At 46.9% G+C, this 60,948-nt stretch overlaps 1 protein-coding gene across 3 annotated transcripts; it reads left to right on the plus strand.

Moving 5' to 3' along the window:
* Positions 1–11,854: 11,854 nt before the first annotated feature.
* On the plus strand, positions 11,855–59,510 carry LOC140895985 (butyrophilin subfamily 1 member A1-like). Of its 3 annotated transcripts, XM_073307024.1 has the most exons (17): positions 11,855–12,133; positions 15,120–15,230; positions 19,935–20,282; positions 21,390–21,671; positions 27,312–27,416; positions 29,881–29,901; positions 32,258–32,278; positions 36,381–36,401; positions 43,864–43,884; positions 45,823–45,843; positions 47,372–47,392; positions 47,640–47,660; positions 51,014–51,034; positions 52,240–52,260; positions 52,997–53,017; positions 53,135–53,161; positions 58,562–59,510. In XM_073307024.1, exons 2-17 carry the CDS (start codon positions 15,131–15,133, stop codon positions 59,071–59,073), a joined length of 1,584 nt encoding a protein of 527 aa, XP_073163125.1. In that variant the 5' UTR covers positions 11,855–12,133; positions 15,120–15,130; the 3' UTR covers positions 59,074–59,510. The 3 variants fall into 3 exon arrangements, with proteins under 3 accessions (XP_073163125.1, XP_073163126.1, XP_073163127.1); XM_073307025.1 differs by lacking the exon at positions 52,997–53,017; XM_073307026.1 differs by lacking the exon at positions 27,312–27,416.
* Positions 59,511–60,948: the final 1,438 nt, after the last annotated feature.

Genomic DNA, 60,948 nt, shown 5'->3' on the forward strand with positions numbered 1-60,948 from the left:
AGCTCATAGTCATCCTATGATCAACCAATACTCCAAGGTCCTTTTCCTCGTCCGTGACTTCTAGTTGATGCGTCCCTAGCTTATAACTAAAATTCTTGTTATTAATCCCTAAATGCATGACCTTACACTTCTCACTATTCAATTTCATCCTATTCCTATTACTCCAGTTTACAAGGTCATCCAGATCCTCCTGTAGGATATCCCGGTCCTTCTCTAAATTAGCAATACCTCCCAGCTTTGTATCATCTGCAAACTTTATTAGCACACTCCCACTTTTTGTGCCCAGGTCAGTAATAAAAAGATTAAATAAGATTGGTCCCAAAACTGATCCTTGAGGAACTCCACTGGTAACCTCCCTCCAACTTGACAGTTCACCTTTCAGTAGGACCCGTTGTAGTCTCCCCTTTAACCAATTCCCTATCCACCTTTCAATTTTCCTATTGATGCCCATCTTATCCAATTTAACTAATAATTCCCCATGTGGCACAGTATCAAACGCCTTACTAAAATCTAAGTAAATTAGATCCACTGCGTTTCCTTTATCTAAAAAATCTGTTACTCTCTCAAAGAAGGAGATCAGGTTGGTTTGGCACGATCTACCTTTTGTAAAACCATGTTGTATTTTGTCCCATTTACCATTGACTTCAATGTCCTTAACTACCTTCTCCTTCAAAATTTTTTCCAAGACCTTGCATACTACAGATGTCAAATTAACAGGCCTATAATTACTTGGATCACTTTTTTTCCCTTTCTTAAAAATAGGAACTATGTTAGCAATTCTCCAATCATACGGTACAACCCCTGAGTTTACAGATTCATTAAAAATTCTTGCTAATGGGCTTGCAATTTCTTGTGCCAATTCTTTTAATATTCTTGGATGAAGATTATCTGGGCCCCCCGATTTAGTCCCATTAAGCTGTTTGAGTTTCGCTTCTACCTCAGATATGGTGATGTCTACCTCCATATCCTCATTCCCATTTATCATGCTACCATTATCCCTAAGATCCTCTTTAGTCTTATTAAAGACTGAGGCAAAGTTGGTTGGGAGGACAGATAGATGACTCAGTCCCCCTGAGGAGAGAGTCCCTGACCACCACCACCCACCTCCTTCTCTTGGGAGTGGTGGTCGTGGAACCCCCATCCCTAGGACAGTGCATCTCATGCCTTCCAATCGGCGGAGTCTCCTTCTGTTCCCTTCCCTCAGATGTATCATCTAGTCCACTCTCCGTGTTAGTAACTCTGGAGAGAACATGAAAACGGTTACTTACCTGTATCTGCATTGCTGGTACATGGACGCTCCCCTTTCTTCTTCTGGCGGTCACATGCTGCCAATTTTCTTCACCATCCTCCTGTCCCCGCTGCGCAGCCTGCTCTGAATCTTCAGAACCTTGTGTCCGTAGAAGCATATCCTGACGTCTGTCCAGGAAATCTTCCATTTCTCTTACCCAACACAGGGTCGATACTTGTTTCTCCAGATCTTGAACCTTCTCTTTCAATATGGAGACCAGCTTGCACTTTGTACAGACAAAGTCACTTCTGTCCTGTGGCAGAAAGACAAACATGGCACAAACTGTGCAGGTCACAACAGCTGAACGCTCACCATCGGTATTACCTTCCATCATTTCTATATACCTGGAAAGTAGTCCATGATAACCAGGTAATAATATCCTTTGAATTTGCACAAATCTGCAGCCCGTCTATTCCAAGACTAGTCTCTCTGATAGGGATTTTTGTACGTTGTTTCTGTATTGTCTCCACTTGATTTAGACTGGATCTCCATTCAAAAGTTAACTATCATTAAATCGTCCATTGAGTTCTTTCTCATTGGGCTCATCCTGACTGCCAAAGTGCAGCTCAGAAGGTTCTTGGTCTTCAATCTGTTGAACACATTCACTCTGAATGCATAGCCTTTGTCTTTGTAAATTGTTTCTATGGTGAACTTGTCCACGCAGTTCAGAATCCCTCCAGAGCTAATCAGAGCTGTGTCAGCTGACTTCAGCTCTGGGAGGGGCTGAATGTAAGTCCCTTCTGAAATGGCTGTGACATCAGCTTCTGAATCAATTTTTAAGTCAATAGTCTTGCTATAAATATCCAGTTTTACTCTCCAGGCAGATTCTGTGTTGTCACAAGTGAAAGATCCCAGAAACAATGGCTCTTGATTCTCTGTAATGTTAGTCAAACCTCTGACTGCACTGGTGCAGGAAGCAGCTGCAAAATTGTTAATATTCTGTGCATTTATTACACCTTCCACCTCTGGGTTGATATGCATCTCTCAGGCTATGACTTTTACCACACCTTGTACATGTAGGCTGGAATTTGTCCCTCTTAGTTGGAAGTTCTGTCTCCTTACCTCTGGCATTTTATGATAGACTTTTAGCATTCAAGTTTCTGTTTGCAGCTTCTAAGCTAGTTTTGCGGGTTTCAAGTTTGTCCTGCCTTTTGTTCTGCTGCTTGATTAGTTTCAACATGACAGTTTTCAGCCAACGTATGCAGAACTCTTATAAAACAGTCAATATTGTCCCCTGGTGCTTGAATTCTCTGGTGGAAACATGCTCTTTCATCAATCATGTTTCTCTGCAGTATAAAGTATGCAGCAAAGATAGAACCCTTTCGTAGTCATCTTTGTGACTGTTTTCAGTAAAGTCAAAGGATTTAAGGCTATGTTCTGCCTGCTTCTCCATAGCATAAATTAAAGAAGATACTTGTATAGGTCCAGTTTCCTTGTGGAGTTTGTTTCAATGTACAATCTTGCAAAATATGTTTCTAGTCTGTCCATTCTGAAGGTTTGTCAAAGCTGAAGTTCTCTGGGGCATTTAAAAGTGGCATGCTGATGAGATCCTGCAAACTTTGTTGGTTTTTTTCCCTTCTATTTACATGTCTGTTGCTTTCTTCCTTCAGTTTCCGTTCTCCTCTGGCACTAGTTTATTTCTGACATCGTAACAGGCATCTATCCCAGATATGGACTGGCTACAGAGGTTCCTTCTAAGACAGATACCCTCACACCAGATGTGTTCAGTATAAGGGCATGTCTACACTACGAAATTAGGTCGATTTTATAGAAGACAATCTTTAGCAACTGATTTTATACAGCCGATCATGCATGACCCCACTAAGCGCATTAGGTTGGTGGAGTGTGTCCTCAATAACGTGGCTAGTATCGACTCTCAGAGTGGTGCACCATGGGTAGCTATCCCACAGTCCCCGCTGCCCACTGGAATTCTGGGTTAAGCTCCCAATGCCTGATGGAGCAAAAACATTGTCGCGGGTGGTTTTGGGTACATGTTAGTCTCCTCTCCTCCCTTCCTCCCTCCTAGAGAGCAATGGCAAACCATCGTTTCGCTCCTTTTTTCCTAGGTTCTCCGTGCAGATGCCTTAGCACAGCAAGCCTGGAGCCCACTCAGCTGCACACTGCTTTTGTGAGCATTGCAAACACCTCGCACATTATCCTGCAGTATGTGCAGAGCCTAGCTAGGAGCTGCCACCACGAGGAAGATTGTGACGAGGACACGGACACAGACATTCCTGAAAGCACGGGATGTGACAATTGGCATATCATGGTGGCATTGGGGCATGTTGATACAGTGGAACGGCGATTCTGGGCCTAGCAAACAAGCACAGACTGGTGGGACCGCATAGTGTTGCAGGTATGGGATGAAGAAAAGGAGTACTTGTGGCACCTTAGAGACTAACCAATTTATTTGAGCATAAGCTTTCGTGAGCTACAGCTCACTTCATCAAAGTCCTCCTTTTCTTTTTGCAAATACATACTAACATGGCTGTTACTCTGAAACCTGTCAGGTATGGGATGATTCCTAATGGCTGCGAAACTTTTGCATGCATAAGGCCACTTTCATGGAACTTTGTGAGTTGCTTTCCTCCGCCCTGAAGTGCAGGAATACCAAGATGAGAGCTGCCCTGACAGTTGAGAAGTGAGTGGCAATAGCCTTGTGGAAGCTTGTAACACCTGACTGCTACCAGTCAGTCGGGAACCAATTCAGAGTGGGCAAATCTACTGTGGGGGCTGCTGTATGGCACCATAGTAAAAATTGAAAAATGTTTCACAACCATTTTATTAGATTTAACTCATGTTTTAAAATCATCACACAAATTAAAGTGACTACTCAAGCCTTCTATGAAGCACTATACCTACATCCTTCTTGGCTTCTTGTAATTTTGCACAACTCTGTTAATGAACTTCTTGAGTGCAGTGAGTTCATATTTGCTGACTTCTCATGTTTCCAGTACTTCCAGTCCCTCACGATATGCTCATGATCAGGCAGAACGTGACTCCTTTCAGAACACAAAATTCTATTCAGTGAGGGAAAATAACATTCAACTGTAGCTCTTGTGACTGGGAGTAGCAAGAGATGAATTCCTACTTCTTTCACCCCGGGAAACATAGCACAAAAAGTGGGTCAAACCACTAGTGATGATAAAGAAGAAGTTGAAGTCAAATCTTAATCTGTTTGTCATATGATATTCCAGTCTGTGTTCAAATTCTCTATTCTGTCCTGGGCACATGGCAGCCCCACTGCTGGTCGTGCCTCACTCCACTCAACTGTGAGCATTTTATAAGACAGGCACCTGTAAAAGCTATGTAGAGGTTGAGTAGAATCCAGAAGTCACTGTTGTAGATTCGTAAAAATCAAGTCTGTGTACTATTTCAGCTGGTTTAACAAACACTTTCTGTCCTCTTCACTTAGGAAGACTTCACTTAAGTGCCTTTGTAAGTCAACTTCTAGACTGAAGTCTTTGCTTCTGCCAATAGGTTTTCAACTGATTGAATCAAATGTAGCTTCTATTGCTGGACAGAGATCTAGTACTGTTGTAGCAGATGCCTGGATGGCATTGTTTAATGACCAAAGTGGTTGCAACAGTAGACTTACAAGAGAAAGAATGGCGATAGTTTTATCTGAATTTAGTAGCAAAAGTAGTCCACCTACCTCACCACTCAAATCTGTCCCATCTCAGCAGATACTTTCCAAAGCCAGTAATAATGGTTGCAGTAATTTTAAGATAACAGCCAAGGATCACTCATGAGAAAGTCAGCAGGTTTTCCCAGGTAGGACTCATCTGAACGTTAATCCCAGTGTATCTTCTATTTTTTCCAAGACTTTCAGTCCTTTTGGACTCTTGCTGGAAGAAAGGAGTATAACAAAGACATTACATTTATGGTTTTAAAAATGTCTTTTGAACATTCTGCAGCTCATACTAGTGCTAGTTAGAGTAGAAGGCCTCTGCGGTGAGTATAAGAGCGATTAGGGCTATGTTATGCTTCTTTTCTCTGAGCAAAGCCATGTCTTCCAGAGAAGTTTGCAGCTCCATCAAATGCACAAAGAGCCATCTCGTTGGGGTTCAATTTACAAGCATTTAATTCTTCCAAGATGTGGGTTGTCAGAGATGCAGATGATGTGTCTTCTATAATCTGAACATCTAGAAATACATCCATTGGCCTACTACTGACGTCAAGATAAGATAGGCAATGACTTAAAACTTGAACCCATTTCCATCGGTGCGTTCATCAGCCATGTGAGCACATTTTCTGAATGTAGGGAGAGAGTCCTTCACTTTTTCAACTGCTGAGTCTTTCACTGTTGCACCGCATGCTTCTAGCCAGTCAGCTGAGTTCCTTGCAGAAAGATAGTGAGCATTTGCTGGTCTTGGTCAGAACCAGTGGCCAGCTTCAGAATTAACAAGTGACAATGCACTTAACATTGGCCTCCAGTTTCTAGTTTGTGGTATCTCTTGCTTAAATAGGAAGTATGATGTGACAGCCATGTTTGTTCACATAAACTATGTTGTGTCTCCAGCATTCTTAACAGCCTCATTCAGTACTTCTAAAATTGGCTTTGACAGTGACTGGCTTATAAGACTTTCGGTGTGTCGTTGCAGTCCCGAGGCTTGGTCTTTTGCAGCCTTTTCATGTAGGTTGATGGCATTGGCTTTGTTGAACAGTCTGTCAAACTAAACTCCTCCACTTTTATTATATACGGTACATCCATGGTGTGCCCACACTTTTAATACTGCATGTAGTTCTGGTTGCACCAGCTCAATAAAGGTATACTAGAATTGGAAAAGGTACAGAGAAGGGTAACAGAAATTATTAGGGTTTTGGAACAGATTCCATCTGAGGAGAGATTAAAAAGACTGGGAATTTTCAGCTTAGAAAAGAGGTGCCTAATGGGGAAGATGATCGAGCTCTATAAAATCTTGCCTGGTGTGGAGGAAGTGAATAAGGAAGTGTTATTTACACCTTCACATAGCACAAGAACTAGGGGTCATCAAATGAAATTAACAGCCAGCAGGTTTAAAACAAAAAGAAAGGAAATATTTCTTCACACAACACACAAACTCTGGAACTTTTTTGCCGAGGGATGTTGTGAAGGCCAAAGCTATAACAGGGTTCAAAAAAGAACTAGATAAGTTTTTTGGGGTTAGGTCCTTTAATGGCTATCAGCCAGGATGGGCAGGGATGCAACACCATGCTCTAAGTGTCCCTAGCTGCTGTTGCCAGATGCTGGGAATGGGCAATAGAGGGTGGATCCCTCTACGATTACCTGCTCTGTTCATTCCCTTTGAAGCACCCGGCATTGGCCACTGTCAGAAGACAGGACGCTGGGCTAGATGGACCATTGGTCTGACTCAGTATTGCTGTTCTTGTGTGCTTTATGGGCTTAACTGAATAATCACAAATCAAGTTGATTGTATTAAAGACCCTGGCACTTAAAGAGACTTACCATGCAATTGGGTGAAAATTCATCAGGATACCTTTCTTCTCATACATCAGTTCACAAAGGATGATATATTTGTGTCATGTGAGATTTAGACCACAAAGAAAATAAAGCTGTTCTAGAAAATTCACCCCAATTGCTCTGGGTTCAGTCCACCATCTTTTGGAATGCTCTGTAAAAATTGTGATTGATTAGTCTATTTTCTTGAAATTAATAATTGAAGCTACTTACTTGAAGAGATAGTTGAGCAGGTCATGAGGGGAAGCGCACCACCTGGCATTACGTCGACTACGTTTTTGTTTTAACCTGGATGCAGCATTAACACTTTTATTGTAGTTCAATTTTGAAGATTTATTCACAATATTCAATTTAGGGCAGAGTGCACTCTCCTCACTTTGATTATTTGAAAATAAAGACCTAAAATTATCTTGAAATGGATTCATTTGGGTTTTCATCCAACCTGCAGGTTTCTAGGTGGCATGGGCTGGTGAAGCTACTTATTATTCCCAGGCTTTCACACAGGGAAAGGTTAAGCTGAAAATAAATATTTTTTCCTTAAAATTTAATTCAGAAATACCTGTGCTCCTTTCGCTATTGCACACTGAAATTATGTGTAATTACTAGGGTTTCTTATCCAATCTTATTGCATTACAGCCGGGAGTGGGGATGTAACAAAGTGGGAAGGGGAGAGAGACCCCAAGGAAAAAGAGCCTCTGGATGGTGTGATGGATTTGGTCACAGAGATCCCCTTGAAACTGTCACTTGATGCGCTGGGGTACCACTGAGAATAACCCCCCTGCCCAAATGGGTGCCCCTCAACTCTGTCTTGCTAGCTAGACACTCCAGTTTAGCTCCAGCACATTCTCAGAGAATGGGTCACACCCCTCTGCAGTTCCTTAGACACTGAGATTCACTCAGCCGTGGGGCTTTTCAGTTCACAGGGACTGTTCCAGCACCGATTGTACTGCCTTTCTGGGAGCCTGAACCCTAGATAAATCTGCCTTACTCTGTATAAAGCTTATACAGGGTAAATTCATACGTGTCCGCCCTCTTTATCACTTAAAGAGAGATATGTACAGCTATTTGTGCACCCCACCCCACCCCGTACCAAGGACTTACACTGTGTTTATCAATAAACAAAAGTGATTTTGTTAAGTATACCAAATAGGATTTAAGTGGTTTTAAGTAATAACAGACAGAACAAAGTCACAAACCAAAATAAAACAAAATATGCAAGCCGAAGCTTAATACACTAAGGGTATGTCTACACTGCACAGTTGTCACCAAAACTTTTGTCTTTTGTGGGTACTTAAAAAAGCCCCCCTATGAAAGACAGAAGTTTGGCCACCACAAGCGGCGGTGGGAACGCTCTCCTGCCAACAAAGCTTATGCCGCTCACGGGGCTGGAAGTGTTTTGTCGGTAAAAGTGCCATCAAAATACCGCAAAAGAGCATTCACACACGCTGACTTTTAGCGACAAGGCTGTATCGACACAGTGTAATGGATGTGGGCAAACTGGAGAGAGTCCAGCAGAGGGCAATGAAAATGATTAGGGGGCTGGGGCACATGACTTACGAGAAGAAGCTGAGGGAACTGTAAAGTAAACAAGTAAACAAGTAAAGCTCCTCCCTTCCCTAGCTGGTCCATGTCAGTTTAATAGCATAAACCTCACTGACCTGGGCAGTGGCTGAAAGTCCATGTGTGGCTGCTCATGGGCCTGGTGGAAGGGGCTGGGGTCTCAGCCTGGTCCCTAGTGGGGCAGGTGTCCCTGTCACACACAAACATAACCAGTGAAGTCTGCCCTGCACCCTTTGTCATTAGCTTCAGGAGGGAAGCCAAGGACTCGATGGAGCTCCTCTCTCTCTGAGGTCAGGGCTGAGCCCCGTGGAAGTGGGCAGCCTGGGTGAGTGGATGCTGGGGCTCCTGCCCTGTACAGGCTGTGGGATAAGCAAAGAACTCCAGTCCACAAGGCTCTCAGTTCACTTGTCCAGTCTGGCTGAGGAAGGTAATCTGGGGACCCATTGTGGGGGCCTGGAAGAGGCCACCTGGGATGAGCAGCAGAAATTCAATTGTGCTGGGGAAGCTATGATCACTAGAGATGCTGCTGGGGATGTGGCTAGTTCCTGGGTACAATGATGCAGCAATTTGGCAACATGGTTAATAGAGATATTGTGGCATCTGAGCTGAGGAAAGCAGAGATGCTGCTTTGACTTCCCCCAGCCCTGCTGTTCCCTGGATGCTGTTGGCTGAAGAATTTCTTTAAGGGGGAGGAAATCACTGCTGCTGTTTTGCAGATGAATGCCCCAGCTCCACCGGAGCAGAGCTAAGGTTAAAAAAAAAAAAAGTCATACGTATTGTGTCCTGTAATTTATGTGCTCTGACTGTAGGATGTTGAGTACTCAGCCGGTTGAATAGAAACATTGAGTTCGGCAGCTGAAGATGCCACCTTTGAACCTTCCTAAGTAAATGGTGGCTGTGTAGATAGATGTCAGCCCTTATGTCACTCCACAAATGTGAGTTATAGCTCTTAGTGCAAAACCTAGCTGAAATACTGCTATTTATTTATTGTGTTTACTAAGGAGGAGTATTACTCTTACACAGAACTGGAGCCCAGTCATATCCCTACCCCTCTTGCTTTCACAGGGGTCTGGCATTCAAGCCCCTGGCTTAACAAGGTCCTTTCAGCTGAGGGTGACCCCCTCATTTGGGACAGGCTAAGCACAATTCTGGTCCCCTTTACTCAAACAGTAAAGACAACAACATTTCATTCAGTACTAAAGTGATTTGTAACCCAGCACCAGCCAAAGTTGATCATTTTGAGCCACACTGCTCTATATGCTGGATATCTAGGCAGTGTAGGTGTGTTCATGTAAATACAGTTTGCTCCTGAAGTCTCTCCCCTTCCCAGCTAGCTGACCAGGGACAGCTCATTCAGATCCTGCTCACATCCCACCCCCCTCCCCCACAGATAATTTGTCATCGCAGCAAAGCCCGCTCCAGATGTTACAAACTGCATGGATTCTCATAAGTTTGTTTGTTTACTGGTCTTATAACTCTGTCATGCCTATTGAGAGTTGGCATGGCAGGGACAGGGACAGGGCCAGAGGGGACTTTTTCTTGGGCTAGGGGTGGTGAGAATTCCCTTGAGGGTATCCCTGCTACTGGCACAGGCCCCTGCATCTTGGCTGGTGGGAATGGCAAGCAGGTGGTCGGTGGGAGTGGCCGGGCACTGAGGAAGAGTAGCTGGCAAGGCGGCCTGTCATAACCATACAGCAAAGGGTAGCCTAGATAGAATTCCTCCTTACCTGTAAGGGGTTAAGAAGCTCAAATAGCCTGGTTGGCACCTGACCAAAAGGACCAATGGGGAAAGAAGATACTTTCAAATCTTGGGGGCGGGGAGGGGAGGCTTTGTTTTTGTGTGTTCTTTTGGGAAGGAGAGAAGCATCAGGTCAGAAAACTTCTTCTCCTATAAACCATCCTAAAAGTCTCTCATATTACAAAAATTGTAAGTAAAAGCCAAGCAAGGCATGTTTGATTATCTTTTGTTTTGCTTGTGAATTTTTCCTTTGCTGGAGGGAGGTTTATTCCTGTTTTTTGTAACTTTGAAACTAAGCCTAGAGGAAGTTCTGCTGTGTTTTTGAATCTTTTGTTACCCTGTAAAGTTATTTTCTATCCTGATTTTACAGAGGTGATTTTTACCTTTTTTTTTTTTTAAACAAAATCCTTCTTTTAAGAACCTGATTTCTCTATTGTCCTAAGACCCAGAGGGTTGGGTCTGTGATCACTTTGTAACCAATTGGTTAGGATATTATTCTCAAGCCTCCCCAGGAAAGGGGGTGTAAGGGCTTGGGGTAATATTTTGGGAATAGGAACTCCAGGTGGTCCTTTCCCTGATTCTTTGTTAAATCGCTTGGTGGTGGCAGCGTACCCTCCAAGGGCAAAGAATTTGTGCCTTGCGGAAGTTTTAACCTAAGCTGGTAAAAAATAAGCTTAGGGGGTCTTTCATGCGGGCCCCCACATCTGTACCCTAGAGTTCAGAGTGGGGAGGGAACCCTGACACGGTCAGTCAGAGCAAGTGCTCAGATGGCAAAGAAAGCTAGGTGCTTTCTTCCCTGGGTGGGAGGTGAACTCACACAGATGCACCTCTGAACCTTGGATCCTACTGATGAAGGACAACCACTGTGAGTGGAGTGGGGTGTGATGAGGGAGCGGGGGGGGCACAGTAAAGGAACTTTTGGTTGTAGAACATGAGGCAAAAGACACTGCCCCATTCAGTGGGGGTGGGCGTCCTGCTCACAGGTTTATGTTTGTGATGAATCCTGCTTGCAGCATTTTCCCTAATTAATGTTGGGTGACTTCCCTCCTTTCATTAAAAGTTTCTTTATTACATTCAGACTCTGTGTTTGCAAGTGGGGAAGTATTGCCTCTAAGAGGCACCCAGGAGTGGTGTGCAATTTTTCCCGGTTATTGGGTGTGGGCTTGAGACGGTTTTGTGTTGTACTGTTGAAAAGGAACCTCTAGATATTGAACCTGGCCCTGGTTGCTGCCAAATCCACCTGGCAGAAGGGTTACACATACTTATAGCTTCCTTTCACAGGAAACAAGCTGACAGTGTCACCACCAGGTGGGCTTTTTCTTTGACTGGTGGAGAGAGAGAAGCCCATTTTGAGTCTTTGATCTCTGATCATCGCACACCATTACCGCTTGCCTTCAAATGTGCATGAATTAGCACTTTCCTGCTAAAGTGCTTCATTTGCATTGCATGATTATTTCTTTCTCATTTGATGGGTTATTTAGTTACAGGGGTATATACAATGTAAATGTTTTCTATTACAGTCTATCAGGATACAGATAAGTGAAAACAATGCACGTAACATCCCACAGTTTTCATGAAGTTTAAACACCAAATAAATTTACAACCACTTTGATCTATACTAATGCACAAGTGAACTGGCCTGGGGCTTTGGCATGAGTTGGCAGCTGGTCTTCCAGCATCACAGAAGCCAAGCCAAGAACAGGGACTGAGACCCCAAGTGGATTGTCACAATTGTGTGTGTTTCTTTAAAAAGAGCTGGGTTGGTTTTTTTTAAAATATCACAAAACCATGTGACTTTTTTGAATTCCTCCTGTCCTCTTCCACTTTCACATTCACCCTCTCACTGCAGCAGAGAGGGGCGTATGAAATGCTGATTAAAAATCATTCAAAATTAAAGTCTGTAAGATCTGAGGAACATCAAGGAGCTGGGGGAAAACTTTAATGCCCTGAAACAAAACTGGAAATATATAATGGAAAAAAAGCAAAAAACAAACAAAAAAGCCTTTCTGGCTTGACTCTGAGGAAGGAGAAGCTGGGAAGTCCCCACAGACTGACTCTGCTGAGCAGTTTCTGCCAATTTAAACAGGTAGGTGAAACACAAACACACCTCCTCTTAGCTGTATTTACATTTGTTTATTGCTGTCATTCAGGCCGCAGCATGGTCCAGCTCTAAGGACAGGCACAAGGGGCCAGGAATATCTGACAATTAGCTTCAGCTCTGCCACTGTAGCGAATGGTGGTCCTGTCTCTTTACAATTCAGGTGTGATCCGGGGATTGTCACCAGGGCGAAGCAGCATCCTTCCTACGTGAGAAAGCTACCTGTGATGTAAAGGGTCAGCACAGAGCCCTGAGCAACATCACTTCAGCACCCCATGGGGTGCATGGCGAAAGGAAAGAGGGATCTCTTCACCACAGGGTGCGCCTTGGTCCCAATTAGGCTGGCGAACTGGCTGTGAGAGTCAGGCCGTGCTGGATTCCTAGGACCCAGCCCCATGATGGGGGAGGATTCCCCCTCCCCAAAGTCCTGCTCTTTAGCTGCATAGTCTGATGGGTGGAGAGTCACATGGTGAAATAAATTTCTTTATAATAATAAATATTAAAAAAAAAAAATCTTGGAGAAATAACTCTCCTCCCTGCCCCCACTCCTGGGCCTGACCTTGCCTGCATTGATGTCAATGGGGGTTTCACCACGGTCTTGAGTGAGTGAAGGGTCAAGTTCTTTGTGTCTCAGTTTCTGTGCCTGCCAAAAGTGGGTTATTAACATTCGCTCACCTGCTGCAACAGGGAATGGTAGCGACTGATTTTTTCAGCCCTGTGAAGATGTAAATTGCGAAGCAAATAGGAAGATGTGGATTTAGCACAGCCTTGCCTATTGGGGAGAAGGTCCTGAAAGGTGCTAATGTCCCTAGAGGAGACACTCCCACCAGGGCCGGCGCTAGGTTTTTTGCCGCCCCAAGCAAAAAAAGCGCAACTGCCCAAGCAAAAAAAAGAAATAAATAAAAAGGGGGGTGGCTGGAACGCCGCCCCTGGAATTGCGCCGCCCCCCACACGTGCCTGCTTTGCTGGTGCCGAGAGCCGGTCCTGACTTGCAAATATTTTTACACATTCCAAACACTGGCTCATGAATTGTCAGTCTTGTATGTTTAACAAACTACAAAATAGACAAGCGATGTCAGGAAAAACATGGCCAGTTCTCCAACATCTGGAAGCAAGGGAAGATAAGGGAACTGGTAAAAGGGGAGACTACAACGGGTCACACTGAAAGGTGAACTGTCAGGCTAGAGGGAGGTTCCTCATGGAGTTCCTCAGGGATCAGTATTGGGACCAAACTTTTTTAACATTTTCATTAATGACCTTGGCACAAAAAGTGGGAATGTGCTAATAAAATTTGCCAATGATACAAAGAAGTTGGGAGGCATTGCCAATATGGAAGAGGACCAGAATATAATTAAGATGATCTGGACGACCTTGTAAACTGAAATAATAGAAATGGAATGATATTTAATAGTGCAAAGTGAAAGGTCATGCATTTAGGGACTAACAACAAGAATTTTTTCCTATAAGCTGGGGACATAGCAGTTGGAAGTGACAGTGGAGGAGAAAGACCTGGGTGTATTGGTTGATCACAGGATGACTATGAGCCGTCAATGTGATATGGCTGTGGAAAAGGCTAATGCGGTCTTGGGATACATCAGGAGAGGTATTTCCAGCAGGGATAAGGAGGTTTTAGTACCGTTATACAAGGCACGGGTGAGACCTCACCTGGAATACTGTGTGCCGTTCTGGTCTCCCATGTTTAAGAAGGATGAATTCAAACTGGAACCGGTACAGAGAAGGGCTACTCGGATGATCCGAGGATGGAAAACCTGCCTTATGAGAGGAGACTCAAAGAGCTTGGCTTGTTGAGCCTAACTAACTAAAAGAAGGCTGAAGGAACATAGGATTACTCTCTATAACTACAGCAGAGGGATAAATACCAGGGAGGGAGAGGAGTCCTTTAAGTTAAGCACCAGTATGGACACAAGAACAAATGGATATAAATTGACCATCAGCAAGTTTAGGTTTATAATAAGAGGAACATCTCTAACCATCAGAGGAGTGAATTTGGAACAGCCTTCCAAGGGGAGTAGTGAGGGCAAAAAACCTAATGGACGCCAAGACTGAGCTTGCTAAGTTTATGGAGAGGATGGTATGATGAGACTGCCCACAATGGCATGTAGCTGATTTGCGACTGGCTGGTGATGGGAGACTCGATGGGAAGCGCTCAGAGTTACCTTGTGTTGATTTCACTGAATTGTTTGGTAAAAAGAAAAACAAAATTAAAAAATCAGAAAAAATTAAAAGTTTCATTTCAGGATTTTTGAAATTCAGTGCTTTGATTTTTTTATTTGAAATGACTTTTCATTTAGAATTTTACTTCAATTTTATTTTATTTTTTAAATTAAAAGGCTTTAAAATAACAAAGGAAATTAAATGTTTCGTTTCAAGTATACTTAATCCTGTCTCAGCCTGGAAAGATGGACTCATGGCTTTCTGGGGGCCCATCGAGTCCTACATTTCTATGATTCTATTATATGATTCTGGATCAAATGAAATGTGAAATGTTATACCTATTTACTTCTTGATTTGCTGAAATTTGTAAAAAAAGAAAAAAAAAGATTTTTGGGTCAAGCTGAATATTTTAACTTAAAAAAAATAAAATAAATATTCCTATTATTATTATTGGGACTGCCACCAAACTCCGTTATTTACACAGCTTTAAAGAAGAGGCGAGGCAATACGATTTCAGCTTTTTTGTAAAATCTTACAGTGATGATCAAAACAGTTACTTACCTTTGTACTCTTTCAGAGGCCATGTCCTTTTAGAGTTGGTCAATACACTTTTTGCTGAGATTTAATTGAAAAAAATGATGATCACTTATAAGCTGGTCAAACAATAGCAAAAGATCATGAAAAAATACAGAATTTTTGCAAAAAGTATTCATCTATTCTTCATACTCCAGCCTCCAGTTTTTCTCTTGTCACAATCTCTGCATCATGCTCATTTTTCTCTCTTGCTGTCCTGATATAGTTATAAGGAAAATGAAGGTTTCCTCCTTCCCTCATGGCCCTGTAATGAGCTCCTCTCTGCCTGGCTACATCATGTTCTTCATTATTCTGTCCGGTCACAAAGTGGACTCAGGTAAGAAATTCCCATGGCTTCAGTGTGCTTTCTGCTCTCGTGGTAGATCAATAGATGATTAGATTAGATATAATCTCTTTAGCATATGGATATGTGTCAATTCCAACCTTTAGGAACATGTACAATGATATTTATACATAACCAAACACAAACTATAACCGCAAACTGCTCTAATATCTGGAAAAGAAATCTTCCCACTCCATCTAAACGCAGTCATTCTTGATTCAATTTGTCCATTCCCAAAATCAAGGGGAATAGTTAGGTCTGGGCTGGCAGCCTGGACTAAAGATCAACGGATCGGGAGTCAGCCAGACCAAGGAGCAAAGAAATCTGAAGCATCAAGGACCGTTCACTGAAAGTTCCCTGGCACTCCATTTAAACCAGAGAGCGGTTACCTCAAGCAGCCCAGCTGATATGTTCTGCCATGGTATGCCGTAGCGAGGCAACACAATCTCTTATGTAGTCAAGCCCTGGATTCCACAGGACTTAGATCAAAACCACCTTGAATTGCACTGGATGCCTGAGCAGATCACAGAGCTGAGAGGTGAAAGTTTCCTGGTGAGATGAACGAGTGCTCTGCCCATTCTGCACCGGTCTTAGACATCTAAGGTGGACAGACCGAACCACGGCCTGGTGCAGCTGGAGCGGTGGGTCAGGGAAAAAATAAGTAAACATCAAGGAAATACCTCATTGTTTCAGGTTTCAGAGTAACAGACGTGTTAGTCTGTATTCGCAAAAAGAAAAGGAGTACTTGTGGCACCTTAGAGACTAACCAATTTATTTGAGCATGAGCTTTTGTGAGCTATAGCTCACTTCATCGGATGCATACCGTGGAAACTGCAGCAGACTTTATATACACACAGAGAATATGAAACAATACCTCCTCCCACCCCACTGTCCTGCTGGTAATAGCTTATCTAAAGTGATCATCAGGTTGGGCCATTTCCAGCACAAATCCAGGTTTTCTCACCCTCTACCCCCCCCCCCCCCACAAATTCACTCTCCTGCTGGTGATAGCCCATCCAAAGTGACCACTCTTTACACAATGTGCATGATAATCAAGTTGGGCCATTTCCTGCACAAATCCAGGTGGCCCAACTTGATTATCATGCACACTGTGTAAAGAGTGGTCACTTTGGATGGGCTATCACCAGCAGGAGAGTGAGTTTGTGTGTGGGGGGCTGGAGGGTGAGAGAACCTGGATTTGTGCTGGAAATGGCCCAACTTGATGATCACTTTAGATAAGCTATTACCAGCAGGAGGGTGGGGTGGGAAGAGGTATTGTTTCATGATCTCTGTGTATATAATGTCTTCTGCAGTTTCCACAGTATGCATCCGATGAAGTGAGCTGTAGCTCACGAAAGCTCATGCTCAAATAAATTGGTTAGTCTCTAAGGTGCCACAAGTACTCCTTTTCTTTTTGCTCATTGTTTCAGTTTCCTCCCTCTGTCTCTCTGGTGTCCTAGCACCCTCTAGCAACCTTTGCCTCTTTCTCTAATATTGTGCTGCCAAAAGGAAGCCGCATTCATTTTGTGCATGTCTGGAGGGTAGGTGTCTTTATGCTTTGGGGGGGGTCCCACTTTCTGGGGGCTGTCCCTTTCCCCTGGGATGCCGTAGCAAACAGGGTGATTATCTGGATATACATATCCCCTAATCTATAGCCCTGAATGTTACCAATAGGCTTATCTCCGAGGCATTCACTCTGAATCGAGGCGTGTGTTAAGCATCCACCTCTTCTATTCAATATGGCCTTGGAACCATTAGCTAAAGGCACTGGTGCCTGTCTACATGCCTCTGGCATTGAGGTTTCTCAGCAAGCGTGTTAAACAATGTTACACGAATAGTTACTCCTTCCCCACCCCGCAAATCCTGACAGCTCTGTTCCTAATTTACCAAATTTCTGTACAAAAGATATGAGTTTGTCAAGCTTTTAAAGCAGGCTGGAATAATGCCGACATTTTCTCTATTCCTAAGGAGGATGCCTGAAATACGACATTGACTGATGGGATTTTGGGCAGGGGAAAGGAGGAAGGAAAGACAGGTTCAGCATGTAGGGATACCACGACTGCCAGCATTATGGTGAAACGGAGCACGTTACCCCACATGAATGAGCAGCTGAAAGTGCGCAGACGCTGTGGTATCAGGGCCCGAAAACATCCGCAGATGGATACGCCTGGGGAAAAGTGGAGAGCTCTGTCATGGGGTTGCAATGTTACTGTTCTGTTAAAAGGAGGGGGTTTGTTTTGTTTTGTTTGGGGGTGTAATATATATTTAGGGTGCAAAGTCTACCACTCAAAAGTTAGGAAATGCCAGATTTATGATTGCAGGTGCAACATTAATTCAGCTTCCTTGTATATGCAAAGTCACGTGTTAATTTCCCATCAGTCTCCTTCCTCATGTATTCAGGGCACAGGATGGATGGTGCTCAGGGAATGCGGGAGCTATGCCTCATTGCGCTGAATGAGGAATGAATGACCTTGTGGGCTTTGCTAGGGCATTCATCACTGAAGTATCTTGAGTGCCTCCCAAACATGAATGTTTGATCTTCTCATTTCTGGTGTGAGATAGCAGAGTAGAGGACACTGCCCATTATCCGAATTCCCTTTATCTGAAAATCCACAGTGTGTCCCCACACCCCGTAAACCCTGGGGGTTCAGATAACAAGGAGAGCCATTTACAGCAGGGAGTCTCATTCGTGCCACATGAGTGCAACAGTGTATCCTCTCACATTGTGGTTCCGTGGCTGCAACACTGCGTCCAGATCAAAGCGCCGTCCGGGCAACTCCTTGTATCTGCAGTGGCATCTCTAGTCAGGTCTCCTCTCTCATCAGCGAGCCCAACAGCACAGTTCAAAACAGCACTTCCCTTTATCCGAACACCTGGTTATTCAAAAGCTTCAGGCGGCCCTCGGGCCACTTGAATAAACAGGGGTGTTCGGTGTTATTATTTATTACTAGTTTAGCGGTGGGAAACTGAGGCACGGCGTGATTAAGGACAAAATTTGCAAAGGTCACCATTAAATGTAGGCCCCAATGTGAGACATCTGAGGTGTCATTTATTTCAGGGTAGGTCACATTTTTATATGTTCGGAGCACTCTTTGGACAGCTAATTAATCTCTGTAACACTCAAGAGAAGTAGTTGGGTAAGTATTGTTCAGATGGGGAACTGAAAAGTAAAGTGCAACACCCCACAGTGACTCAGGATCTTGTCGCAACCCAAAGTAAAAAAAAAAATACCGGGCTGGCCAATTGTCGACCGACCACAGGAAAGAACAAAAAGCTTCCCGCTTACGGCAGGTTCTTGTCACGTACACCAAAGGGTGCCGTGCACAAACCCACTGACGTAAAGGGCGCCAACCCGTAACCCGGAAGGCGGAAAAGCTAAACAACCTATAGCAAAGCGACACGACCCCAACAAAGCTCCATAAAATACAGCAGCCAACAAGCACGGGGGGCGGGGGTTCCCGTGTGTCCGCCAAGGAGACTGATCATCCCTCAGCTGAGAGAATCCTCCCGTTAGCACCGGCCCGTGTCGTGTCGTGTTTATTGTAGCTCGCCTTATGACTACCATGCAATTGGTGTCTGTCCTGCTGGTCAGTTGGCTCGGCTGTGTATGTATGTAATTTTCCTATCATTTAAAAGTACATCCATTACTTCTAGGTCTGTACCCCCCCCCTTTCCTTGTCGCCTAAGAAGCTGTATCATTTGAATCGTTCGCGGGCAAAAACGTTTGCTCTGTTCCTCAGTCACCGCGTAACTTTGTTATCCAATAAACATTGCCACTGTGTATTTAAACTAATTCACTTGTCAGTGGGCTTGTGTTTTACCCAGTAATATACCTCCCGAGCCTGTTCGCGTCACGGTCGGATCTGAGACAGGATAGAAACTCAGCATCTTTTAATGCCTCACACTCTTTACTACTGTAATGACAGCGTAGATACTTTCCACTGACCTCCCTTGCAGCTGTGAGTGCTCAGCGCTTCTGAGGTTTCACACCCAGAAAATGAAGAGCAAAGAGTGTTAAAAGCAGCCACCACAGAGCAGTCACTGCCAGCTCCCCCTACTATTGCATGCACAAAATTACACGACAGGAAGGTTAAGGTTGTAAAGTCAAGCACTCAAAGGTTAGGAAATGCTGGAATTCAGACCCCTTGATGCAGTCATGTCCAACACCACACAGTGGAGCCTGGGATCACTTTCAGTGTAGACGGAAGGGCCTTAATGTCAGAGCACAGTCCGTGCAGTGAAAAGAAAGTGAGGTTGGAGCACGCTCAAGAAGACAGAACTTTTGGAGATCGTAACAGTCAACCTCCCCCGCCCCATAGGGACCCAAATGAGAAATAAAAAATCTTCTCGATGGCACATGCACAAATGGTGGTTTTCAGAGCATTATAACTTGGCCAAATATGGGTGGATTTTCATAGGGACAACAAGAGTCACCTCCCTGATTCCCAGAGCTGTCTGCCTGCCAGATTTCATGTCCCTGCTCCAAATATGGGGTCCTGGATTGTCCAGGGCTGCAATACTTGTAAGAATTTATTTTAATGTTAGCAAGACAATGTATTATTTCCTCATCATAGCTGGGGTGAGTAGTGTTAGACCAGCCGTAATGAAATATAACACAGCGCTTGTAATGATTACATTTTCATCAAAAGTTCATTGTTTTCATATTTGTTTTCTTTGTCTCTTTGCTACATTTCACAGCTCAATTTAAAGTGATTGGACCTGAGCACCCTGTCATGGCCACTGCAGGTGAGGACATTGTGTTACCCTGTCACCTCAGCCCCAGGGTAAGTGCTGAGAGCATGGAGGTGAGGTGGTACCGGTCCCAGTTCTACGCACTCGTGCACCTTTATCGCGACGGGGACACTCAGAACGAAAGGCAGATGCCGGAATATCGGGGAAGGACGGAATTTCTGAGAGGCGACATTGCGAATGGAAGCGTTGCCTTGCGAATACGCCACGTCAGACCCTCTGACGAAGGACAGTACAGGTGCTTTTTTCGATCAAGTGTTTTTCATGAAGAATCCCTGTTGGAACTGAAAGTAGCAGGTCAGTACCTTGGGCTGGTGTTTCCTTGTGACCCAACATTTCCCACCCTCACTTGTGTATTATCACGACACTGTCGTGTAGGTCTTCCAGCAGCCCTGAAAAATTGTCTGACATCTTCACCACGTGTCTCTCTGCATTTCAGGTTGTCCCCACCCCCTCCTCACCCCAGACCTCTTTACAGCTAACAGGCTACAACTTCCCAGGTGGCCACGGGTCAAAACATGAGAAACCTGTCGTTGGTCTCAGTATTTTTTTGCACTGGGCGGTGTGTGTGTGTGGGTGGATCTGTGGGGGGTGGGTGTGTGGGGGGTGGGTGTGGGTGGGTGTGTGTGACAATAGTCAGCAGATGCCTAAACTCTTTTTGATCGTCAAGTTGAGTTATTGTCCACAGAAAATCTTCCCAGCACAATGAATTGAACCCCTCCCACTTCCTGCCACCCAGCCTCATTCAACACATCCCATAAAAAAACCATATTGAGAGACGAGATGGGCTTTGCAACACGCTCCAAAATTTATCAAATTCAGGGTCTGCAAGGCCAAGGAAATGGGGGGAGTTAGAGCTGGCTAAGAAATGAGGTTTTGCTCCCAGAAACATTTCTACACAAATTTTAATTGAAATTATCCCTTCAGAGTTTTCCAGTTTTCACTGACCTCCCACACCCTCCCCAGAAAAAGTTTCAAACCAAATACTTCAACTAGCTCTTAAGTTAGTTCCTTACTTTAGAGTCCTTTTCAGAGAACATCCTTCCTCAACCACCCAGGCAAAAACATCAGAACTGAAGTGCAAGAGATCTGAAGTGTGATAAGAAGCACGAGCAGAGAGGTGGCCCCTGAATTACACAGAACTCAAACTTCATGGGGCTTATGATCAAACTGAAGGTGATCAGGGAATGAGGGGCATCTCACTGGAAGATATGTTTGAAAAGAAAATTAAGAATATGGTTAAGTTTTTTGCTGGGCCATGGTTTCCTGGATGATGAGTCCTAGGAATTCAGAGGGGAAACCCATTCATTCCTTTTATTAGAGATTTAAGTATTTATATTTTATACTGAATATTCATATAAGTTAGCATTGAGAACTAAAGCAGTTTATCCCACTTTCCTTCAGGTCTGGGCTCTGCTCCTCTCATCTCTGTTGAGGGTTATCAGGATGGAGGGATTCAAATGGTGTGTCGATCAGCTGGGTGGTACCCAGAGCCCGAGGTGCAGTGGAGAGATCCCAGTGGACAGGCTTTAACATCACTGTCAGAAACAAAACCCCGAGGGGCTAACGGCCTGTTTGAGACACAGAGTTCTATCATTATAACAGAGACTTCTAACCAGAGCCTGTCCTGTCATATCAGGAACGCCCTCCTCAACCAAGAAAAGGAGTCGACAGTTTATATAGCAGGTCAGTTACTATCCAAACAACACCCAGCGGTCACCAATAATTAATAAGTACATAAAATAAAAATTGGTTAAATAAATTACGACTGATAAATAATATGAATGCATTTGCACCAAAGACAGCTACTGTTAAAGGTCTCATGAGTGCTCTTCCTTTTCATCTCATGTTAATGACTTTGCAAATGTTAAATGTCAGACACTTCATCTTCTCTTGTCCGGGGTGGATTAGTAATGTGACACTTTCTTGGGGGTACCCAAGGCTGTGAGTCACCATGTTACCGCCTGTCTCAGTGAGAGAGTGCTAAGCTGGGTGTCAGCTCCCTGGCACCACCAGCCTGTCACCCCCCAAACAATCTGCTCAGGGCTCTGCCAGCCCGGACTTTACCTTGCAGGTTAACACTAGGGGCATCCAAGGCCCCGAGCTTCTCTGAAGCATCCCTCTGTAATGTCCAGCCCGTCCACTGGACACTCCCAGTAACTACCAGGTTCGCTATTCCCAGGGGAACAGTATACACACAGCTTGATTGGTATACAACTCAGGATCAGGTCCTTTATAACAACAAAAAGAACAGGAGGACTTGTGGCATCTTAGAGACTAACCAATTTATTTGAGCATAAGCTTTCCTGAGCTACAGCTCACTTCTTCTGAGGTATAATTATAGTGAAAACAATCATAAGTTTGCCGAAGATTAAGTTTTAAGAGATACTGAGTAAAGATAATGTAAACAGACATGGTTACACATAAAACAAAAGTATAACATGCTTATTAGAGGCTAAACTTAACTTCAAGAGACTAAAATCCTTGTCTAACGTAGTTTCTCACCTAAAACAGTCTTTTCCAGCATCACCAACCCACATGGCTAGGACCCACCATTCATGGATGCAAAAAGTGCTGTGAGGAATAACAAAATGGCTTACTTGTCTTCCTCTTAGACCCCAGAATCTATCATTTTTGTCCTCAGAGTCTGTATGACTCCCCTGGTTCCTGGGTGCAGGCTGCAAGGTTTCTTTAAATATTCCTGTTTCCCTGTATTCAGCCAAGGCTCCCATGACTTATAATGCTGAATTTACATCTTATCTCCTGTCTGGAAGAAACCTGTCTGTCTGCTCTGCCTGGGACACAGTTTCTAAATCATATTTTCAGTACATACACACACCTTCTTAAGTATCATCTGTACATACATCTCACACTGATTAGGAAGAGCAGTATGACAAAATCTTTTATTAGGTCCCTGTCAAGGCTAAAATTCCCCACTCTGGCACTTCAAGTGCAGAAGGTGGGGGCCCACATGAATGACCCCCTAAGCTTATATTTTACCAGCTTAGGTTTAAACTCCTCCAAGGCACAGAGTCCTTTGCCTTGGACAGGTATTGCTTCCACCACCAAGTGATTTACACCAAATATTCAGGGAAGGGTCACTCGGAATCCCTATCCCCCCAAATATCCCCCCAAGTCCTTTCACCTCCTTTCCTGGGGAGGCTTGAGAATAAAATACCAACCAGCTGCCTTAGCAATGTGAGCACAGACAAACCCTTTGTCTAAGGACTTTGGAATCAAAGTGTTCTTTTTTTAAAAAAGGTAAATTTTATTATAAGAACAAAATAGAGAACCACATCTGAAAACTCAGGCTGTTAGGGATTAAACACCAAAAATAACTTTCTTGGGGTCCAGCTTAAAGGTTACAAGCAAACCAAACAAACACACCGGGGGTTAGCACAGGGGAACCCACAAGCCAAAACAGACAAAAAGATCCGTGACCACAATTTCTAACATTCTCTAATCTACTGACATGTCTGGGGTTCCAATGAGGTGTGTCTCAGTCTGATGCTGAGGATTTCTCGTACCTGGCCCGAGGTTCTGACGGCATATTTTCTGTCTGGTTTCTCTCCGCTGCCCAGAGAACAAAGACCCTGCACCCAGCAGATTTCCCCAATTTGAAAGGGTTCAGCCTCCCTGTTGGTTCCCCCGCTCAGGTGCCAGCCCACTGTAAGTTTACCTTTGCATAGCATTGAGACCTTTTAACCCTTCACAGGGAAAGCAAGTAGAGACCAGCTACTAAGAAGGATTTTATAGCTAACTGACTGGGCTGGCATACATAAAGGTTACCTCCTTTCCCCCTGTATTCATGACAGCCCCTTACATCATTTTCTTGACGGATAAATACCGTGAAAGTGGTGTGTGGGGTGTAGTGAGTTTCTCAGGACTGTCAGGTTTCAGAGTAGCAGCCGTGTTAGTCTGTATCCGCAAAAAAACCAAACCACCAGGGGTACTTGAGGCACCTCAGAGACTAACCAATTTATTAGAGCGTAAGCTTTCGTGGGCTACAGCCCACTTCATCATCATGGGCTACAGCCCACTTCATCGAGTGCATTCAATGCTGTAGCCCACGAAAGCTTATGCTCTAATGAATTTGTGAGTCTCTGAGGTGCCACAAGTCCTCCTGGGTTTTTTTTTTCAGGACTGTCAGCAGTTGCTGACCCAGAGAAGCGAAGGATTTCTGTGTCACAGCTGGTTTTACAGATTCAGAGATGATGATGATTATCCCAACTATAGCACCAGGGAGCCCTCGTCATGTGCAGATGCTGTACAAACACAGAACAAAAAGAAAGTCCCCGCCCCAGGGGCCTTACAGCCAGTGGTGGATTAACACACAGGCCCATGGGCCCTGGCCAATTTGGGGCCCTCACAGGAGTGCCAGGATCTGTGTAGAGGGGAGGGTGGGGGGCTCGAGTGCCAGAACAGTGTAACTCCTGCTCCCCGTCTTCCCCCCAGCAGCCTGCCACTGCTCCTGCTCTTCTCCCTGGGGCTCTGCCCCCTGGCCCGGCTGGAAGCTGTAGCCAGGCCATGGTGAGGACTGCCTGGGGAGCCCGGGCCACTGTGAGTAGCCCTGGACCCTCCACCTGCCCTGGGAGGGGGGCTGGGGTGCCTGAGAGCAGCTCCTGGCCTGTGTCCCTGCCCCCCAGGGCAGGTGGTGGGGCTGCTCACAGTGGCCTGGGCTCCCTGGGTGGCTCTTACCATGCCCGGCTCTGGCTTCCAGCCTCGCCATGGGGGAGGGCCTCGGGGGAAGCAGGGGGCAGGGGCCCATGACAATGAAGTGCTGAGGCTCACCTCAGCCCCCTCTCCGGGAAGAGGCTGGTACAGCTAGAAGGGGCTGCGCTTCACAGCATGGGATCATCTCCCCCACCATGAAGCATAGCCCCCGCCTCTGCGACTCCATGCCTGCCTGAGGCCACTAAGCCCATGTTAAAAAGTAGGGGGCCATAGCCCCACTGGGTCCCCCAGTTCTGGTGCCCCTGGGCCCCCTGGGCATAGGGGATTCAAATGTTCTTTGTGCCCAGGGCCCCAGTAAATCTTAATGGGCCTCTGCTTAGACAACAGATGGCTATAGACAGGCATGGGAGTATGAATAAACAATGAGACCATGATAGGGTGTCGTCTCAGCACACTAGCAGTCTACCCATTGCCAAGTTCTGTGATCATCTAGTCCAGGGGTTCTCAAGCTGGGGGTTGAGACCCCTCGGGGGTGGAAAGGTTATTGCATGGGGGGTTGCAAGCTGTCAGCCTCCACCCCAAAGCCCGCTGTGCCTCCAGCATTTATAACGGTGTTAAATATATTAAAAAGTGTTTTTAATGTATAAGGGGGGTCGCACTCAGAGGCTTTGCTATGTGAAAGGTGTCACCAGTACAAAAGTCTGAGAACCCCTGATCGAGTCTGACTCCCGCGGAACACAGGCCACAGGATTTCCCTGACTTAATTCCTGTTGGAACTAGAGCGTATCTTGTAGGGGGGTTGCGGGGAAGCCATCCAATCTTGATTTCCAGTGATACAGAATCCACCCCGCACCCTTGGTAAATTGTGCCAATGGTTAATAATCCCTGCTGTTAAAAATGTGGGCCTCATTTCTAGTCTGAATTTGTCTACTTTCAACTTCCAGCCATTGCATCTTGTTCGCTGAATGAGATGCACAGAAATCTGCAGCCTCTGCAGCTAGTGCAGAGTGGATTGGTCACATATCCATACGTTGTCTGTGTCTGGATGGTGAGGAACTCTGACCTACATTGGTAGAGTGACTGCCAGTGAAGTAGGTCTCCAGCCCATACACAGAGGGCGGAAGGGACAAAAAGAAACACAAGTTATGTCTGTGGATCATAACTCTATTGACAGTGACAGACGTTGCAAGGAATTTCTGCCTGCAACAGATAAGGAAACACACTGAGCACACCACATGGATCCTCCCCCCTGTTATAATGCAAATTCCTGTTCACAGCTACAGGCTCACCCTGCAAACAGGTAACACACTGCACACCGAACCTGGGCACGTATTCCAACCCTCAACATTTGCTCACGTTGCTAAGACTGTAATTAAGGTTGGATCCTTTATACAAACCAAAGAGGTTGACTGGGTCCAGGAAGTCAATGGGGTTACACTTACATGCTATTCAGTGCCGCACTGCTTAATACCTGGCAGGACCAAGCCCGAAGTGAAAAGCTGAACCGAACTTTAATACACTTTTTGAAGTTACCTATAGAGCTGGGGTGCATTTTTTGTCCAAAACTTTTTTTCCAAGCAAAAATGCAGATTCAAAAAAAAAAAAAATCATGTCAGCTTCACTCAACTGTTCATCGACAAAACACCCCCCAAAAGACAAGATGTTGTTTTGACATTTTTGAAACATTTTGATTTTTCAAGTTGAAATGACTTTCCTTTTCGAATTGCCTCCAATTTTATTCTTCAAAAGGGCAAAAATTTAAAGAAAAACATTCAAAATTAAAATGAGTTTTTACTTTTTGGTTCATCAGAATTTCTGTAAATCGTTTTCAGATTGGCCCAAAATGATTTTTTCCCCCAGAACTGAGAGCAAACTGAAAAGTCTGTCACTTGTACAGGTCTAGTTATTTGTGTTAACTTTAATGTTCTCAACTTCATTGACTTTAAGTTTAAAAATTTGGGGGGGGGGGAGGTTGGTGAATTTGATAAGCCCAGTACCAGATCTCTTCCTATGTATATTAATTAAACCAATCCTTTAATGGAGAAATGAAAGGAGCTGCAGCTCCCCTTCCTATACTCTCCTCGAAGGTGGAACCTGGGTTTGGCTGATGGATACAGAAATAGCTCCTATTCCATTCATTTCTTTGCTGTCTTTAGTATTTTTTTAAACGAATACGGGTGTGGGTGTGTGTGTTATGTGTTTCAAATTCTTACAATCACCATTGCACTCTGATCACTAACTTGTACATGGTCTAAGTTTAGCTATTACTTCAGTTAATGCTGATATTTTTTTCTCCACAAGCAGGGATTATTTCTAAAGTATATTGAGAAATAGACAAATACATTCCCTCCCCCCCTTCACTTCTGCTTTGTGACACTTTCATATTCCCCTCCCCCACTCTTTCTTCTAGATGGTTTCCACATTAGAAATATGGGATCCTCACTTCCCTTTGTTTGATGCACTTTCTTCCCTCCCTACTCTGTTGAAATTATGTAGCTGAAACAATGTTTAAAATTGGATTCTGGTATTTTCTGTTGCTCAGACAAGAGTATTTACACCCTTATCTCATAAATCTTGCTGGGATGTATTTTTCTGAGATACAAGTATTTTATTTTCCAAACTGCCGCATCTCTCTGGGGTTTTGTTTTTCAGAACCTTTTTTTCCAAGGGTGTCTCCCTGGATGGTGGCTCTGTACGTGTTCCTGGTTATCTCCTTTGCTTTGTTAGGCGTTGCTGCTTTTCTCTTCACATTAAGAGGTAAAGGCCTAAAGAGGCGAATACAATGTGATAAGAGGAAAAAAAAGATTTCCTCTGTAGAAAAGATACTGGTAAATGGACAAGACAGGAATGACTAGGACAGAACAGCATAGAAAGGATGAAAGAGACCGGCACGGAAAGTGCAGCAGGTGAGGAAAGGAGGGGGGAAAATAATAATGATGTAGGACCAGGCTCAGCTGAATCGGGATGTGATTACACACATGATTAAGCATGTGCTGAAGGGTTTTGCAGAATCAGGGCTATAACCATGGTGCAGCATTATGCTTTTAATATGAACATGTGGTTATCCTGATAAACCCAGTCTGAGCAGTTATGCATGTGCGATCACATTAGCTGTGCATGGAAATTGGTTAGTTAATTGTGCCACTAATTTATTTGAGGTCTGGCCCTAATAATGACATGTTATCCAAATAGCAATCTTCATTTGTTAGCCCAAATCCTCCTCCTTCCCCTCCAAAGAGAGCCTCTAGTACCATTTGTTCACCTTTCCATACCCCTCTCCCAGTTCCTGGCTGGCTCTAATGAGACCTGATGCTTCACCGTTTACTTAACATAGAGCCCTGCATAGATCCGTGTTCCTGGTGATTTACAGAATTCAGGACAGATTGTAACTCTGTAATTTGCTCTGACAAAGGGCGCCAGGAACAGACTGGAGAACAGGAAACAGACTGGAGAACACTGTAATTCCTCCCAGCCTCCCTCTTGCTCTGCTGAGGCACTAAGGCCTGGATCCACAAATAGACTGAAGTGTTAAAATGCTGAGCATCACAATGGCTAATGTTCTGGCACCCAGAAAATCACTTGCACAGCACTGTGATCCACAAACCCCGAGTTAGGCTCCCTAGTCAATGACTGGGGGGAGAGAGGCACCTAAGAATGGGAGCCACAAAAGCCAGAATGCCAGGCAGGGAGCCACCTAAACTAGCCAGTGGCAGATGCCAAGGAGAGGGGTGTGGTCTGAGTCCTGCCCCATCTCTGAGTTTGGCACCTCAATTTAGACTGGAGAGAGGTGTCTCTCTATGAACCCCTCTCCTGCACTGAGCCATTTCTTGCAAATACAATGGCAGAGTAGACCCAATGCCACACAAAATGGCCAGGGGGACGAGGGGCTTTCAAGCACATAAGTCTCATTGTGGATTTGGGCCTGAGTGATCACTGAACACCACACTAACGGGGTTGCCAGTTCTCACAATTTTAGTGCAAGTCTCTCGCTCATTTCTCCCACTCAAAGCTGCAGCAACTGGAAAAATTTGTTTGTGAGAGAATCTCAACTTTCTTTAAAAAAAAAAATGTCTGATACCAACAGTTATGGTTGAGGAGAAAAGGTCAAAGCCATAGAATGATAAAAATGTAAGACTGGAAGGGACTTTGAGACGTCACCTACTTCATCCCCACACTCTGTGGTAGGACTAAATAAGAGCATCCCTGACTTGTTTGTCTAACCGGTTTTTAAAAACCTCCAGTGATGGGGGTTCTGCGGCCTCCCAGATGAACGTGGTTACGAGCAGCTCAAACCCCAGTAGACAAATAAGAACACAACATTTATTTAAATCTCACTTTTTAATCTAATCCCATGAGTAGAGGCCTGAGTCAGGCTATTTGAAAACTTGGCGTTGGTAATGCTGATACACCAGGTGTGTGATGTGTTATACGCAAGGGCTATTTGATGATTAAATACCTACTTTTGTGAAAAAAATCTTAATAGAAAACAAAATATTTGAAGAAGTATTCATTGAACTTTCTACAACAACAATATTGTGTGGGGGCGGATACCAAGCATGAGATAGTTCATGACAAAAGACAACTTGAGAAAGTTATAAGTCGTTATAAGTAGGGTTTGTGTATAGATACACGCTTCAACCCTGATTTCTGCATCAGTAAACTCGTGTAATGCAAAGATACGAAGGGGAAACTGAACGCTTTCGGAGTTGAAGAGGTGTTAAACAGATGGAGAACTGCTGACAAGATGCAGTTCTTATGAAAGAAACACTAAGGGTCAGATATTTGGAAGTATTTAGGTGCCTGAATCCCATGAAAATCAATGGGAGTTTGGCATCTAAATATCTTTAAATATCTGGCTCTAAATGCACATCATGTTATCCAGATATTAATTTGTTTTCATTCTTTGAGGCGCGCACATCTTTCTCCAGAATGATTTATGTAGCATTCTTGATGTTCAAGGTTTCTTCATGATTTACACCTGAGTGGATTTGCCTTGACGATGAAAGTGAATGCAAAATGTGTGTAAAATGTTATTATTCTAGTATCATAGCTTCTTTATGCCACTTTACAGTCACAGTGGAATCATTAAGAATATTTAATAGGATAAAATAGAATGACACTATATCATGAGGCTATGAAGACTTTTCTTTAGATATGTATTTACTGAAACTGAAGAGCCTAAGTAATCTATACTAACTTACACTGGTTTGTTTTGTTTTAGGAAACCTTCATGCAAAAATTGGTAAGTTATTCCCTCTTCTTCACTACATCATACCTGTGTGTGTCTGTCAGTGTTTTAATTTGATTGTTTAATATAATTTATTTTAAATAATGTTTGAGAGTCCAGGCAGACATCATTTCATGGCCTAAAGTGAATGGAAATATTGCCCACTTTTTCAAATGTGACTACAAGTAGTGACTTTGGACACCTTAGTTTTTGGGTGCCAAACTTGAAATCTCCTGGACTGGCTTGATTTGCAGAGGGGGTACACTTTCTGAAAATGTAGCTCCATAACCCTACCAAATCCTTATCACCACAATCCCAATGCCACAGGGTAGAGATGGGACAGAGCAAATAAGGATTGATGAACCACACATAGGCTGTCTAGACTTCACACCACTTGAAGTGACATGTTGCGTGTGGGTAGCTACATATAATAAGCCATGTCTACACTTACCAGGGATCGACGCTGCTGCAATCGATGCAGCGGGGGTCAATTTAGCAGGTGAAGACCCACTAAATCAACAGCAGATTTGTTCTCTGGTCGACTTCAGTACTCCACTGGAAGGAGAAGATTAATGTAAGTCGATTGGAGAGCGTCTCCTGTCGATGCAGGGCGGTGCAGACACGGCAGTAAGTCAACCTAAACTACACTGACTCCAGCTATGTTATTCACGAAGCTGGAGTAGTGTAACTTAGGTCAATTTACCGTGGTAGTGTAGACAAGGCCATAGTGAAAAGCAGGCAGTGTCCACACTGCAATGTGGTATGAGTCAGTGAAAAACTCTGGCCTGGGGGAGGCAGTGAGGAAAGGCTCCAGAAGCAGGGTGGCAGCAGGACACTACATTGCTAAAAACAGCTGTGTAGGTGGGGGAAGAATTGTTTGGGTGCATAGCCGTCAGGTTCAGGCATGTCTGTACTCTACGCTCTTAAGCAGTGACTCACCATCTACACAGCTATTTGTCCCCATGCGAGGGGGGCATGCAGGGTTTGTACTCTGCACGCTGCTGTAGGGAGTGTGCAATGTAGGTGTACCCATAGTAGCCTGAAGTTAGGCACCTAAATCCATAGAGAGAGGAATGCCTCGATGTTCACCCATCGCTCAGACAGACTCCCGTTGAGCTTTGTGCTCAGCATCTCTGGCAGTCAGGACATATTTAAATACCTTATGCCCCTGTCCAGCAAACTCTTATGCATGCACCTACACATGTGCGCAAACATTTGCTGGGTCAGTGTTGACAGAGTGAGATTTTCTAAGATGCCTAAGTGTGCATTTTCACTGGGAAAACAAGATGCTAACATTGGTACTTACATGTGTTAGCTAACCAGAGGTAAAATACCTGATGAAGACCAAGCAGGTTGTATTTTTAACAGGAGTTAGCCGGTCATGGTCAAATTATTGAAACAGAACATTGATTGACATGAACTGGAATAAAGTTCTGTTTTTCAGTTTGTGGAAGTTCAGGGGATTTTCTGACTTTTTGTCTTGATTTGAGCTGGGAAGAAAAGTTGACCTCTTGAAAATACTTTTTTTTTTAATTATTCATAATTTTAATTATAAGAATACAGTGTGTGTGGGGGGAGCCAGTTGCATTTGAACAATAACTGACATACAGTTTGCTCAAATATATTTGGGAGTGGTCTCACGAAACATGATCTGCTGAACAAGTCCGTAGTTCTTGAGATGTTTCGAGGGGCAAGAAAACTGTTTCCCATCCAGTTCTACAGTTGTGTATAGGTCAGCCCTCAAGCAGATGAGTAACTTCACTCCCATATACATTTTCAGGACTGGCCATACATGTAAAGCACATTGACAAATAATCATAGGGTACTCACTGGGAAAGTCTAACTATAATAAGTTACTACGACTAAAGAGATACAGTAATTGAGCTTGGAAGGATAAGGTTCTAATTGGTAGTGTTGGTCAATGTTGATTTTGCCATACATGTACAAACTGAACAAAGAAGATTTCCGTAGACAATAGAAGTTTACAGGTAGGCAAAGTAATAAAAATGCTGCTTGAGAATTTAGGGTTTGATTTAAGGATCTTTACTTTGTATATTTGGACATGCAAGGCTGAGAATTTGGGTTTTAATGGTTATAAAGATTTACCTTTCTCAATCTCATGTCTAGTGTCCTCAAATCATTGTCTGACACCACCACCACCCCCCAAAGTTCCCTCAACTGTAGGAATTCAGATAGATAGATAAATATAAAAAGCTTAAAATAAACATTATCCATCAAGATTTTAAAAAATGGAATTCTGCCTGGCATAATAGCTATGTAAATTATTAGAATGCTTAGAATAAAACCTATCCAGAAGCTCATTCTTGTGATATTTCTTTTTTACTCTGCTTTATCTATCTTCTTTCCTTAGGGAAGATCCAGGCTGAAAAATGTAAGTTACATTCTTCTTAGTATAATCTTCTGTGCACATTTGTATCCTTTTGATTTGTTTTAATCTACTCACCAAGGTCTAGGTCCTAAAAGAGACTTAAGTATTGCAATTCCTAACTCCAGACAGTGAGAGAGAGAGCCCCCCATCTCACTATATCCATAATGCTCACACCACATCATGAAGAAACCCTGTCCTTTTTCCAATTGGGTGGGTGCTGCCACTCCAGTGCAGGTGAAAGAGGGCTTCTCTGGGGCTGCAGGAGGTATAAATTCCCTCCAGTTCTTCTGGGCAGCAGTCCTCTCCCCTTCAACTTGCTTCGGCCCCTTGGAGCTCAGTGGTTAAAGCTGTCGCCTGGGCTGTGGGAGAGCTTCTTTCCAAATCCCTGTTCTGCCTGATTAGGAGCAGGGATTTGAACTTGGGTCCCCCACACCCTAGGTGAGTGCCCTAGCAACTGGGTATTCTGGGACAGATGCAGAGACACTCACTTTCTCTCACTCTTCCTGATCTGGTTGCTCACACCTTTTTTTTGGTGTAATGTGTGGTCTGGGCATGCCTACTGGATCAGGTCCCACAGGCTAGACAGGGGAATGCCTAGCCAGAGTATCTCCCCAAGCACCTTTGTGCCACCAGGACTCAGGCAGTTGTGTGCATGCCCAAAGGCAGAAGCTTGAGTGCCTAAGGGATTTAGGCACCTATAGGGTGGGGAGAAGGCAACTGGCAGCGCATTCTCTGTGAGAGCTCTGAAACTTGCTCCCCTCCTTGGTCTGCAATAGTCTGTGTCCCACTGCTTGATATGGGACACGGCAAGAGCTCCATCACCCAGACAAATCAGACTTCTGTGATACGTGATTATTAAAACCAGAAATCACATATATTAGGCTCTTCCAGATCTTACCCTAAAATCACACTGATAGCCAATCCTTTAGTAACTAAAAACTAAAGGTTTATTAATAGCTTTGAAAAGGAAGAGAGTTGAGATTAAAATGAATCAGATACTTTGCAGCTGGTTTCAGAGTCTGTAGGTCAGGATAATAGCAGTGATGTTAAATCTGCTAGCTTGCAATAAATCTTTGGTTCATCCCAAATACTGGGGTCCTCAGTCCATTGTTCAAAGCTCTTCTTTGTTAGAAATTGTAGTCCAGAAATGTGGAACAGGAAAGAGGCAAAGAAATTATGTCACCGTCTCCACTTTTATACCCTCAGCCTGTATGCATGGAAAGTTACTGGCACAAACATGGAGTCAGGGATCACATGTCTTCCATGTCCCGCTGAGTCACTGGGCCTCCATTGTCCATGTGCTCTCTGCAACATCCTCTGGAGATGCCCACTGGCAGAGTTCATTCTCCTTAATGACCCATCAACCATGGCTGGCTGGTCTTGATGTAAATCTGTCATGTGGGTGCCTCCACCCTGTTGGCATCCTCTGCTGCACTTCCTGATGTCTAGAGTGTAGTTACAGGACAGTATTCTCCTGGTCCCAGGCTCCCTAATGGAGCTGGGGCCCTCATCAATATCTCAGACCCAGTCACTTGATGCTGCTCAGTGGGTCTGATGATTCCCAGGACCTGCCTATTGGGCTTCTCCCAGGAATAGGGCTGTCTGGTCCCTGGCCCCTCTGGCCCTGAAAGGGGCAGTCTGGCCTGTTACAAAGAGGGTGTGTCCCCAGGATGATGGGGATGGAAAGAGCTTTTTGTAGCTGCTGGCTGCCCATGTTGGCTTCCTTTCCTGTTGAATGTTCTTTTTCATTGCTTCTATGGTGTCAGATTTTTATATTAGTTAAAATTAGAGCTTCTGTCTTGGTGTCTTTATCCAACAATAAGTAAATAGAAACACAAAGCTAAGCTTATTAATCTTGATGGGAAGGAGAGCAGAATGGATAAAGATTCAGTTACAGAATCAAATGAATATTAAATGACGATATAATCTGATTCAAAAAAGCTCTGATAGTCTTTAAAGTTAAGTGCATGTGCATTCCCATTGACTTCGATGTGCCTGGACCCAAGCATGTGTCTAAACACTTTTCTGAATTGACACCACTGATCTTCTACAGGCCTGTGACACAGAAGACAAAAAATCTAACCCTGTCCTACTTTTATTTTCAAAAGCACCCATTGCTTTGCTCTGACTGAATGGGAGTTTCACGACTGACTAACTTCAGCGGGAGCAGAGCTAGGGCAGCCCTACTCATAATCTTTATAGTAAAGACAGAAGAACAGCTAAAGATTCAGGTACAGAACCAAGTAACTATGAGAGGCTCAAGTCATATTAGCCAACTATTAGCATTGTAGGAGCTGACCCTGCAGTCTTTGCACACTGTATGCTGCTAGTGAAGCCAACAGGAGTTTAGGGTACGTGAAAAAGCAGATTTGGTGTGAATCCTACAGGTAATTCAGACCTGTAAATGTCTGAAAGTATTCATTTGTTTGATAGCTAATTGTAGTGAATGCACAAGCATGAATGAAAACTCAGCCTAGTTGCCACCTACCACCCCACACTGGAATCCAGATGGGGTATCAAACACCTACAAACCATACTGAAGAGGGACCCCATCCTGAAATAAATCTTTCCTAAACCCCACTTCTGGCCTTCAGACAACCTCCCCAGTCTCTCCAAGCCCATCATCAGAACAAAGCTCCACACAGACCCGGACACACCAAGTCAAAGCAGCACCAGACCCTACCAGAGCAGATGCAAAACCTGCAGCCGTATCTCCATTGCTACCGTGATCAACCCCCCACAACACTTTCAAGATCCATGAATCCTACACAGGCCTATCACAACAACTTGTGCACTAAATGCCCCAACACCTATGTCTATGTCTACGCCACAACGTATACTGGCAACATACGCTACACTGACATAGCACTGACTGTCCACACCAGCCCCTATGTCAGCGAGAGAGCTTGTCCTGCTGACTCAGCGTCTGCTGCTCGCGGGGACTGGTGGAGTTAAGCTGAAGGGAGACGTCTCTCCCATCGTCTGACAACACGATTAGCGCATTAGCTAATCAGCACGCTTACAGCGGCATACGTGCAGCTGCGCGGCTGTGAACGCGAGCGTAGCTGTGCCCTTTGTGGGGGAAGCCAGACAATCACTACACTCCTAGGCTTTGTCTACACTGCCAATTGAACGACAAAACTTTTGTAGTTCACAGGTGCTTAAAAAAGCCCCCCACCCCCACCCCGAAAGACGCTCATAGGGGGTGGAAGTATTTTGTCGGAAAAAGTGCCTACAAAAAGCATTCACACTGCCAGACTTTTAGCGACATGGCCGTGTCGCTAAAACCTGTGTCGTGTAGACAAGCCCTCAGATGAACTCTCAGGAAACTGATAAAAGACAAAACACCCTGTCACCTGTGGGTGAACACTTTTCCCAAAACAATCACTCTATATCTGACCTCTCAGTCCTTATCCTCAAAGGAAACCTGCCCACCGCTTTCAAAAGGTTTTCATCACTCTGCTAGATACTAAAAATCATGGACTGAACAGAGACTCTGGATTTGGGCTTATTACAACAATCCGTAACTCACTAACCCTTTCTTTTTGTTCTATGACTGCAGGTGTTAATGGGACACTACCTTGAATGGTCCCTTACAATATATGCTAACTAATCTGTTCCACCTTGCCTTTAGCTATGAGCTCAGATTACCTTTCCTAGATCTGAAGAAGAGGTCTGTGTGGCTCGAAATCTTGTCTCTCTCACCAACAGAGGTTGTTCTAATAAAAGACATTACCTCACCCACCTTGTATCATGAATCCAAATGTAATTCATTCATAGATTTAAGGCTGGAAGGGACCATCAGATCATCTAGTCTGACCTCCTGCATGACACAAACCAGAGTATTTCACCCAGTTACCCCGGTATTGAGTCCAGTGCTCTGTGTTCAGCAGATCTTTCAGAAAGACGTCCCGTCTTGGTCTGAAGACATCAAGAGATGGAGAATCCATCACTTCCCTTGGTAGTCTGTTGCAGTGGTGGAAGTTCTAATTTGAGCAATGGTTTTCTTGAAACTGTAAATCAAAATAAAATGGAAAACTCCTTAATATCTCCATTCAGTGAAAAAAATCTTAAATAATGTATTTATCCATTTGTTTTATTTTAGGGAAACTTCTTGAAAATATCAGTAAGTTTCATTCCCTTCCTCCAATATCACCTCATATGTGAAGTTGTGCGCAGTTAAGTTTTTAATTTAAGGGACAAGGTCAACTGAAAAATCACAGGTAACGTCAATAACTTATTAACAGTAATCCCCACGCTATGTTATGGGAAGTCATAATGCAACCAGGATTTTAAAATACTTTGAAGGACTGACTTTCCCTCATTCCTGAATAGCTCATACTCCCGGTGAAACTGAAGGGAGTAGCAGCAAAGCGTCCTGTGGCACCTTACAGACTATCAGACGTACTGGAGTATGAGCTTTCGTGGGTGAACACCCACTTCCCACGAAAGCTCATGCTCCAGTACGTCTGATAGTCTGTAAGGTGCCACAGGACGCTTTTCCGCTTTTACAGATCCAGACTAACACGGCTCCCCCTCTGAAGCTTGAAGGGAGGAGGAGGTTCCCAAAGAATGAAGGTTTACAAAGACTAGTAAGCAGTAAGAATACCGAGCTCTTCTGTAAAGAAACTTCATCGGTAGATCTCAAAGCACTTTAGAGATCATGATCATGAAACTGAGGCACAGAAGGGGCAACTAACATGCCCAGGTCTCCCAGCAGGCCAGTGGCAGAACCATGATTAGAACTCATGTCACCTGAGTCCCCGCACTGTGTCTGCTGGGCCACACTGCCTCTCTAGTAGTAATTAGTGATCGGGCCTAAACATATTGCACCATTCCAAACGGTAAACCTTTGACGGTAACGCTCCAGTCCTTCAGACACTTGTGTTCATGAGAAATTTTTCTTACATGCCTAAGTGTTTTCAGGCCCGGGAAACCATAATGCACTTTTCACCTGCAAGGATTTGTCTACATCAGAAGCACTTTCCGGGTCTAGGAATCCCAGTAGATCACAGGGGGAAAGTGCGGATGGGGCCTGTGCCAGCAAAGCCGTGCTTTGTATGATATAGTAAAGCCACCCCCACGAGCGAAACAAGTGATATCGGTCATGGCACGGTTTGCCGTTATAACTGGATCTCCACAGCACAGCCCTGTCAGCCAGGGATCACACCGCCCCACAAGGGCAGTGGGTATAATAGGCCAGGGGAGGCTAAAACCTTCCCAAAGAGGATGCAGGGCACCCCCCTTTGGAGCTGCCTGGCTGCCTTTGGAGCATTGCCCCTGAAAGGGCCATGGCCCATGGCCCTGCCCACACTCCACCCTGAGACCCCACTCCTGCATTCCCCCATAACCCCCTACCCACACTGCTCCTCTTCCTGCCCTGCCTCTTACCCCATGGCCCCTCCACCCACCACTCATGCTTCTCCACCCCTTTCTCCTGTGGCCCCCTCACCAGCCTTTTGTGACTCTTCACCACTTCCCCCACATTCCCCACCTGCCTCTCACGCTTCTCTGCCCCTTCCCCGGCGCCCCCCACCCCTGCCTCTCACGCTTCTCTGCCCCTTCCCCGGCGCCCCCCACCCCTGCCTCTCACGCCTCTCTGCCCCTTCCCCGGCACCCCCCACCCCTGCCTCTCACGCCTCTCTGCCCCTTCCCCGGCACCCCCCACCCCTGCCTCTCACGCCTCTCTGCCCCTTCCCCGGCACCCCCCACCCCTGCCTCTCACGCCTCTCTGCCCCTTCCCCGGCGCCCCCCACCCCTGCCTCTCACGCCTCTCTGCCCCTTCCCCGGCACCCCCCACCCCTGCCTCTCACGCCTCTCTGCCCCTTCCCCGGCACCCCCCACCCCTGCCTCTCACGCCTCTCTGCCCCTTCCCCGGCACCCCCCACCCCTGCCTCTCACGCCTCTCTGCCCCTTCCCCGGCACCCCCCCACCCCTGCCTCTCACGCCTCTCTGCCCCTTCCCCGGCGCCCCCCACCCCTGCCTCTCACGCCTCTCTGCCCCTTCCCCGGCGCCCCCCACCCCTGCCTCTCACGCCTCTCTGCCCCTTCCCCGGCGCCCCCCACCCCTGCCTCTCACGCCTCTCTGCCCCTTCCCCGGCGCCCCCCACCCCTGCCTCTCACGCCTCTCTGCCCCTTCCCCGGCACCCCCCACCCCTGCCTCTCACGCTTCTCTGCCCCTTCCCCGGCACCCCCCACCCCTGCCTCTCACGCCTCTCTGCCCCTTCCCCGGCACCCCCCACCCCTGCCTCTCACGCTTCTCTGCCCCTTCCCCGGCGCCCCCCACCCCTGCCTCTCACGCCTCTCTGCCCCTTCCCCGGCACCCCCCACCCCTGCCTCTCACGCCTCTCTGCCCCTTCCCCGGCGCCCCCCACCCCTGCCTCTCACGCCTCTCTGCCCCTTCCCCCACATCCCCACCCCTGCCTCTCACGCCTCTCTGCCCCTTCCCCGGCACCCCCCACCCCTGCCTCTCACGCCTCTCTGCCCCTTCCCCGGCGCCCCCCACCCCTGCCTCTCACGCCTCTCTGCCCCTTCCCCGGCACCCCCCACCCCTGCCTCTCACGCCTCTCTCTGCCCCTTCCCCGGCACCCCCCACCCCTGCCTCTCACGCCTCTCTGCCCCTTCCCCGGCGCCCCCCACCCCTGCCTCTCACGCCTCTCTGCCCCTTCCCCGGCACCCCCCACCCCTGCCTCTCACGCCTCTCTGCCCCTTCCCCGGCGCCCCCCACCCCTGCCTCTCACGCCTCTCTGCCCCTTCCCCGGCGCCCCCCACCCCTGCCTCTCACGCCTCTCTGCCCCTTCCCCGGCACCCCCCACCCCTGCCTCTCACGCCTCTCTCTGCCCCTTCCCCGGCACCCCCCACCCCTGCCTCTCACGCCTCTCTGCCCCTTCCCCGGCGCCCCCCACCCCTGCCTCTCACGCCTCTCTGCCCCTTCCCCGGCACCCCCCACCCCTGCCTCTCACGCCTCTCTGCCCCTTCCCCGGCGCCCCCCACCCCTGCCTCTCACGCCTCTCTGCCCCTTCCCCGGCACCCCCCACCCCTGCCTCTCACGCCTCTCTGCCCCTTCCCCGGCGCCCCCCACCCCTGCCTCTCACGCCTCTCTGCCCCTTCCCCGGCGCCCCCCACCCCTGCCTCTCACGCCTCTCTGCCCCTTCCCCGGCGCCCCCCACCCCTGCCTCTCACGCCTCTCTGCCCCTTCCCCGGCGCCCCCCACCCCTGCCTCTCACGCCTCTCTGCCCCTTCCCCGGCGCCCCCCACCCCTGCCTCTCACGCCTCTCTGCCCCTTCCCCGGCGCCCCCCACCCCTGCCTCTCACGCCTCTCTGCCCCTTCCCCGGCGCCCCCCACCCCTGCCTCTCACGCCTCTCTGCCCCTTCCCCGGCACCCCCCACCCCTGCCTCTCACGCTTCTCTGCCCCTTCCCCGGCACCCCCCACCCCTGCCTCTCACGCCTCTCTGCCCCTTCCCCGGCGCCCCCCACCCCTGCCTCTCACGCCTCTCTGCCCCTTCCCCCACATCCCCACCCCTGCCTCTCACGCCTCTCTGCCCCTTCCCCGGCGCCCCCCACCCCTGCCTCTCACGCCTCTCTGCCCCTTCCCCCACATCCCCACCCCTGCCTCTCACGCCTCTCTGCCCCTTCCCCGGCACCCCCCACCCCTGCCTCTCACGCCTCTCTCTGCCCCTTCCCCCACATCCCCACCCCTGCCTCTCACGCCTCTCTGCCCCTTCCCCGGCGCCCCCCACCCCTGCCTCTCACGCCTCTCTGCCCCTTCCCCCACATCCCCACCCCTGCCTCTCACGCCTCTCTGCCCCTTCCCCGGCACCCCCCACCCCTGCCTCTCACGCCTCTCTCTGCCCCTTCCCCCACATCCCCACCCCTGCCTCTCACGCCTCTCTGCCCCTTCCCCCACATCCCCACCCCTGCCTCTCACGCCTCTCTCTGCCCCTTCCCCGGCACCCCCCACCCCTGCCTCTCACGCCTCTCTGCCCCTTCCCCGGCGCCCCCCACCCCTGCCTCTCACGCCTCTCTCTGCCCCTTCCCCCACATCCCCACCCCTGCCTCTCACGCCTCTCTGCCCCTTCCCCGGCGCCCCCCACCCCTGCCTCTCACGCCTCTCTGCCCCTTCCCCCACATCCCCACCCCTGCCTCTCACGCCTCTCTCTGCCCCTTCCCCGGCACCCCCCACCCCTGCCTCTCACGCCTCTCTGCCCCTTCCCCGGCGCCCCCCACCCCTGCCTCTCACGCCTCTCTCTGCCCCTTCCCCGGCGCCCCCCACCCCTGCCTCTCACGCCTCTCTGCCCCTTCCCCGGCGCCCCCCACCCCTGCCTCTCACGCCTCTCTGCCCCTTCCCCGGCACCCCCCCACCCCTGCCTCTCACGCCTCTCTGCCCCTTCCCCGGCGCCCCCCACCCCTGCCTCTCACGCCTCTCTGCCCCTTCCCCGGCACCCCCCACCCCTGCCTCTCACGCCTCTCTGCCCCTTCCCCGGCGCCCCCCACCCCTGCCTCTCACGCCTCTCTGCCCCTTCCCCGGCGCCCCCCACCCCTGCCTCTCACGCTTCTCTGCCCCTTCCCCGGCACCCCCCACCCCTGCCTCTCACGCCTCTCTGCCCCTTCCCCGGCGCCCCCCACCCCTGCCTCTCACGCCTCTCTGCCCCTTCCCCGGCGCCCCCCACCCCTGCCTCTCACGCCTCTCTGCCCCTTCCCCGGCGCCCCCCACCCCTGCCTCTCACGCCTCTCTGCCCCTTCCCCGGCGCCCCCCACCCCTGCCTCTCACGCCTCTCTGCCCCTTCCCCGGCGCCCCCCACCCCTGCCTCTCACGCCTCTCTGCCCCTTCCCCGGCACCCCCCACCCCTGCCTCTCACGCTTCTCTGCCCCTTCCCCGGCACCCCCCACCCCTGCCTCTCACGCCTCTCTGCCCCTTCCCCGGCGCCCCCCACCCCTGCCTCTCACGCCTCTCTGCCCCTTCCCCCACATCCCCACCCCTGCCTCTCACGCCTCTCTGCCCCTTCCCCGGCACCCCCCACCCCTGCCTCTCACGCCTCTCTCTGCCCCTTCCCCCACATCCCCACCCCTGCCTCTCACGCCTCTCTGCCCCTTCCCCGGCGCCCCCCACCCCTGCCTCTCACGCCTCTCTGCCCCTTCCCCCACATCCCCACCCCTGCCTCTCACGCCTCTCTCTGCCCCTTCCCCGGCACCCCCCACCCCTGCCTCTCACGCCTCTCTGCCCCTTCCCCGGCGCCCCCCACCCCTGCCTCTCACGCCTCTCTCTGCCCCTTCCCCCACATCCCCACCCCTGCCTCTCACGCCTCTCTGCCCCTTCCCCGGCGCCCCCCACCCCTGCCTCTCACGCCTCTCTGCCCCTTCCCCCACATCCCCACCCCTGCCTCTCACGCCTCTCTCTGCCCCTTCCCCGGCACCCCCCACCCCTGCCTCTCACGCCTCTCTGCCCCTTCCCCGGCGCCCCCCACCCCTGCCTCTCACGCCTCTCTCTGCCCCTTCCCCGGCGCCCCCCACCCCTGCCTCTCACGCCTCTCTGCCCCTTCCCCGGCGCCCCCCACCCCTGCCTCTCACGCCTCTCTGCCCCTTCCCCGGCACCCCCCACCCCTGCCTCTCACGCCTCTCTGCCCCTTCCCCCACATCCCCACCCCTGCCTCTCACGCCTCTCTCTGCCCCTTCCCCGGCGCCCCCCACCCCTGCCTCTCACGCCTCTCTGCCCCTTCCCCGGCGCCCCCCACCCCTGCCTCTCACGCCTCTCTGCCCCTTCCCCGGCGCCCCCCACCCCTGCCTCTCACGCCTCTCTGCCCCTTCCCCGGCGCCCCCCACCCCTGCCTCTCACGCCTCTCTCTGCCCCTTCCCCGGCGCCCCCCACCCCTGCCTCTCACGCCTCTCTGCCCCTTCCCCCACATCCCCACCCCTGCCTCTCACGCCTCTCTCTGCCCCTTCCCCGGCACCCCCCACCCCTGCCTCTCACGCCTCTCTGCCCCTTCCCCGGCACCCCCCACCCCTGCCTCTCACGCCTCTCTGCCCCTTCCCCGGCGCCCCCCACCCCTGCCTCTCACGCCTCTCTGCCCCTTCCCCGGCGCCCCCCACCCCTGCCTCTCACGCCTCTCTCTGCCCCTTCCCCGGCGCCCCCCACCCCTGCCTCTCACGCCTCTCTGCCCCTTCCCCGGCGCCCCCCACCCCTGCCTCTCACGCCTCTCTGCCCCTTCCCCGGCGCCCCCCCACCCCTGCCTCTCACGCCTCTCTGCCCCTTCCCCGGCGCCCCCCACCCCTGCCTCTCAGGCTTCTCTGCCCCTTCCCCGGCACCCCCCACCCCTGCCTCTCACGCCTCTCTGCCCCTTCCCCGGCGCCCCCCACCCCTGCCTCTCACGCCTCTCTGCCCCTTCCCCGGCACCCCCCCACCCCTGCCTCTCACGCCTCTCTGCCCCTTCCCCGGCACCCCCCACCCCTGCCTCTCACGCCTCTCTCTGCCCCTTCCCCGGCACCCCCCACCCCTGCCTCTCACGCCTCTCTCTGCCCCTTCCCCGGCGCCCCCCACCCCTGCCTCTCACGCCTCTCTCTGCCCCTTCCCCGGCACCCCCCACCCCTGCCTCTCACGCCTCTCTCTGCCCCTTCCCCGGCGCCCCCCACCCCTGCCTCTCACGCCTCTCTGCCCCTTCCCCGGCACCCCCCACCCCTGCCTCTCACGCCTCTCTGCCCCTTCCCCGGCGCCCCCCACCCCTGCCTCTCACGCCTCTCTGCCCCTTCCCCGGCACCCCCCACCCCTGCCTCTCACGCCTCTCTGCCCCTTCCCCGGCGCCCCCCACCCCTGCCTCTCACGCCTCTCTGCCCCTTCCCCGGCGCCCCCCACCCCTGCCTCTCACGCCTCTCTGCCCCTTCCCCGGCGCCCCCCACCCCTGCCTCTCACGCCTCTCTGCCCCATGGAAAAAAATCGTGGATGCTCAGCACCACCCCCCCCCCCGCCTTCCCCCAGTGCCTCCCACTTGCTGGGGTCAGCTGTTCAGCGGGGTGCAGGAGGGGCTGCGGGGAGGGAGTGGCGCAGGGACAGGAAGAGGCAGGGGGAGGGGGAAGAATAGGGTGGGAAGAGATGTGACCAGGGAGCGGGGTGGGACGAGGCAGGGCAGGAGTGGGGATTGGTGGGGGTGGAGCATGGGGCACGGCAGGGGTCGAGCAACCCAGGGAACGCAGGAACTCGGCGCCTCTGTCTCCCCACGTGCCTGGCTGACGTCGCTATGCCAACAGGCGTCTGTGGTGTAGATCTGCTCTTACTGCCCTACCAAGGCAATATGACCAGAGGCCCTGATCCTGCAGACACCTATCTTCACTGCTGCGCATTGTGCCCTGGAAATCGACAGTAATTCCGGCGCCCAGGGTACAGAGACTTATGCACGTACTGAGCTTTCGTCTCGTCGTCCTGTTCAAGTCAGCGGCTCTTTACAGGGTTACAGCCAACTGCCCATTTGGGATTGGGGTCAAAGTAGATTAATTAGAGTGCTTATAATGAAAGCTGACCTTGAGATCCATAGCCTTGAGAAACAAAGCTCTTGATAGGCTTTCATTTACTGATCTAGTTCTTTCCCTTTTTTTTCAAGGTGATCTTCAAGAAGAAATTAGTAAGTTATAACCTCCTCTAATGCAATGGTTTGTATGGAGTTGCTAGGCTAGGCTGTGTCTACACTGGCAATTGAACGACAAAACTTTTGTTGTTCAGAGGTGTTAACCCCCTTCCCCCCCCCCAAAAGACAAAAGTTTTGCCATGACAAGTGCCAGTGTGAACAGAACGTTGTTGGCAGAAGCACTCTCCTGCCAACAAAGCGAACGCTGCTCATTGGGGGTGGGAGTATTTTGTCGGCAAAAGAGCCAACAAACAGCGGCTACGCTGCCCGACTTTTAGCGACAGGGCTTTGCCGACAGTCGTGTCGCTAAAAGCTGCGTAGTGTAGACAAAGACCTCGTAAGTACTGTAGGCTTCAGTCACCGGTAGGGAAACGACATGACACCCCAGGCTTTGTGAATAAATTTAAAGTCTGGGATTTTCAAAAGATCCGAAGGCAGTTAGGCACCCACTTTCCACTGAATGTCAATGAAACTTGGGTCCCTTACACACTTAACCTGCTTGGAAAATCCAAGCCCAAATCAACTCTTTGGAACAGCGTCTGTCTTTATTCTGTGTTTGTACAGCACCTACCACAACGGGGTCTTGACCCAGGGCTGGAGTGCCTCTGAACTACCCAATGCAAATAATAAATAACTAATAGAAGTGCTGGCTCCCATTTTCAGCTGTGGCCAGAGGAGGACATAAAAGAGCAAGTTACGGCTCCCTGACTCTGGGACCAGTCCTGCAGACCCAGCACAGACATAATCTGTGTCACTCTGGTCATTTTCCAGCCCCAGCGCACCTTCTTCCCCGGAGGCTGCTGAGGGGGTGGTTCAGAAGTTGAGTACACCAGCTCTGGGCCTGCTAGGGACTCCATCACACCAGGGAAGCCTTCAGCTTGGGACATCCAATTGCTTTTTAGTCTAGACGTCAAAAGGGCCCACAAAGTAGCAGAAAATCCAGTCCCCTGCCTCAGCCACATCATTATTAATTATTGTTATAAAAATGCTAGAATGTGTTGCCCAAGTTGTAATCTTCGGCATAAGGCGTACAGCTTGGCTGGGGTGGTTTTTTGTTTTGTTTTTTTGAGGGGGGATTGTAAATTCACTGAAATATGTTTTTTTAGGGTACTGAAACTATTTGCAAATTTGGGTTGAATTCACTGAATAATTTCAACTGAAAACACTTAAGAATTCAGAAATGGTAAAATGGTTTGTTTCAAAAATGTGAATTCAAATCAATATTTCATTTAGAGAGTGTCAATTTGAATCAATATTTTGTTTCAAAATAGCCATTCAGATTGATATTCTAAACATTTTGTTCAACCAAACTGTTTTGTTTTTTTCATTTCTCATTTTGTGAAGGAAAAAACAAACTGAAACAACAAAAGTGTGTGTGTGTGTGTGTGGGGGGCAACGTTCAGTTTGGCCACCGAACAGAAAAATCAACAATTCACTGAGCTACACCGCTGCTGACAGCTCTGATTCTGTTAACCAGAAAAGTAGAAAACAAGCCATAGCCTCAAATTGTTAGTAAAGTATTAGTGATTTCAAGGCCTACTTTTCATTCCTTCTGTGTGCAGAACTCCCAGAGTAGTGAACAGGAGTTTGGGATGCACAAAAAATGGAAAAAAGATCAGTAACAAGTGAGCAGACAAAACCGTCTTGCACCCATCAAACTGGTAACCCTTCCAAAATAATTTCCAGAGCCCAGCCCCACACAGGATCACACGTATGAATAATGCTCTTCCGGTGCATAAAGATTTGCAAAATTGGGCACAACTAACACAGGTCTGACCTGTAACCCGAGGGTGCCTACTGGGAGACATATACGGTAATAAGAAAGAATAATTTTGTGCTTGTAATGAAAATGGTCTTTCATATCTGTAGGCACCTGGACAGGAGCACGACATTTGTATTTATTTTTATCTGTTTTGTTTTTTCTTCTTTCCTTAGGGAGATTGCAGGCAGAAATCGGTAAGTTAGCATTTTCCTCGTATTCCCTTTTGTACATAGTCATCTCATATGAAGAATTTTAACTCTATTCTCCAGCACAATCCCCCTCCCTCCCCAAGGTTCACTATGCACTAAGGTCACCAAAAGGCAATGGGAGAAACATGAAAAGGAACAGAAATAAAGGTTTCCAATAGAAACTCTGACGCTGTTTTATTGTTCGCTGTAGCATCCGAGTGATTATAGGCCAAGGCCCCAATTCAACGTAGCACCTAAGCAAGTGTTTATCTTGAAACACATGCTTAAGTGCTTTCCTGAATTGGAGCCATAACATAATAGCGTTGTGGCAGACAAGAGACCGTCTAAACCTATTAGGGTGGCATTATCAAAAACACCCGGGACTGGCCTAAATTTGCTCGTACTGAAGTCAATGGTGAAACTCCCACTAACTTCAGTGGGAACAGAGCTAGGAAAATACTACCCTTAATCTTTATAATAAAAGCAACAGCACGAATAAAGACCAAGAGAATTGTAGAAATGCAGAATTGGAAGGGACCTCAAGAGGTCTTCTAGTCCTGCCACTTCCCCCCATCCTGCCTTGGTACATGTGGGTGAAGCATACCTAGACCATCCCTGAAGGTGCCTGTCTGATCTGTTCTTAAAAACCTCCAGTGATAGAGATTTCACAACCTCCCTAGCTAGAGAAGCAAATAAATATTGAAGGTTCAAGTCATATCAACAAACTATTCCCATGTTAGGATTTGATCCTGCAGTCTTTGCACTCTCGATTGCTAGTGAAGCCAACAGGAGATTAGGGTCTGTGAAGCAGAATTGGCCTGAATCCTACAAATAATTCAGAGCTCTAAACCTTTGAAAGGATCGATCTGTATGTGTAGTGAATCCAGAAGTGTAAAGCAACATGAAAGAAAAAAGAAAAGGAGGACTTGTGGCACCTTAGAGACTAAACAATTTATTTGAGCATAAGCTTTCGTGAGCTACAGCTCACTTCATCAGATGCATACTGTGGAAAGTACAGAAGATCTTTTTATATACACACAAACCATGAAAAAATGGGTGTTTACCACTACAAAAGGTTTTCTCTCCCCCACCCCACTCTCCTGCTGGTAATAGCTTATCTAAAGTGATCACTCTCCTTACAATGATCACTTTAGATAAGCTATTACCAGCAGGAGAGTGGGGTGGGGGGAGAGAAAACCTTTTGTAGTGGTAAACACCCATTTTTTCATGGTCTGTGTGTATAAAAAGATTCCACAGTATGCATCCGATGAAGTGAGCTGTAGCTCACGAAAGCTTATGCTCAAATAAATTGGTTAGTCTCTAAGGTGCCACAAGTACTCCTTTTCTTTTTGCGAATACAGACTAATACAGCTGTTACTCTGAAACATGAAAGAAAAATGTTAGTGCTGATGATCTTGATATGTAAAAAATGAAAAAAAATCCTTGAAATTTTTATTCACTGCAAGTTCCTAAATAATTTGAATGAAAATATAATTTAATGATATCATTTGTATTTGTTTTTGTTTTATTTTAGGGAAACACCTTGAAAATATCAGTAAGTTCTATTTTTCTTCTAATGAAATATCTAACATGAAGTTTTAGGCAGCAAAGAAAAATCCCATGTAATGACAATTGAACCCAGATATTGCAAAGACATAAGCCAATATGTAACTTTATGCAATTCAGTGGGACTCTTACACGTGAATAAGTGTTTGCAGGATCAGGCCTAAATCTGGATGCACTCAGATAAAATATTACAAGCTTCTAATTATTTATGTGGATTTCTTTCTCTCTCTTTTTAGGTGAACTCCATGAAGAAATTAGTAAGCTATATTTCCCGCAGTTGAAACTTTTTTGTAGGGTGTTACTTTCCATTATAACATAATTTTCTTTTTCTACCCTCAAAGTTCCTGCAGCTTTAGATTAGACATACAGTGAATGATCTGATGTAAAAAGGCAATGTGAGAACATGTTTAAGTGACTAGAAGTCAGGGTACTGACTCAACCCTGGTCTACATGGGTGGGGGTGGGGGATCAATCTGAGTTACACAACTTCAGCTATGTGAATAACGGAGCTGACGTCGACGTACTTAGATCTACCCACTGTGGTGTCTCCACGGCGGTGAGTCGACGGCTGCCGCTCACGGCGCTGGAGTTCTGGAGTCGATGGGAGACTCGGGGGTCGATTTATCGCGCCTAGGCTAGACGCAATAAATCGGTCGCTGCCCGCCGATCCAGTGAGTAGTGTAGACATACCCTCAGCATGCTGACTGAGAGTGGCCGCAGCAGAAGATGGAGAGGACTCAGTAATGGCTCCCTGGCCAGTTCGACACAGACCCCAGCCTTACTGTCGAGTAGCCTAGAGGGGTGGAATTTTTTAACCAATTTTATTTTTAGGGGGGAAAAGAGGAAATTCAGTGACATCAAAATGTTTTGAGAATTCATGTTGAATTTGCCAAATTGTTTTGGTGTAAAAAGTCTGAAGAGATTGAAATGTTTTGGTTTCACGTTTTCAAAATGCAACATTGAGTTTTTGATTCAAAATGACTTTTTGTTTTGAAAATTCCTTTATTTTATATTTTTTAAGAAAATGCTTGAAATCAGAGCAAGGCGTTTCACTTCAGGTCAAACAAAGTATCTTGGTCAACCTGGAACTAATTTTTTACTGAACTTTTCAGTCACTGAGAACAACTAAATAAAAAATCTTTGTGGTTCAACCTGAAATGCGCCTTCCCCGCCAACTATTTGGAATTGCAGAGATCTGAGGAACCTGTTATTCGCCCAGCTTTTGATTACAGCAGCTGCTGGGCTATTCTAATCTATACCACCTGGCTGCAGCTGCTCTATGGCTTCTCGCCAGGCAGATGTTACCAGCGGGCCATGCTTTCTAGCCACCCCCCTTCTGACTTGTTGCGTGGCCCCATTGTGGTGGGCTGCAGGGCGGCTGTGCAGAAGCTGGCCATGCTAGTTCAAAGCCTGTTAGGGACTTGCCCATGCTGGGGAAGACATCAGCCGCTTCCTGGCCCCTTTGAGCAACTCACATGACAGGTTTCAGAGTAGCAGCCGTGTTAGTATGTATTCACAAAAAGAAAAGGAGGACTTGTGGCACCTTAGAGACTAACCAATTTATTTGAGCATAAGCTTTCGTGAGCTCCAGCTCACTTCATCGGATGCATGCAGTGGAAAATACAGTATGACAATTTTATATACACAGAGAACATGAAACAATGGGTGTTACCGTACACACTGTAACAAGAGCAATCAGTTAAGGTGAGCTATTACCAGCGGGGGTGGGGGGGGAAACAAAACTTTTGCAGTGATAATCAAGATGGGCCATTTCCAGCAGTTGACAAGAATGTGTGAGGAACAGTGTGGGATGTGGGGGGGGATAAACACGGGGAAATAGTTTTACTTTGTGTAATGATACATCCACTCCCAGTCTTTATTCAAGCCTAATTTAATGGTGTCCAGTTTGCAAATTAATTCCAATTGAGCAGTCTCTCGTTGGAGTCTGTTTTTGAAGTTTTTTTGTTGTAATATTGCGACTTTCAATCTGTAATCAAGTGACCAGAGAGATTGAAGTGTTCTCCGACTGGTTTGTGAATGTTATAATTCTTGACGTCTGATTTGTGTCCATTTATTCTTTTACGTAGAGACTGGTTTGTACATGGCAGAGGGGCATTGCTGGCACATGATGGCATATATCACATTGGTGGATGTGCAGGTGAAGGAGCCTCTGATCATGTGGCTGATGTGATTAGGTCCTATGATGGTGTCCCCTGAATAGATATGTGGACACAATTGGCAATGGGCTTTGTTGCAAGGATAGGTTCCTGGGTTAGTGGTTCTGTTGTGTGGTGTGTAGTTGCTGGTGAGTATTTGCTTCAGGTTGGGGAGCTGTCTGTAGGCAAGGGCTGGCCTGTCTCCCAAGATCTGTGAGAGTGATGGGTCGTCCTTCAGGATAGGTTGTAGATCCTTGATGATGCGATGGAGAGGTTTTAGTTGGGGGCTGAAGGTGACGGCTAGTGGCGTTCTGTTACTTTCTTTGTTGGGCCTGTCCTGTAGTAGGTAACTTCTGGGTACTCTTCTGGCTCTGTCAATCTGTTTCTTCACTTCAGCAGGTGGGTATTGTAGTTGTAAGAACACTTGATAGAGATCTTGTAGATGTTTGTCTCTGTCTGAGGGGTTGGAGCAAATGTGGTTGTATCTTAGGGCTTGGCTGTAGACAATGGATCGTGTGCTGTGGTCTGGATGAAAGCTGGAGGCATGTAGGTAGTTATAGCAGTCAGTAGGTTTCTGGTATAGGGTGGCAACTATGGTGACAGAAGGAGGGGAAAGGATATAATGGAGAGATGTGCCATATTAGAAGAAAGTTAAACCAATCCATATTAAGGATAAGGAAAGTAGACATGACATGAAGGTCTAGATTGTATGATAAATGTCTCCCCTACCTCAGCCATATCAGCATTAGTCCCCAGATGCTATGATATTGTTATTTGGAGTACTGTGTCCAGGATGTGGACAAATTGGAGAGAGTCCAGCGGAGGGCAACAAAAATGACTAGGGGGCTGGGGCACGTGACTTACAAGGAGCAGCTGAGAGAACTGGGGTTATTTAGTCTGCAGAAGAGAAGAGTGAGGGGGGATTTGATAGCAGCCTTCAACTGCCTGAAGGGGGGTTCCAAAGAGGATGGAGCTCGGCTGTTCTCAGTGGTGGCAGAAGTGGCTACACCTTGGAAGAGAGAGAGGGAATTCTGGTGACAGAAGGAGGGGAAAGGATATAATGGAGAGATGTGCCATATTAGAAGAAAGTTAAACCAATCCATATTAAGGATAAGGAAAGAAGAAAGTCTAAAGACTGAGTTATAGAACTGAATGAATATTAATTGTTCATGTGGTGTTAGCCGTTATCATTTTAGGGCTTACTCTTGCAATCTCTGTACGCCTCAGGCTCCCAGAAGCAGAACTGAGCCCCACTTCTAGACACAATTCAAAACTGTAAACCTTTGAATTTTTAGTTTCACTTGTAACCAGAAAATCCACAATATGGATAGAAATGTAATTAATGATTATCTGGACACTAGGAATCAATATAAAATGGGGAAAAATATTTAAACCTTTGTTCATTGAAAAAACTCTTAAATAGTTTGTATTTATTTCTGTTTGCTTTATTTCAGGGGCACATCTTGAAAATATTAGTAAGTTCAATTTTTCTCCCAATCTAATCTCTCATATGAAGTTGTACGCGGTTAAATTGTTGTTGTTTTTAATTAAAGGAATAATGTCAATTTGAAAATCAAATGCACTAACTTTGGCCACAATTCAGAGGGCACAGCAGATCAGTCATTTGCAGGATTGGGGTCTTTGTAATAAATCATCGTCTACAAAATGGTATGTCAGAATAAAAACCAGACTTTGATAATAATGTTAAGGTCTGACCTTTCATTTCTTGCACGCACACCACTCCCAGTGCAATCAAAGGGTACTGGGCTGTGAGGAATAGTAATCAAAATATTCTGAATTTTGATTTTCCATCATCATCATTTTTATTTCCAATGACCAAAAAGGGGCAGGGAAAATGTCAACCAAATTGTCACTTACCCTCCCCCCACAAACACAAGCTATTTTCCCACCAGCTCTAACAATTAATAATCAGACCTAAAGACACTTTGCTCTGCAAAACTGTAAATCTTTAAAAAATTATATTGGAGCTCTGAGCCAACACGTTCTTAAACTTATGCTTCATTTTCAGCACACAGGTGGCCTTGTTGAAGTCAATGGGAGTGCTCACATGCTTAAAATTACGTACGAGCCTCACTCTTTGTATCATCAGTGCCTAAGAGTCCAAGCCTGCAAATACTTACATGCATGAGTAACTTTATGCATGTGCCTGAGTGCTGGTCAGATTGGGTGTTTATAATGCATTGTTGCCTGTAATCTTAGCTCCTGATCCTGAGTTTGGAGCCATGCGAGTGAACTGTTGAATTCAGCCCCCCTGATTTCAGCGTAGATTCAGGTCTTTAGAATACCATGGGAAGGTAGATATTAATAGCAATGAACAGCCATGATCCTTCTGCATTATACAACCCACTGGTGAATGTGTTACAGGCCTGCCTGCGTACTGCTCTACATACAATATGAGTCTGCTACAGACCCTTGCTAAATCTACAGCAATTTGGTCTTTTTGTTAGCTCTGGAGGTCCCCAGTTAAATGCCTGGTGCATCAAACAGTATGGTGGCCATCACACTTGCATATGGTTAACTTTAAGTATGTGATTAGTTCCACTGAAATAATTCAAGGCCTATGTACGTGAGCTGAATGACTATAATGAAAAGTGATCTTTAAATTTCCAAACATTGTAAGAGAATTTTTAATTGCCTTTTCCTTTTCTTTTTATTTAAGGTGAACTCAATGAAAAAATTAGTAAGTGATATTTTCTCATTTTTGTATGGATTGCATCTTCTCGTGACATTTTCCATCTACTTTTCTCCCCAGACAGGAACTGCAGGCTGAATTCAAACACACAACAAATGATTTGTCACCAAGAAAGATTGTGAGATAGTGATTAGAACTAAGGGTATTGAATAGATATGCTGGTCCAGATTCTCAGCCACCTAATGAAACAGTGTGACATACATTCTGAGTTTTGACAAGCTCTAGTCTGGAGTTTTATAGTACTTCCTTATGGAATCACAGAAATGTATAGAAACACTGCGAGTACCAACTCCAGCACACACACGCAGGCCTTGACTTTGTACTAAAGTCCCAGATCAGATACAACAAGATAATAACATACAAGACAACAATTTAACACTAAAATGAAGATACAACACTATCTGTAGGTAAGGAGTTTGTCTACAGTGATCATCAAGTTACATAATTTCACTGCCTACAACCCCTGTCCCACGCTGTGTAGTGGTTGGGTATAGGATGTGGCCTTTAAACCCACTTAGGGCTAGAATAATTGATACTGGAAGATTTCAGAGGTGCTTTATCCATGGTTTGGAAGGGAATCGTTTCCCAAAGACTTGATTAAAAAGTCTTGGCCTGAGATGGTTTTGATGAAGGAGTCGGGCTTCATTTATTCTTGGGAGAAAAGCTCGTCCACAATGTCTTTATTTCCGATGTTTTAATTATTGTTACTATTATTATTATTTAGGTGGACTGCAAAGGGAACTTGGTAAGCTTTTCCCCCCTTCTTTTTTCTGTAATGCATCCTTTTTTATTAATCAGATTCAGCTTAACAATGAACTTATTCACATGAGTGCTCACCTTTATTTGATTTGCTTGGTTTCAGAATGGAGAAAAGCCCTAGTTTGTCCAAGTAAGTAAAGTTTGTATTTAGTTAATGTCCAAATTTCACTTCCTTGAGAGAACCTTGCTCCCTTTCTTGGTAGAAATAGTTTAAAACAACACAAAACACAAACAGGAAATAACGCAATAGTTTCTCTGGTTGAAGTTTGAATGGTGAAGGCGGTTCCCCAAGTGAGCTGTAGAGCTGGGGAATCTTCCTTTGGGAACACAGAGAGGAGTGAATTAACATTTTTCTGGATAATACATGCTCAGGTAGTACTTGAATGGGATGCTGTCCTGATGTTATTCTTTGCACATTCATAGGGGAAGGACAGTCCAGCGGCTAGGGTGTTAACCTAGAATTCTGAAGGCCTCAGTTCAGATCCCGTCTCCTGTGTGACATTGGGCAAATCACTTAATTTCTTTTTTTGCCAGAAGCTGGGACTGGGTGATGGGGGATGGATCACTGGATGATTCCTTTCTGTTCATTCCCTCTGGGGCACCTGGCACTGGCCGCTGTCGGAAGACAGGACACTGGGCTAGATGGACCTTGGGTCTAGCCCAGTCTGGTCATTCTTATGGCCATTGCATTACATGTATAAACAGTATATTCTTGACAGTGCGATGCCTCTAACCAGAGAATGGCTAAATCCTTAGTCTCCTCCTGAATATATATATATATGGATGAACCATAGCCTAGCTCCTTAAGTATATTGTAAAATTAACTTCCAGAGCAGAGGGTCAAATTATGTCACTGAATCTAGCAAACTGATTTACATTTTCAGTAATTGTGAATACAGTGGGGCAGATGGCTCAGACATGTCCAGTGTTTCTCAGGACATCGTGCATGATTCACTGAACTTTTTTCATTTCCCTGACTATCTTGCATCTAGTGCTCCTTTCTTTCTGTTCATGCATGAACGCCATGGCCTGCACAGTAAACTGCATGAGCCTCCCTGACAGAGCCAGAGAGACAGGAAAGAAGGGGAGTAAAGGTTATCCTCGGGCAGGGAGGTTAGAAAGAGGAAGAAGGGGGAGGTCAGCATGAAGGAAGAAGAACACTGGAAAAGAATGAAGGAAAGGGAGCCCTGGGGAATGAGGAAGAAAGAAGCAGCTATTTGAAGGGAAGGGATCACGTATCAGGGAAAGGCTATGAAGAGGAGAATTAGGAACCTGACTGAGAGAGTCAGGATAGGGGAAGAAAAGGGGAAACATACCTGAAAGAAAATGTATGAGCAAGGAAGTAACAAAGGAAGAGAAGAGAGATCAACAGAACAAAAGCAAGGTGATTCTTAGCCTGAAAACTGATAGGCTAAGTCTGGGCCCAAGGTAGGATTTTTCTATTGAGTTTGAACTCAACAAATCACCCACAAGGTTCTCCCTGCCTGCAGACATTTCCTGCAACATGAAAGAAGATTTCTTCTCTTCCACCCAAATCTCCTCCTATCCTCCTCTCCAAGCCCAATTTCCCCCAGTCTCCATTTTGGCAATGTCCAAAGTGAAATATTACGATTTTTTTATTCAAAAAGACTTTTCATTTCAAATTTTACTTCATTTTTTTTTTCAGGTTTAAAAACCCTCAAAAGTGAAACAAAATGTTTTATTCTGTGTCAAACAATATATGTCATTCAACCCAAAACAAACACATTTTAAGATTTTTGGTTGACCCAAAATGATTTTTTTAAATTTATTTTTGGTGTGAACCTAAAAATCAGTTATTTGCACAGTTCTGGGAGAAGAAGACAAAGATGCACAAACGCTTCCCACACGGGTTTGCTCCATGGGTCTGCTCTTATATCATCCAGTGTTTAACATGTAATGAAAGAGGTTCCAGGGCTCAAGCAGTTTTTTTTACATTCATAATTGATGCAGCAAGCCCAGAGGCACCAGGGCTACAAACTGCCAAGCCTAGAGATGACAGGGCTCAACGCTGGCATGTCCTGGCACAAATTTAAGCACTGAACACATCCCCTTCCCCACACAGTCCTCCTTATTCCTGATGTATGATTTGATGGAAATTGTCTGTCCTTTTTTATTGTCAGCCATCCTAGTGATCAGGTTATACTGGGAGCTCTGTCTTCAGGGGAAAAGACTAGTTTGTCATTTTTTGTTAAAGTTTGATTCTATGGCAGTCATTTGATGTGCTTAGTGGAGGTGTGTGAATAGCCAATTCTTCAGTTTGCCAGCTGTACTGAAAACAAATACATGCAGGAGAACCTCAGAGTTACAAACACCAGGTTTATGAACTGACGAGTCAACCACAGACCTCATTTGGAACTGGAAGTGCATGATCAGGCAATAAAATAAAATTAAATAAAAAAGCTAATACAGTTCAGTGCTGTGTTAAACATAAACTACTAAAAAAAAAAGGGGGGGTGGGGGGGACAGCAGCATTTTTCTTCTGCACAGTAAAATTTCAGAGCTGCATTAAGTCAGCTGAACATTGTAAACGTTTGAAAGGACAACCATTACATTTTTTCAGAGTTATGAAAAACCTCCATTCTTGGGGTGTTCGTAACTCTGAGGTTCTACTGTAAATAAAATGAAAAAATCTTTTCAGGGTGGCTCAAAATGATTTTTTTTTTTAAAGAAATTGGGCAAACTGAAAAGTTGAAAAAATCTGGTTGAATGAAACAAATCTTTTGGCCAGAAATGGCTGATTAATCTATAAAGGTTTAAAACATCTTTTAAAATAAAATTGAAGCAAATTTCAAAAAGAAAAATCTTTCTGAACCAAAAAGTCAAACTGTTTTGTTTCAAAAATGTGAAAAAGCAGTGTGTCAACTTTTTCAGAGTTTTTTCCCTACCAGAAGAATTCTCTGAATTTTACACAAATTCGTGAAATCTTTCAGTCAGTCCAAATCTACATTTTTCAGAAAAAAAAAAATTCCCCCAGCTTCAGTGCTTAGATTGCCAAAGAGAATAAACCATATTAACTACTTTCAAATTTAAACTTTAATCCCCTACATTTTGATGCTGGACACTGGTCTTCATATAGGGTTGTCCTGCTGACTGCTGTGTTGTTGATTGTTTGTTTGTTTTCAGCTTTATTTATATAATATTAAGAGCCAGACCTCATCAGCCAATTTTGAAGCTAATATAAGTATTGTAACCGTGGCAAAAATGGGCTATTAAAGGAAACTCAGCTGGGACCTTATCTATAGAGTGAGTTTCACTGGTCCACATTGCTACCATGAACAAACTTTGATAGCTGCATAGATTTCATGACAGCCATGAAATTCTGACTCATTCACAACAAGCATTATCTATACTAACACTGAAATGGGATATTGGCCTTATCCTTTGCCATGCCAGGACCTCACACAAGGTGAGAATTCTCAGTCAGATCTAGCTTTGGGATGGGAGATGGCCTACATTTAATTTCAAATGGAAAAAGTGATACCACCTTCTCAATCCCTTTTCATTCCACCTGGATGCCAAGCTAAAGACACCTGAATCAGCTGTGGGCCACCTATGTCTTCTGTAGTTGAGGATGCAAGTGAGCTTCCATTATAAGCCCTGCTTTCCCTCCAAACCGCATACACTGGAATATCACTAACAATAATCAGAACATGATTGTTAGGGGAACATGGCTTGCAAATTCAACCCATGCATTTGAAGAGTCAAGTAACTCCCAGCTGAGATGACCCCAGAGCCACTGAGCATAGGAAGGTGATGGTAAGGTCAGTTCTGCAGTGGCCACTGCAGTGTAGGGTAGCCAATGGACAGCTGCTTCCCCAACTTTTTACCTTGGAAGTGAGCTACGTCTACATTGGTACCACTCTGCAGTGACTTACATCGAATGAGAACTGGAGTAACGTCCACGGATGGTTAAAGGATAGAGAGTGTGGGGGGTGTGGTGGATAGGAGAGAAGTTTCCTCTCCTCTGCTGAAAACAGATGATCTCCTCCTTCCTCCTTAGATAATGTCATGAGGAGACCTGGGTGAAAAGTGGATATTTCAGTTCATTGGCAATTTCAAAAAATTGAAGACAAATTTGTTTTGGGTCAGATCAGAAATGAAAATTTGTAGAGAGTTAAAAAAATGATTTAAACAAAATGTTTTATTTTAAGCATTTATAAAGTTTTTTTGCTTTTTTAAAAATAAGATTAAGGGAAATTTTGAAATGAAAAATTGTTCCCAACCAAAGAAATTAAAATGTTTAGTTTTTAAAATATCAAAACAAAATATTCTGATTTTTTTTAAATATTTTTATTTCTCTTAAACAAACAATTTGGCCAAACTGACGTGGATTTGGAAAATGTTTGTGTTATTGAATCTGAATTTTTCACCAACAAAAGTTTTGGCCTAACAATGTCACCGACTCTAGTTGTGAGAGCGGCCCATTGTGTTTCAATCTACTTTAAGCACTGTTTGTGCTAAACTATCTCTCTGCTTCTTCAACCTGTCCTAATTCCCTTTTCCTGTGGATCGCTTCCCTCTAGTAGAGATGGTCTCTTGGCTGTTATTCCTTTCTACCTGGCCTTGAACTTAAGTTAGGGGTATATCAAATCATGTTATGGTGTGATCTGACTTTAAATATTAGGAAGGAGGAGCACAGCAGGGGTTCTGTCCATGAGAAAGAAACGGGAATAAAATCCCCAGCATTCCTGGGTCTCTGGTTCCAGGGAGAGGCATCTGCAGGAGAGGAAAGAGTCTGCATCTCAGGCCTGACTCAGATGACCTTTTGCTCTTGTCACTGACCTGTTCCTGCTCGGGTTTGTGACTCTGCCCTGCACTCTGATGAGATCTTGGAGCTCCTCCCCATTCAGAGCTGGGCAAATCCCGGAGGAAGGAGTTGGGGCAGATCAAACCTTCCCCCAGAGATGAGCTCTGTCCAGGGGTGATGGATCCTTCTTCCTAAAACTGACGGGCGGGGGGGGGCACGAGGCCGCACCCCCCTCCATGGCCCTGCCCCTGCCCCTTCTCTTCCTCCAGAGGCCCTGCCCCCTTGGCCAAGCCAGAAGCTGGGACCTGGGATGGGGAGAGGGGCGAGAGCAGCCCCTGGCCCAAGTCCCCATCCCCTGGGTCCCCACCAAAGCAGGTGGAGGCTCTGCAGCTCCCCACAGTTGCCCGCGTGGCTCTTACCCTGACCCAGATCCAGCTTCCAGCCTGGCCTGGGGGGCCAAAGAGCTGCAACCGGGCCATGGTAAGTGACAGCCGGGCAGCTGCTGCGAAGAGCCACGGACCCTCCATCAGCCTTGGATGGGGGGTCATCTGGGGGGCAGGGCCATGGGAGGGTCCACGACTCCCCACAGCTGCAGAGGTTCCCCAGGTCGGGCTCCAGCTTCTGGCCTGGCCAGGAGGCGGGCCTTTGGGGGGAGGAGAAGGGGCAGGGGGCCAGGCCCGTGGGGAGTGGGGGGGCCATTCCCGCATTCCTGCACCTCTGGCTCTGCCTTTAGCGTCCTGATTCTCCCTCTCTCCACTGCAGCGAATGTGACCATGGATCCAAACACGGCAAACGCCCAGCTCGTTGTGTCCGAGGATCGGAAAAGCGTGAGGCGTGGAATTGCACGGCAGGAGGTGCCGGACAATCCAGAGAGATTCCATTCTTTCTGTTTGCTGGGCTGCGAGAGGTTCACCTTGGGGAAACATTACTGGGAGGTGGAGGTGGGAGATGGGGGATTTTGGGCTGTGGGTGTCGCCAGAGAGTCTATGAGGAGGAAGGGAGGGATCAGATTTAACCCTGAGCAGGGGATCTGGGCTGTGGAGCGGTGTGGGGATCAGTACCGGGCTCTCACCTCCCCTGAGACTCCCATGCCCCTGAATGAGAGGCCTAAGAAGATTGGGGTTTATCTGGACTATGAAGCGGAGTGCGTGGCATTTTATGATACTGGTAATGAGACCCTGATCTTTACTTTCATGTCAGCGTCTTTCACTGGGGAGACAATCCTTCCCTTCTTCTGGGTGGGCATTGGCGTCCTGCTCAAAATCTGCCCCTGAGGCCTGGAGATGGGGAGGTGGAGTCAGGGGTAGCAATATCCCACTAGGGTTCACTCTGGTTGTGGACCAGAAATGGACTGAACTAGTCATTGTCCCAGGGACAGCTCAGATGGGTTACAACACACTGCTATGGCTCTAGAGAGGGGCATGGGGGAGACAGAGGAGATGGGGGGTTGAAGGGAGCATAGGCACCGACTCTGTGGGTGCTGCAGGGCTGGAGCACCCATGGGGAAAAATTAGTGAGTGCTCTGCACCCACCAGCAGCCAAGCTCCCATCCCCGCCCCCCCATCTCCCCCTCCTCCCCCTCCCCTGAGGGCGCCGCGTTCCCGCTCCTCCGTCTGCCTCCCAGCGCTTGCCACCGCCAAACAGCTGTAACCGGCTCCGGGAGGGAGGGGAAGGACTGGGAACGTGGTGCGCTCAGGGGAGGAGGCGGAGCCGGGGCAGGGATTTGGGGAAGGGGTTGGAATAGGGACGGGAGGGGGCGGGGCCGGGGTGGAGTCGGGGTGGGGCAGGGGCTGAGAGGGGTCGAGCACCCACCGGCGCCAGGAGAAGTCGGCGCCTATGGTAGGGAGTGGAGAAGCTGAAGACTGGAAAGGGGAACATGGGGCTTTTCTGGGGAGGGAGATGCTGGAAGGAAATGGAGAGAGAAAGAAAGGGAAAGGGGATAAGTAAAGAGAGAGGGAATAAAACTGTTAAATATTATGGAAAGTGATTGTGTTATTGGATGGCTTATTAAATCAATCCCTTTGTTCATGAGAAAAGCTATTTTAGGGCCTTATTCTCACAGATTTTGGACACTCTCTTCTCTGCTTTCTGATTATTACATTTAATTGTAATTCTCACATTTCCTGACTGTAAATATAGCATGTATTTTAAATACTGTTATTTCTGCTTGTTATTTTCTTTTTTCTCTGTTTCTTTCAAACTGTTTGTTTTTTAAAGGAGAGTACCTTTTTTTCCTGCATAAACTCTGGACTGTCTGGTGGGCATCTGCAGGATGATGTGATCTCACCAGTCTCTGCTTGAGGCCTTGTGCCAGTCTACCTAGGGAATACCAGCAGCTATGCCAGTTATACTGAGCAGCATATGCCAGTGTGATTCTGCCATGCCAGGGTACTCCTCCTCCTGCTCCATCATACAGTCCATCAGGTACCTTTGGTGGGTCAGAAAATTCCTCTGAAATATCCACCAGCACTTCAAGGAAGCTCTGTCCTTTTTCTGATGCAGGAGTGAAAGCGCAAACAAGAGGACTTCTTCAAAAGGTGCCTTCTCCATGTTGCTGGCTCTGGTAGCTGGGCACACTCAGACCAAATCACTCCTTGGCAGTCTGTGTTGGTGGGCTGTTCAAACTTCCTGTAACAAGCAGGGTGGGCGGAGAAGTTTTGCTACACTGAAACATGGTCAGAGGGCCACAGCGGCCACATTTCAGGTGGGTGTTGGGGAATCTGGGATAAGGTTGGTTTGACTCAGGTCTACATGCTGCAGTGTGGACACCAGAGCCCCAGGTTTGACCCTAGGTTAGAAATGTCTTTATGTAGGGTTAAGAAACAGTGTCGATGCTCAAGCCCAGGGTTCTCCAACATGGGCCAGCGGACTCCAGACCCAATAACCCTGGGCTTACATTGCATTGTAGACAATCCCAGAGTGACAGACATGCATATCCTCATTAGTGTTCGGTGACACAACCACGTCAGGAGAAAAAAAAATTCCACGACTATCTTCAAAAACCACACCTGGAAAATGAAAAGGAAATAAACAAGGAAACATTTTTATATGCTTTATTTACATTAAGTAAATGTCAGGCTTAAAGAGACTGGGAGGGAACTTTCATAACCAGACCATGTGGTAAAAACAGTCAAAAATTTGATGCATTG

Source organism: Lepidochelys kempii, chromosome 11 (assembly GCF_965140265.1).
Source record: "Lepidochelys kempii isolate rLepKem1 chromosome 11, rLepKem1.hap2, whole genome shotgun sequence".
In the NCBI taxonomy this organism is placed as follows: Eukaryota; Metazoa; Chordata; order Testudines; family Cheloniidae; genus Lepidochelys; species Lepidochelys kempii.

Coding starts and splice junctions, on each gene's coding strand:
- LOC140895985 (XM_073307024.1), top strand. CDS start 15,131: ATGAAGGTTTCCTCCTTCCCTCATGGCCCTGTAATGAGCTCCTCTCTG. Junction 51,035..52,239: donor GGCACATCTTGAAAATATTA/GTAAGTTCAATT, acceptor TTTTTATTTAAG/GTGAACTCAATGAAAAAATT. Junction 53,162..58,561: donor AAAAGCCCTAGTTTGTCCAA/GTAAGTAAAGTT, acceptor TCTCCACTGCAG/CGAATGTGACCATGGATCCA.